At 42.8% G+C, this 71,851-nt stretch overlaps 2 protein-coding genes and 1 pseudogene across 2 annotated transcripts; all 3 read left to right on the top strand.

Moving 5' to 3' along the window:
* The first annotated feature begins 29,318 nt into the window (after window positions 1-29,318).
* Window positions 29,319-43,129, top strand: LOC148214060 (vomeronasal type-2 receptor 26-like). Its single transcript, XM_088128889.1, has 5 exons — window positions 29,319-29,365; window positions 29,685-29,858; window positions 39,837-40,128; window positions 40,516-41,328; window positions 42,968-43,129. The coding sequence occupies exons 1-5, from the start codon at window positions 29,319-29,321 to the stop codon at window positions 43,127-43,129; spliced, it is 1,488 nt and encodes a 495-aa protein (XP_087985015.1).
* Window positions 43,130-46,542: 3,413 nt separating this feature from the next.
* On the top strand, window positions 46,543-49,756 carry LOC148214059 (vomeronasal type-2 receptor 26-like). Its single transcript, XM_088128893.1, has 2 exons — window positions 46,543-46,654; window positions 48,847-49,756. The coding sequence occupies exons 1-2, from the start codon at window positions 46,636-46,638 to the stop codon at window positions 49,740-49,742; spliced, it is 915 nt and encodes a 304-aa protein (XP_087985019.1). The 5' UTR covers window positions 46,543-46,635; the 3' UTR covers window positions 49,743-49,756.
* A 7,848-nt stretch (window positions 49,757-57,604) lies between these two features.
* LOC148214058 (vomeronasal type-2 receptor 26-like) lies at window positions 57,605-66,051 on the top strand (annotated as a pseudogene).
* Window positions 66,052-71,851: the final 5,800 nt, after the last annotated feature.

Here is a 71,851-nt window from a genome sequence, read left to right as displayed (position 1 = left end):
TGAAGTCCATTGGCTGAACTGGCTGCTTACAAAATTGCCATTCTGCTCTTCAGGAATTTTATCTGCTCTGTTATCCATGCTTTATGACACAGTTTAAGATTTCTTGCCATTTTTGTTCTTCAAAAGTTCTCTCTGAGATTCTGATTGCTACCATTTTAAATAAAGGGTTTATCTTGGGTAGTAGATTCATTCTGATGATGGCAGTTGATCCTAACCAAAATAACGTTAGGTTCCTCCATCTTTCACGGTCTCTTTTCATCTCTTGCCATAATTTAACATAGTCCTTTTGATTATTTCCTTGATTTTTTCATGTCAAGTGGAAACCAACTTACTTCTCTGAGTGGGCTCTCTGACAGCCAGATTCTTCTTGCAAAAATTAATTTCTTCTTGTGTTAAAAATCTAGTGATTGTTTTCTTGTTTTTTGAACATTACTTTTATATCCAGAATATTCTTCATAATTATGAATTGTTTTCATTAACTATTGCTTTTTGTGATTCTGTGATGGTTAATGCTACATCATCTGCATAGCATTTAAGCTTATATTACTCTCCACAAATTTTACGACATGTTATTTGTTTATCATCTCTGTTTTTTTCTGCCTATATTTCTAACACAAAGATAAATAGTAAGGGGGAGAGTGGACAACCTTGCCTGGTTCTTTTACTGATTTGAAAATCAGCAGAAAGCACTCCATTGGCCATAATCTTTGCTTTTCGCTGTTGATGTATATTTTTAACCCAAGGTTCAAATTCTTCTCCAGGGTTCACTATATTCAGTACTGCCAGCATGAATTGCCACTGCAAATTGTCAAAAGCCTTTTCCACCTCCAAAAAGATTAGTGCAGCTTCCTTCTCCTTCTCCTTCTCCTTCTCCTTCTCCTTCTCCTTCTCCTTCTCCTTCTCCTTCTCCTTCTCCTTCTCCTTCTCCTTCTCCTTCTCCTTCTCCTTCTCCTTCTCCTTCCCTTTCCCTTTCCCTTTCTCTACCTCGTACCCCTACTCCTTTCTTCTTTCTTCTTTCTTCTTTCTTCTTTCTTCTTTCTTCTTTCTTCTTTCTTCTTTCTTCTTTCTTCTTTCTTCTTTCTTCTTTCTTCCTTCTTCTTTCTTCCTTCTTCTTCTATGTTAATTAGAAATCTCCTGTGGTCCTTTATGTTTCTTTTTCAGATAAAACAACTTTGGTTGATATGTACAATAGCTGAAACACATTTCTGTCGATTATCAGCTAATATTGTGAGAATCTTGTACTCTGCATTCAGCAAGAAAATTAGTCTATATTTGGTTTCTCTGAGTGATTCTCTTATACATGAGTTATTCTCTCAGACATGCTCAAAGCAATGTAGGGCATGGAAGGAGTAGAGCAGACACATTCTTTCCCACCATGTTCCCAGTCCAGATTGGAGGACCTTCTAGTTCATTTTGGCATCAATGGGCAGAATTCTTCCTGTGTGGTTGTGCAAAAAAAAATTATTTTTTTTTGGTTTTTCCTCCACCACAAATCAGGACAAGGTAAGTTCAAGGTTTACTACTAATGTGTGAATGACTGTTCTCACTCATGCTAAAAATCCCTCTTGATATTGGTTATAATGACTTTTTTTTTTTTTTTACAACTGTTTGGGGCCAAATTCTCCTGTCTCACCCCATGGCTCATCTTTAGAGTTTGAAGCCCATCTGTGACTTCTCCCTTTGTGTATCTGCCTGTTGACTCATTCAGAGTTTAGAGAGGTGATCTCTCTCCTCTTTAATATGATGCAAATCATAGTGATTTACTCAATGTCTCAGTACTTAATCTCTAGGGACTTTTCTGCAGACTTTAGAAAATTTGACAACAGATGACAATAACATGTGTTCAACTGAATACCAGACTAAAGCCTTCTTGGCTGATGTCATGGCATACAAAAGTTGTACATCTATAAATGCTTCTGGAGAAAGAAAGAGCTAGGGGAGACTTTTAGGGCAGTCAGGGTCTGTTTTTACTCCTCTCCCCCCCAGATGTGCAGCCTTGCCTTGACACAGTCTGGATTACAAAAGATCCTGTAGCTTCTACACCTTCTTGATCTTTATTCATTGCAGACACGGAGCTGGAGGCTCAGTCAGGAACACAAGTCATGTTGCTGCTTGTCCTGCTTCTGTGGCCCCAAGGAGTCTGTATGAAGCTCAAGGCCAAATGCCTCCTGACTCCGAAGAGGGATGGGGTTGACCCACAGAATCATTACCGGCCAGGACAGCTTTCCATTGGTGGCATAATCTCTGCAACCAAGGCTAAGTTTCAACTATTACACTTCAACACAACTCCTTCAAATGAATTATTGTGGTAAGTGAACCTGCCTGCATTTGGATGAAATTGAACCTCCAGTCTCTGAACCTATTGCCCTCTTGATCTTCCACATTTTCCCACAATATTAGGGAAAATATTGTCAAAATGTTTAAATAAAAAATTCCTTTAATTGCTATGTCGTACTATAATTATGTTTCTAGGGTAGCAAGCCCAGAATCCTGGAAAATGCTCTCCTTCCTTTTCGCCATCCAAGCGATCAACTGGGATTCCCACCTCTTACCCAACATCACCCTGAGTTACAACATTTATGAAAGCTATTTCAGTGCACAAGTGACTTCGGATGCTTTGCTGGACCTGCTTTCTGATGGGGAGGCCAATGTTCCCAACTACAGCTGTGGAAAGCCAAGAAATACAGTGGCTCTTCTGGAAGGGTCCGAGATTGACATCTCCATCCAGATTTCGACCATATCAGGCATCTACAAAGTCCCACAGGTGTGTTTTTGCTGGGAAAGGAATTTTTAGTCTTGTAACTTTCAGTAAGAGGTCTTCTATTGCAAGTGAAGAAAAGAGTTATATTATGGAGGTGGGAGGCATTCAGAATGAAGGTTCAGGTTACGCAAAGGGAGGGAAGGATTAGAGCAGACATATTCCCTCCCAGCATGGTCCCAAGTCCAGATTGGGGGATCTTCCATTTGCAAGAGTTTGAAAAATTCTCCACTGAGGAAGAACAAGGGAAGGGAAGCAATTCCAAAAGCAATGGGTGAGTCGATGAGCCTTCTTGGCTAAAAGTGGAATTACGGCTTCTTTATGGCAGGAATTGTTATCTTTAATTTTGGGTCCTATGGGCATCAAATAAAACAACATCTTTCATTGTTTTTCAGATCAGCTACACTTTTGTTTCACAGACATCCAGTGATAGGACTCAGTCTCCTTTCTTCTACCCAATGCTCCCTGCTGAAGGAGTCCAGTACCCAGGGATGGTCAAGGTGCTGCTCCATTTCAGGTGGACCTTGGTGGGTCTGATAGCTCCAGAAACTGACCAGGGGGAGAGGTTCCTGAGGACCCTGACTTCTATGCTGCTCAGGAATGGCATTTGTCCAGTTATCTCGCAAACCTTTTCCAAAACCCTCCAGGATGTTTCCATAAGTGATCGTCCATATCGCAACTGGAGAGAAGTGAATGTCTTTCTTCATGGTGGTGAGGATTATTCATTCGAGGTAGGGGTAAATCTGATACAAGTAGTATATGAAACTTTTACAGAGCCTGTTACAGGAAAAATCCTGATCTCAACAATCCGGTGGGATTTCACCATTTTTTTAACATATACAGATTTTCGCACTCAGTTTCTTCATAGCATTTTTTCCTTTCTGATGAAGAGAAACCACATGGCAAAATACGTTGGGTTTATGCATGTTTATCGTACTATGCGTTACCTTGCACAGACATCTTTCAGATGCTCCTACACCAAGGATGCCTTTTCTGTGAAAGTCTGGAGACGGTGCAGAGAGAGGGAAGAGCTGGCAGCTCTGCCTGAGGAGATAATCGATCGGATCCTGTCTCTGGACAACTATTTCATTTACAACACCATCTGGGCTGTGGCACGGGCCTTACACACAGCTTATATATCCAGATCAAAGAGGACAAGGACCAAAGGGGGTAAGAACTTGGAGCCTCCACGGCTGAAGGCTTGGCAGGTATTTCTTTTCTTCTGTGTACCTCTCTTCTGTTGCTAAGAATCAGTTGTACAAATGTAAGAATCAGGTTCCCATTCTCAAAATAAAATAAAAAATAAAATAAAATTCAGAGACAGACATGAAATTGAATCCCAACTTTCCACTCCTCTCTCTTTTGAATTCCCTTTACTTTTTTACTTTCTTTGCCAAAAGATTCTCCTTTTAAACTTCATTTGGAAGAAATAATTTGGACATCTTTACTGTTTACCCAACCGTTCCATCATTCGATTAAATATCATTTCATGTCCTGCCAATAATGGTTTCTTGGTTAAGCTATTGTTTTTCTTGTGTGTCTCCCTTCTCTGACTTTTCTCCTGGCAAGCTGGAGCACTACCATCTCCCACCCAATCATGTCCCCTCCATTCCAGTGATTTTGGGGGGGTATTAGACAGTGTCACCCTTCTGACCCCTCCCCTGCTGCGCTGCCTCTCTGCTCCAGGACTGCCTTGGCCCAGGCACAGCCCCATTTCTTGGTTAAAAAAGGTTTTCTTCCTTTGCCACCCTATTCAATTTTCAGCACAATTGGAGAAATGAAGTGGAGAAGGGTCTCAGCAAGTGGCCAACCTTCCCTATGCTGATGAAGTGTGTAGGCAAAGATCTCTAGGCAAGCAAAGATTCTTGCAGTCCCTCCTGAGTGAAGGAGGACATTTTTCTTCAGGCGAGAGGCAGATCCTTATGGCCAAACAGGCTCTGCAGAGGTTCAATATGGTGAATGGTTGAGATGGCAGAGGGGCTCCTGTGTAAGAAAGCCAGAGGGCCCACTCTGCCACATCCATCTGTACCTTTGTGTGTGTGTGTGTGTGTGTGTGTGTGTGCAATTCTGCACTTCCTTACAGAAGTATATAGAGGAACATAATATGGAGAAGCATCTAAGCAAGTGGCCAACGTTTTCTAGGCTGATCAACTGTGTAGGTTGAGACTCCAAGCCAAGCCAAGCCAAGATTCTTGCAGTCCCTTCTGAGTGAAGGAGGACATTTCTCTTCAAGCATGAGGCAGATTCTTACAGCCAAACAGACTCTGCAGAGGTTCAACATGGGGAACAGATGGGATGTTGGAGGGGCTCCCCAAAAGAAAGCCAGAGGGCCCACTCTGCCACATCCACCTGTGCCTGTGTCTGTGTGTGTGTGTGTGTGCAATTCTGCACTTCCTTACAGACGTATATAGAGAACATCACCAGGATCCCCTAGAAAAAGAATTGTTCAGAAATAGCAAATGACATGCAATCAGAGACATTTTGCAATTGCTTCTTGTCTTGTTCAACAATGGATCTCACTTGAACAGCTTTTGAGAAGTGTTTTCATGGTGGTTATTAAGATCTGGGACCTCCAAGAACACAATTCTGAAAAGACTTTTCTACGTTATTCCATGGGATTTTGATTTGAAGAGGACCAATCCAAAATAATAATTAATAACCTACCACTACTTTTTATTCATTAATATTTGAACCTAATGATATAAAGGGTGGTCAAAGAGTAACACAATTGAAAGTTTTGGGAAGTCTGTCTTAAAGAATATTTGAGACTGGTGCATTAAGCAGTCAGGTAGAGAGCTGTTAATCCTTGGTGAATATTTACCCCATTATTCAATTCATAGAGAGAAAGGCAAGGAGTTCAGAGGACATGGGGGAGTTTTCCAGAAATAACATTTGACACTGTGTTCAATTTAGTATCACTTGATATTAAATTGACAGCTTTTGAAAAAGGAATGGATGAAAGAGTGGAAAAGGTGAAAGGGGAGATGAAAGAAATTAAGAAGATAGAAAGCTCTGTAAAACAAGTATCTGGTGAGGTAAAACATATTGTGGACAAAGTGGAAATGTTAGAGAGTAGGACAGAAGTTAGAGAGTTGGAAAGAGAAATAGGTAACATGGATCTATTGGAATAGAGAGAGAGAGAATTTTGTTCGAGATATAGAGTGATGCCAGTGGATTCTAGTTAAGATATTACAGAAAAGATTATTAAAGTCTTGGCAATTTTTTTTGGAGTGGGAAGATGATGATTTAGAGGCAGAAATCAATCAAGTAATTTAAAAAAAATCAAGAAGTGCAAGAACAAGAAATATTCCAAGGGATCTTTCGATGCATTTTCTCAGGAAGAAGACAAGGGATCAGGTTTTGCAGCAGCATTTTTATACAAGACTGAAGATTGATAAATCAGACATAATTGTCCTTAAAGAAAGGATTTTTACATAAGAGAAAAAAAATTCTAGTTTAAAAAAAAACTAGAATTTAAGGCAGAAAAAGAGGAAGGTTTGATTTCTACTTTTAACCAGCAAAGAGTTTGATTGAATTCTGTCCAGCAGGAGAGAAAAATTCTCAAAAAATTCAAAGAAGAATTGGAGGAGATTCAAATGAAGGTGTCAGAGGAGACTATAGAAAAAGTGCAACAGATGAAACAGGAAAGTTAAGGGCATTGGCAGAGTATTTGTGTTGGTTCTGGAAAATCCTTCAAAAGAGTTGAAATATTAATTGGCAAATTAAAAGAATTGGGTGCATTAGCAGGTCTCAAGATTAATAAATAGAAGACAAAGATGATAACAAAAAATATGAAAATAGAAGATCAAACACAATTGATGAATAAAATGGGTTTTCAGATTGAGAAGAAGGTAAAATACCTGTTTATCACTATGACAAATATGAATTGTATGTTATTTCAAGATAACTATGTTAAGACATGGAATCCAGTTAAAAAAGAGATGTTAAGATGGGAGAAACCACAATTGTCATTGCTGGGGAGAATTTCTGTGATAAAAACAAATGTCCTGCCTAGAATAATATTTGTGTTTTGGACAATACCTGTTTTGACACCTGATGCACCATTTGAACAGTGGCAGAAGGACATATCTAAATTTGTGTGGCAGGGGAATAAACCAAGAGGAGGATTGGGTTTACCTGACTTGAAACTGTATTTTGCAGCTTGCTGTTTGGTCTGGATGAAAGAGGGGTGTTGCTGAGCAATAGAAGGCTTTTGGAGTTAGAAGGACATGGCCTGAGATTTGGGTGGCATGGATATTTGTGGTACGATAGAGTCAAGGTTCAAATGGATTTTAAAAATCACTATGTTACACGTGCAACATTGACAATATGGAAGAGCTACAAACCCAGGTTGTGCCCCAAAACCCCTTTTTGTTTTCAGGCCCAAGAAGCATTTTATAGACCAGAAATAATTGGCAAACATGAATGGTCAACATATCATGAGACGCTAGAATTTTTTCAAGGGGAAAGTGAAACAAAATCAACAGAAGCACTCATGGTAGAGAGAGAAAGTTGTCAATGTTTCTCTGATTTATAATTATTAGAAACGTTTAAAATAAGGTATGCTTTTGAAAACTGTGTTTGAAATAAATTCTGTACAAATGATGAACATGTGATTGCTAAAATATATAAATGTTTATTAAAATTTGAAACACAAGAACAAATGACAGAACGCATGAGAAAGGGGGCTAAATTTTGCTTTTAATATACAGCTGCAACAATGGGAAAATTTGTGGCTGAAAGGATTGAGATTAGCTTTAAGTTGTAAACTTAAAGAGAAGTTTTATAAAATTTATTAAATTATAAATAAAAGATAAATGATAAATGATAAAATTTATTAAAAATAAAATTTATAAAATTTTTATAAACTGGGCTATAAATTTTGGTTATAATATACAGATGGAACAATGGGAAAATATGTGGCTGAAAGGATTGAAATTTACATTATTTTGTAATCGTAAAGAGAACGTTTATCAAATTATGCATTTTTGGTATATGTCACTGGAGAAATTGTCTAGAAAATATAAAGGCATTTCAAATTTAGACCGGAAATGTGAACAAGAAAGGACACTTAATTGTGTTTGGTGGATGTATAAAGAAGCTATGAAATTCTAGATTCAAATACATACACTAATTCACAATTCTATATACAATTGAAACCAGATTTTGGGTTTGAAATCTCTTTTTCTTTTGTGATTAATGGACAAACAGCTGGAAAAGAATCATGGACCTTTGTTTTTGTACATGATCACTGCAGCGAGATTATTGTATGCACAAAGACGGAGAGATTTGGCAGTACCCAGAATGGAGGAACTGTGGGTAAAGATGCTGGAACTTGCTGGGATGAATAAATAGGTTTCTTTGATCAGAGAAAAGACAGTATCTTCATTGATTTCTGACTGAAAACCCCTTATAGACTTTGCTGTGAAACAGGAAAAAAAATGAACTTATCATCATTTATGGTTTTGATGATTAGACAAAACAGATTTGAATGTAATAGAGTTATGCTGTAACCACAGAGTAAGAAGGAAATTAATAATTGTACTTAGAACTGCTGTAAAGAAGATTGGAAGCTACTCCTTTGTATCTTTTTTCTTTCTTTTCTGTTTCGTTTACTTTGTTTCTTTTCTTGGACTTTTAGCTTTCTCTTTGATTTCTTTCTTTTTCTTTTCTTTTTCTCAGTTTGTACTACTTTTATCTTCGTTTTAAAAATCTTTAATAAAAATATATAGGAAAAATAAAAGGAAGGTCCTTTTACCGTGTCTTTTCCTATCTGTTGCCACTTGACAGGTAGACTGTAAAGGAATTGAGAGGGATGAAGGTAAGGAATAAACCATCCAGGAGGAACTGGTAGGTGATTACATAGTCCAGAAGAAGATTTGGGAAAGAAACCCAAAATCACCCTTGCCTGATTTGTTTAATGTGAATTGGGAGAGGGAGAAACTTGGTCAGGCTTTCAAGGCTGATGTCACCCCTCCAGGAAGGACCGGTGAAGAAACAGACACTGCAGAGATTCCAGGAATGCGATTTTATTGTTATGGGGCATAACGGAATCTTGAAAGTCTGTCCAAGGTTCTCTCTCAACCTTCTCAGTGTTTGTCCAGTTCATATATAATTAAAGTGTAAGTTAGTAGGTTTTACAATTCAATTATTTATAGATTGTCTCCGGAAGAACGTGGAAAATGAATCCAGTATGTTCATTTTGCATATAGACAGATGAATCTTCAGTTCATTCCCACATAAGTAAAGGGGTTTTGGGTGCCCTATCTAAAAATACTCAATTTCTCTTCCATTCCAGCTTCATTCATTCCTTAAAAATTCTCAGTTTTACAATAATTCCATAGAAGGGGTGTATTTGGATGAAAATGGAGAGCTGGCCTCAGACCTGGACATTGTGACCTGGGTGATTTTCTCCAAAACCTCTATTACCAAAGTGAAGTTTGGGAGTCTAGAACAACAGGGATCCCAGGATTTCACATTTATGATCAACCCGAATGTGACTGCAGAGATGGAAGGGCTGAACAAGGTGGGGAAAAGTTTATTTCATTCTGGCTGAAGCTCTTCCCACCAGGGTTGCATTCTTTGGGCAGGAAGTAGTTTTGAAAGTCATCAAAGTTCTCCAAGAGAATTCCCTGTTTAGATTTTGAGGCTTCTATGAGAAATATAACCTTAAAAATTTAAATAAACTATTCATTAGTCCTGGGTAAGAGTACGTAGGTTGATCCATGGGGCAACAGGATTAATTCTGCAAAGCAAAATATCCATCCAAACTTTTCTGGAGTGATTCAGTATTTAAATTTAGATTCTAAAAATTGTATGGTGTGAAAAATTAGGAGAAAAGATAAGACAGAAGTAACAGGCAGCTGAAACTGTTTGATGACTGCCAATTTTTTTATAGGATTCAAACTGAGTAAAGCTCAGTCCCGAATTTCAGTGTAAGGTTTGCCCCGTTCGACAGAGAAACTCTCGTGACACGTGTGGTTCACAAAGAAGGTTTACTCATGCGTAACGTAGTAGTCACAAGCAAAGCCAGGACTGGCTTGGTACAATTGCATCACTTGTTATATTCCCCCCTTCCCGCGCTTTTTTCCCGCCCCGCGATCACGTTGCTGCTGCGGATTATCGGCCCCCCAATAATCCCCCTTGATTGTCCATGATGGCAGGTTCGGTCAGGGTCCATTGTCCTTGATTGCCAGTTCCCCTCCGGCTGGGTTGGTCCCTCCCCGTTACGTGCAAGCCCGAGGGTTCTGTGCTGCGTTGCGATCTTGTTTCGCTGCCTGCGGCCCCGTTCATTGTTGGCTCGCGCCGTTATCAGTTTATAGTTAAAAGCTTCCGCTGCGGTTTTCCTGTTTGGCTGGGCGCAGGTGGCCCGTTAACTAGCGGCGCTTTCAGTTCCTCTTTTCCCCACTAGCTACCGCCGGTGGATTCCGCGTGGTCTGGCTGCGAGCTTCCCTGAAGCCCCGTGCTGGCCGAACCTGACATTCAGAACACTAGGTCCTTCCTCCTTTGCATCCTTTCATGAAATAAATTCATTTCCTGGGTGTTTTTTCTCTCTGCTCAGCCCCTGCCTCCTTCAAGGTGTGTGGAAAGCTGTCGTCCCGGATTCAGGAAGGTGGTTCAGGAAGGGAGGCCCATCTGCTGCTACGACTGTCTTCATTGTCCAGAAGGAACCATCTCCACCATGGAAGGTGGGTGAGACCTGAGGAAAGGGAGAGGGTCTTTACTTAGGCATTTTCTGTGCAAGGGTTTTGAAAAGCGTTTTTCATCTCTCGTGCATGAACTCTTCTTTGTTATGTTCACGAAACCCTAAATACACCACTCTCCAAACTGAGCCCACCAGCACTGAACACTGATAGTAGACCTGATGATCTAAATGGCTGTTCCAACTTCTGGATTTTCACTAAGAGGATGCAAGATGACAAATAATCATAGTCATAATCATGACTCATGCAAGAACCACACTTTCTTCTTCTCCTGGCAGAAGCCTTAAGTATTTCTTCAGAGCAGGAATGCATGATGATATCCTCAACCAACCCTGAGCCTGCCTGAAGGTCTTCTACCCTTAATTTTCCTTGTTCCAGTCAAAGGTAAAGGGTTTTTTTCCCCCCTTCTGCAGGCATCATTGGAGTAAAGGAGATATTACTCTTGCTTTCCAGATGCAGAGAAATGCAACCACTGCCCAGAAGATCAATATCCAAACGTCCATCGAGATCACTGTATACACAAGATTAGGACCTTCCTATCCTATCAAGAAAATCTGGGAATCATCCTGGCTTGCCTTGCCTTGTTCCTCTCCTTAATCACAGGCTTTGTCTTGGGAATCTTCATTAAATTCCAAGACACTCCGATTGTCAAAGCCAACAATCGAGATCTCTCTTACATCCTCCTTGCATCACTTCTGCTTTCCTTCTTGACCTCCTTCCTCTTCATTGGCCGACCAAGGAGAGCCACCTGCCTTCTGCGACAAACAGCTTTCAGCATCATTTTCTCTCTTGCTGTCTCTTCTGTCTTGGCCAAAACAGTCACTGTGGTGTTAGTGTTCTTGGCCACAAAGCCAGGGAATAAAGTGCAAAGATGGCTGGGGAAGAGCTTGGCCAACACCATCGTCCTTTCTTGCTCTGTTCTCCAAGTTGTCCTCTGCAGCATCTGGTTGGGGACCTCTCCTCCCTTCCCTGACTCTGACATGAACCTGCAGTTTGGAGAGATCATCTTGCAATGCAATGAAGGTTCTGTTCCCATGTTTTATGGTGCCCTCGGCTACATGGGCTTCCTGGCTGCTGTCTGTTTCGTAGTGGCTTTTCTGGCCCGGAACCTTCCTGGGGCCTTCAATGAAGCCAAGCTGATCACCTTCAGCATGCTGGTCTTCTGCAGTGTCTGGGTTTCCTTTGTGCCCACTTATCTCAGCACGAAGGGCAAATACATGGTGGCTGTGCAGATTTTCTCCATCTTGGCCTCCAGTGCTGGCCTTCTGGGCTTCATCTTTCTCCCAAAATGCTACATTCTTTTTCTAAGACCAGATCTGAATACAAAAGAATATTTGATGTCAAAATAAAATAATAAATTGAGTTTTGGGTAGGTGGCTCCCAAAAAATTTCATTATCAATTCCAAAAAACTCTGAAATTTTAATCTTGTTTTAATTAAAATAAAATAAAAACCCCCACCCCTACCAAGTCCTGTTTTTTTAAAATGTATAATTGGATGTCAATATCCCTCCATAGAGTCATAACACCCACACCCACACACGAGCAGGCCCATATTAATTTTCATGATATCCATGGTGAGATGGTGGCCAATAACTCAAAGTTTTAAAGAGGATAAGAAGTACCTTGAACTGCACCTAGAAAGCTAGTGGAAGCCAATGCAAATCATGCAGCAGAGACGTTACAAAAGTCAAGTGCAGCCCTTTGTAGAGTTTGTTGGAAAAATCCAGATAGGAAAGGCTAAAATGTGAGTGACTATGAACATAGCCTCTAGATTCAGGAAGCAGCCAACTGGCTCCTAAGATGGATTTGTGCAAAGGCCTTCTGCACCAGGGCTTCTACCTGCTCCTTGAGCAGGAGTCTTAAGTCCAGATTGTATACCAATTCATTCCCTGCAGGAGTACTATCCTATCCAAAAACAAGGGTGCTCCCAAACCCAGACACACTTAGTTCTTCCTAGGGTTCAGTCACAACCGGCAGTCTCCATCCACACCTTGACTGTTTCCAGGAGCTGAGTAAGTACCTCTACAGCATTACTTGTACAGCTCAGGGCAGAAATGTTCAAGTGATTATCATGACCATAATGAAGATACCTCATCCCAGGCTGACAGATGAACTCACCAAAAGCTTCATGTCTATGTTAAACAGGAATGGAGAGAAAGGAGAGAGAGCTACTGGGAAGTCCAAGGCTAGTAGGGAGTGTTCTATCCATGAAAAGGGATGGATGTCAATATCCCCAAATACCAGATCAGTTTGTCACTGCCCTTAACCAAAATCAGATGTAGTATGTGACATCCACCCCCTACTTCCTATGAGTAGCCTCCAATAATGTGGATCACGGTGATGGTTATGGCCGTGGCCATGAACTCTCAAGCCGGCTTTGATTAGCTGCCCATATTATAGCAACAATCCTGGGTAGCAGGCAAAACACTAAAAACAAAACAAACCCCCAACCTTTCACAATAAAACTCAATCAAAACTCAATGATCAGCATACTTCAGCCTTGAGCCCATACCAATAGATAATCTCCACCAGTGGTTTCACATTGAAGAGGACTGGAGAGAGTGTTGAGCCCCATGGCATCTCATACTTGAGGGGCTTAGGTGTGGCCCCTTCCTCCGCACAACCAACAACTGCAACCATCCCCTCAAGAAGCAGGGGAACCATAGTTGTACACACAGGTCTTCACGGCAGTGGTGGAAGAGGCCACGACTGATGGTATCAAAGCCTCTGAAGGACCAAGAAACACTAACAGGGTGTTTTAACCTCAACATCACATTTATTAGCCAAAATTTTGGAGTATGAGTAACACTGGATAACCCCTGACACAACCTGTTCATCTTAAGTACGTCTGCATGTACTAATACATACTTGCATAGTAGTCAATCTCTATCATGATTTGAGAAAAAAGAAATCCATCCAACGTGCAAGCAAAAAGTGCTGCTTGTGGGTGGAGAGTGGAAGCCCAAAGTTGGAAATATCAAGGAGGAAGACATGGTGGGATTGGAAATGAAGCAGGGAACAATGATTAGATCGGGAGCTTGTTCTTCGAATAACCAACATACCAACCCCAAGTCTCAAGGACAAGAGACTTAATAGAAGGAGAACAGCGTGAATTTGAAGTCAGGCAAACAGAGTTGCTCTTTCTACACTGATGTTCTCCTTCAACACCAGGTTCATCTTTGGATAGACAAGCCTACCTGTGATGGAGCAGCTTTGAGATTGGGGTTCCTTCTGGACTCTTGGTTCCTGCTTGAACAGAAAGTGGAGCCTCAACTAGAGGGGGCTTACACAGCTTCAGATGGTACTACAGTTGGAGCCTTACCTGGTGCAGGAGGATCTGGCTATAGATCCTCTATGTGCTCAGAGGCACATTACCTCCTGCGATCACTCCTTTTCATGAAGGTGCCTTTAGAGACCACTCAGAACTTACAAGTAGCCCCAAACATAAGTCTGATAAGGGGCTCCTAAAGCAACACTGATAATAGTTGATAATATCTGGTCATTGATTGCATTATGGACAAGTACTGTTCTTGCTCTACCCTTTCTGACTATAAAAGCTATGCCATTCCTTCTTGGTTTCTCATGTCCTGAGTAATAAACAGTGTGGTCTTCTGACTTTCAGTCAAAATCCCAGTCCAATCTCAATGTCAGAGTCTGCACACTCAGTTCCCTAGTTCATAAATCCTCTGGAGCCTATTTGTTTCCAGCAAAGATTTCTTTATTGAGAAGTAGCATACAGCATTGCATAGATTGCTGAGACTGGTCCTCCCCGGCCTAAAGCTCTCCTTTTAACCCCCCTCTATTCTACCTTTCCCGCCTGAATTCTTCGCGCCTCTTCCCGGGTCTCATGGCCGCTCGACCTTGGTGGCGCCTCCAACCAAGATCACGGTTGCACCTGGCCCTTGTTGTTTTATTATCCTCCCTCCTTCTGACTTTTATGGCAGGAGCCAGCAAGCGGGTATACAAATCATGGTTCCTGTCTTGACTAACATTTTAACCTACTAACTATTAATCACTATTCTACATTTTAAACACACTTTCTACTAGGCTTTAAATGAAAGCTTGCGCAGTTCCTGACATGCCGCCCTCCAGCAAGACGAATGTCATTACAATTGAAAAAGAATCTGCAAAAGAAAAACAACACATATATTCAATAGAAGTAATGGTATACATTGTAAAAGCAATAGTTAAGTAGTATAGCATTGGTAATGCTTATTTAGGTTTGCTTGGATATTTGCTATGGAAATCCTTAATGAGTCTGGGTGCTTTAACATGTGAACTATCCACCCATTCATGGTGTGTTTTGGGGAAGTGTTTCCATTGCACCAAATACTGTAGTTTGCCTTTATGTTTTCTAGAGTCCAGTATGGCTTGTATTTCAAAATGGCTTTCTCCTTCAATCATAATTGGCTCGGGAGGTTGCTTGGTTGGATGCCATGTGCTGGAGTCTTTGTATGGTTTTAATAGATTGACATGGAAAACTGGGTGAACTTTCCTGTAATTTTTGGGGAAGATTTAATTTAAAAGCCACAGGACTGATGACTTTTTCAATAGAGAAGGGTCCCACATATTTCAGTCCTAGCTTTTTACATGGTTGAGTGCTTTTTACGTTTTTGGTTGAAAGCCATACTTTGTCTCCCACCTTCCAAGGTGGTTGTTCAGAACGTTTACGATCAGCATATTTTTTATGTTGTTCTCTGGCATTGTGAAGGGATTTAACAATTAAAGGCCATAGATTTGTGATGTTCGTAATCCATTCATCTGTAGATAGCTCTGGGAAATCTTTTAATGGTAATTCAGGAATTGGCATGAAATCTTGACCTGTAGTGTAAAGCCAGTGCTTTGGTGAACAGTATTGTTATAAGCAACCTCAGCAAAAGGCAGAAGTTCTGTCCGATCATCTTGCTGGTGATTGGTAAAACATCTTAAATATTGTTCCAGTAGCGAATTCAATTTCTCAGAGACCCATCAGTCTGGGGATCGAAACTGGAATTCAGGGCTTGTGTGGAACCAATCATTTTAATAAATTCCCTCCAAAATTTGGAGGTAAATTGTGGGCCACGATCTGAAATTACCCTTTGGGGGGTGCCATGGAGGTGGTATATATGTTGCATGAATAACATGGCTAGGTTTTTAGCATTTCGAATGGAGGCACAAGGAATAAAATGTGCCTGTTTGGAGAATAGGTCTATGACCACCCATATGACTGTGTTGTGATTACTTTCTGGTAAATCAACAATAAACTCCATGGCAATTTCTTTCCAAGGTTGGTGAGGGGTAGCCACTGGCTGTAATAGTTCCAAAGGTTTTCCTCCCCTCTTTTTTGCCATGGCACATGTGGGGCATGTGTTCACATATTCAGATATGTCTTTTCTCATAGTAGGCCACCAAAATTGCCTACGTAATAAATGTAAGGTTTTTACAAATCTAAAATATCCAGATGTTTTATTATCATGGCCTCTTTGCAAAATGTCTTTGCGTAGTTGAGATGGCACGTACAATTTGTCTCCCATCCACCATGCCTCTTGTTCCTTTGTTAGAGAATTTTTATTAGTCTGAAACCATTCATCTGTTTCTAAAGCTGAGTTTATTTTTCAGAGCAGTTCACTAGTTGGAATAGGTTTTGTTTGCTGGGCCTGGGCTCTAGTGAGGGCCACCAAGCCTGTTTGGGCTTTGGGAATCCCTGGTGCCACTATCTGTTCTCGCTGGCTGTTGTGTTGGGGAGGTTTAGACAAAGCATCGGCCAGAAAGTTTTTCCCTCCTGGGATAAACTTTAGTGTAAATTTGAAGCGGCTGAAAAATTGGGCCCAGTGAACTTGCTTGGGGGAAAGCTTTCTGGGTGATGTCAGGGCTTCCAAATTCTTTTGACCAGTCCATACCTCAAACGGATGGGGCGATCCCTCTAGGAGGTGCCGCCAAGTCAATAAAGCCCACCGAACTGTGATGCCTTAAGATGTCAATCTGTAGTGGGTTCATTTCATCTTTCCCTGCGTTGAACGTTCCTGTGTTCATTCTTCTTACCTTCCGTCTTCCCACTGTAATTCTGTCCTTGCAGCTTCAGATTTTCCTTTCCTGCATGGCAACATCAGCAACTCGATGTCCCAAAGGGTTTAATTGAGCCACATCCTAAACACCATTATTGCTACAAAGGATCCTCAGCTCTTCCTCAGTAGCATGTTGAGTGCCCTGTGACCTGAGGGGCCCATTATCTGGCACTAGATCATCAATCATTTTACATTTTCTATCTACGTGGTTTTCTTGGTTTTACAGAAGGGTTTACCAGTGCCTTCTCCCACACAACATCAACCGATGCCTTTGCTGTTGTCACCAAAGTCACCATCTGCATCTGGCATCTTCCTATGTCGCTGCTGCTGCCCAATAGAGGTGCCCGCTTGCTTTGGCTGAGCAGCCGGGATGACCTTCATGCCTTCATGGGTGACCCTGCTGGGAGTCTATACGCTTGGCATCCACTCCCGACATTCCTTGCTCATCCCTTCCAGGAACACCCCCTGCCACGATAAAGGTATGCATTGTATGGAATGCAAATCTAAAAATATAACTGATTGACTGATTGATGGATCTGTCAAATCAATATTGACCCTTACCTTACCAAATGCATAGATATTTTCCAACCCTTCAGGTGTCTCATGCTATATTCCTTGATATTATAATCAGTTCCACCCTTGATGCTCTGGTCAACTTCCACTTCTTTTTCCACCATGCATCAAAGTTACCATTGTCAGATTCAGCCTAGGAAGCACACACTGCTAGCACAGAGCCATTGCTCAATTTCACCGCCTCAGGCAATAGGTGATCAAGGCAAGGAAACTAGGCAACCGCAGGTAAACTGCCGACAGGGGACGGGCAGTTAACTCAAAGCCGGGAGCCAATCAGAAGTGGCAACACTGGAGCACAGCCGGCTCCCCAGGCGCCCCGGGCAACTCCAGCTTACATTACACTGGGAGCACAGCAATCCAGAGGCAATCAGTGGGAAATTAGAAATCAGATTAAAACAGCCACTCCAACTGTAAAGTACAGCCGCTCCACTGCTGACTGATTTTCCAGCCCTCCTATCTTACCAGGCATTGTCCTCTTGACCTCTGAGTTTTTCTCGCTTTCTGTCCCACTTCAATCTGGGTAATCCATTTTCCACCCTGCAGCTGATGAGTCTCTTTTCAGGTTCATAGATATAGTTGTAAGAAAGATATATCTTTGGGTGAGTCTTTGGGTGAAAAGGACAAGTTTTTAGAGGCCTCAGATGAACGGGATCACCTTAATAAGATTGAAACATAAAGGCATGTGGAAGCATCCTTGAAGCTGATGTGAACCAGGCCAGTTGTAAACTCCTTATCGCAAACATCCCCATAGCAACCTGGGCATCTGCCCTGAGGGAGGATGCCTTCTTCTTGGCATTTGGCACTTTGAATTAATTTGTGTCTTCTTCTCTGTGACACTATTGTTTTACTAGCAGATAAGAGAGGGGCAGAGAGTCACTTGAGAACTATTGCTTATTTAGGTATGCCTGCATCATCATATGAATATGTATGCGTATACGTTCTTTTTCCCTTCCCCTTCTTGTAGAACTGTATAAATATCAGAGCATCCATTTTGCCGGTAGGGGTGTGCCTCCCACTAACTTCTGGTGGGGTCCCCCTCCAGTACGTACTGCTCAATAAACACTACAGTGAAGCCTTGATTATTCTGCATTTGTGTTCTGCGTTTTGATTCCACACTGCCATCAAGGTGAGGGGAAGGAAGATCGCAACGGACAGATGGGTAGCCCAGGGCAAGGGCAAGGGGCGGAACTGAGGGGTAACTGCACGTAAGGGGGTAACCCTATAAAACATTGTAAGAAACCATGCCAGTCCAATCCTGGCTTTGTCTGTAACCGCTACACATTACGCCTGAATAAACTAGCTTTCATCCGAGCCTGTGCCTTATGACGTTTCTGTTCAGCGGCGAATGCGGTGAACCTTACAACCATAGCAGTAACTTTCTAGCAAGAAATCTGTCCATGAAATAATCCCTGTTCCTTCTTTCAAGCCTCCCATTATCTTTGCGCACCTGCCAATTGCCTACTATAAGCAGCTCAATTGCTTCACTGACCTCACTAGATACATGATGTGAACTATTTAATCAAATACTTTCTGTTGTCTAAACCCAGTCAGATACCTGTAGACAATCACAGGTATCCTCTAATTTGCACCAGTTCATTAAATTGACCAGAACCCCTCTCTTTGCAGGCCTGTCTTCTCTCCAGTGTAGTCAATACACCAATTTGTGCCCAACGTAACTGTGCCCCAGTCTCTAGTTCCAATGAACCCTTCGGAAAATTATCTTACACTCACCTAAAGGATTTATAAAAACAGCCACCCACCAACCCACCTCAGCTTACTCAAGAGAAAACAAAAGGGAGAAATCATATGTATTAAAGAGTGATGGTCCATTCTATCATGCCATGAAAAACAGGAGTTGGTGTAATTTTGACATCAAATGTTCTTTTGTAGCAGAATAATGTAGCACTTGGGGATGAAGATGCAGGCCAGCAGACCAGCACTGGAGGCCAAGACGGAGAAGACCTGCGAGGCCACCATGTACTTGCCCTTGGTGCTCAGATAGGCGGGCACAAAGGAGACCCAGACACTGCAGAAGACCAGCATGCTGAAGGTGATCAGCTTGGCTTCGTTGAAGGCCCCAGGCAGGGTCCTGGCCAGGAAAGCCACCATGAAGCAGACTGCAACCAAGAAGCCCGTGTAACTGAGGGCTCCATAAAACATGGAGACAGAACCTTCGTTACATTGCAGGATGATCTCTCTTGGTAGGGAGTGCAGGTCAGAGTCAGGGAATGGGGGAGAAGTGCCCAACCAGATGTTGCAGAGCACAGCTTGGACACCAGAGCAAGAAAGGATGATGGAGTTGGCCAGGCCCTTTCACAGCCATTGCTGCACTTTATTCCCTGGTTTTGTGGCCAGGAAGGCTAACACCACTGTGACTGTTTTGGCCAAGGCAGTAGAAATAGCAACTGAGAAGATGATGCTGAAGGCTGTTTGTCGCAGAAGGCAGGTGGCTCTTCTGGGCCGGCCAATGAAGAGGAAGGAGGTCAAGAAGGAAAGCAGGAGGGAGATGAGGAGAATGTAGGAGAGATCCCGATTGTTGGCTTTGACAATTGGAGTTTCATGGAATTGAAGGAGTATTCCCAAGACAAAGCCTGACATTAAAGAGAGGAGCAAGGCAAGGGAAGCCAGGATGATCCCCAAATTTTCTTGATAAGAAAGGAAAGTTGTAATTTTGGGGATACAGTGATCTCAATGGATGTTTGGATGGTGACCTTGTGGACATTTGGTGCATTTTTCTGCATCTGAAAAGAGCAAGAATAAGATCTATAAATGACATTCTTCAAACAAATGCCTAGTTTGGATGAAATTGGACCTTGTGTCAATGATTGCATATGGAAATAATAAGAAGGAGCACCCAGAGAGATGGGGGCTCCCCTCCACCATTCAAGTGGCTGCCATCTTTTGAGGATACATTAATTTGGGTTGCTAAAATGAGCAAAGTATTGACTCATTGACTTAATGACCCTTCCAGTTCTGACTCTTCATAGAATAGAATAGAATAGAATAGAATAGAATAGAATAGAATAGAATAGAATAGAATAGAATAGAATAGAATAGAATAGAATAGAATAGAATAGAATAGAATAGAATAATAACTTTATTGTCATTCCACTATATACTACACACCAAGTGCATAATAAAATGAAATTCCGTTGCATTTGGCTTACAATCATACACTAAAATACAATTGAGATACTTAAGTTACTAAAAAATATACATTCTGTACATTGGATATTAGACATTCAGACATCTAATAGCCTGGGGGACAAAGCTATTTCCCAATCTGGCTGTTCTACATTGGATACAGGGGAACCCCTTCCCAGAAGGTAACTAAGAAAAGAGGCCACGATGAGGATGGGAGGCGTCACTGATGGTCTTTCAAGCTCTAGACAGACAGCACACATATGCTAGGTCTTGGATGTGAGGCAGAGAGATCCCAATTTTCTTCTCTGCTGCCCTTACTACCCTCTGCACAGACTTCCTGTCTGAGCCACTACAGCCTCCATACCAGATTGAAATACAATGAGTACATGCCTCTATAGTACCTCTATAGAAAGTAAGGAGAATGGAGGATGAAAGATGTACTTTCCTCATCCAGGACAAAAAATGCAAATGTCGCTGTGCTCGTTTCACCAAAAATGTGGCGTTAAGGGACCAGGTCAGACTATTCATTAATTGCACCCCCAGGAATCTAATGCTACTGACTGACTCCACAGCTATGTTATTAATAGAAAGTGGAGTGCGACTACCCCGGTTCTTCCTGAAATCTATGATAATCTCCTTAGTTTTTTCCACATTTAGCATCAAACTGTTTTTATTACACCACTCCACCAGACCTTTCAACTCTTCCCTATAAGCCCACTCATTGTCATCCCTGATGAGACCCACCACCATTGGGTTTGATCAGGGATAAAGATAAGATAAAAATCTTATCTTATCTTATCTTATCTTATCTTATCTTATCTTATCTTATCTTATCTTATCTTAAAGGGTGTCTCTATCTCTAACTCAGCCACTTGTCCCTCTTGTATAAAAGAGGTGGTTTAAAAAGGTTTTAAAAGGCCTTTCCTGATTTGGTCCTGGAGATGGACAATGTTTCTGCCTGGTCAGTGGTTACCCTGATTGGTAGTTTCCTCTGCTCCTTTGCCCCTCCCACCCAGGCTTGACAGGAAGGACCAGTCACTTCCCTTTCCTTGGGCATATCTTTGGAGGACTAATGAGACAAACCAAGTAGTATTTTATGATTCTTCCTTTCACTCAAGCTAGAAAGGGAAGCTATGAAGAAATGTTGGAAGGAAGGAAGGAAGGAAGGAAGGAAGGAAGGAAGGAAGGAAGGAAGGAAGGGAGGGAGGGAGGGAGGGAGGGAGGATTTAGTTTAAACATTACTCTTATCACCTGAGCTATAAGGGAAAGTAACTGAAGTTTTTCCACCTTCACTCAGAAAGAAAACTGAATCTGTTAAAAAAAACCCTGCAGCCTGGGATGTCAGGTGACCCAAGACACTCCCTACAATGGAAAGAAGGCCATCCAAAGGAATTCAGGCTGGGCTGCAGGTGGTAAGAAGATGGCCCCGCAAGCAGTTTCTTTAGAATTCCTGTTTGTGGGACTTCCTTCCTTCCTTCCTTCCTTCCTTCCTTCCTTCCTTCCTTCCTTCCTTCCTTCCTTCCTTCCTTCCTTCCTTCCTTCCTTCTTTCCAAATTTCTCACTGCCCATCTCACTGTGGACAGTGACAAATTTTCCCCCTGGGACACAAGTAAGGAGCAACCCTGACTAAGACTCCTCTCTTCTCACCTGTTATTGAGAGAGAATCCAGGAGCTGGACAGTCTAGAGGCCCTATTCTGGGAATGGTGTTAAGTGGATTTTGTGCACATTTCAAGGGAGAACTGCCTGTCTCATGGTTCCTCAGGGAATCTGAGGCCGTGAATGTTGCTTCCCAATGGAAACAGTTCCATTTTGACAAGGACAAATGAAGGAAGACCTGATCAATCCTTTCCAAAGATCCAGCCAATGTCCTTATGCCCTGGAACCTCTGAAATTCTTTCTGTTACAAGAAAGGGGGTGAATAGCTAAAAAATGAATAATATGTTTTGAAATTGAAGAGAAAGGCAAGATCGTTTCCCGCACCTTTTAATGTTCTGCCCCCAGTTTGACTTGTAAGTTCATTTCTTATTCCTCACTATGAAATATATTGTGCATATCAGAAAGAAGTGGATTTTTTAAATCCCAAGCTTTTATTGGAGGATATGGTCTCCCCAAAGGGTGCCCCTTTCCTCCGGTCTCACCCACCTTCCATGGTGGAGATGGTTCCATCTGGACAAGGAAGACAGTCATAGCAGCAGACGGGCTGCCCTTCCTGAGCCACCTTCCTGAATCCGGAAGGACAGCTTTCCACACACCGGGAAGGAGGCAGCAGCTGAGCAGAGAGAGGAAGAACATCCAGAAAATGAATCTCTTTCCAGAAAGAAGGAAAGGAGGAAGACTTGAAGTTAAGTGCTTAGCTTTTCTAAGTTTGAAGCCTATCAAATCCTGAAGCTGATTAAACTGTTCTGGCTCCATCTTGCTCCTTGTTGATCTTCTCTTCTAACTTTTCACACACTACGAGTTTTAGGTTTAGATTCTAGCTTTCCATACCAAATACCTCTAAAGAAGTTTGTATGGCTTATTTGCTTTGGTCAAAGGAAATCACCATGTCCCATGTCTCGAATCTTCCACCTTTTTCACAAGGCTAATAAATGCTTGTCTTGAACAGTTAAGAATATTTTTCTGATAATCATCCGGGCATCTAATTAAAGAATGTGTTGTCTTTCTGAGAGAACTTAGATGACCTTTCAAGGCTCTCCCTGCTCTAAGAGTACAATCCCCTTGGTATGGATTGCAAAAAAAAGTGAATTAAAATTTTAACCCCACTTTATTGAGCCCTTCCATCTCTGTAGAAGTATTCTGGTTGATCATTAATTTGAAATCTAGGGATCCCTCTCTTTCTAGGCTCCCAAACCCCGCTCTTCTATAGATGCTATTGTTCATAATATCCCACTTAAAAATGTCCAGCTCTGCCAACAGTCCTCCATTCTCATTCAAATATACTCCATTTATGGAATTATTGTAAAACTGAGAGTTTTGAAGAAAAAAATGAAGCTGGAATGGAAGTGAAAATGGGTATGTTTAGACAAGACATCCAAATTTGAAGGCAAATTTCTTTGTGTTGCGGGTGAACATGTTTCCTTCGGCCAAAAAAAAAAAATTGAAATTTCAGATTTATTTTCCAACTTCTTCAGAATAGAATCTAGAAATATGTGAATCAAAGCACCAGGTATCTCCCTTTATAAAAACCGACTATCTGGACCAACACTGTCAAAAATTAGAGAAATAAAACAGGATAGGCTTTCAAAATTGTGTTACAATATCCCACAATAGGAAACTAGAATTTTTGGTCTCCCTGCAGTATCTGTTGCCTAACTGGAAACTTGAAATCTATCTTAAAAGCCTATCCAAGTTTTCCTCATCCCTTATACTAAACAAAATCAAGGCAGGTTTACTTTGAGTTTCTTTCTCACCCCTCCTTCTGTTCCTGGACTATGACGTCTCTTCTCCATTTCTCTCCTTAATGGCTTCCTTGTTTCTTCCTGACTCCCTCCCTCAACAGATACAATATGTTGAAATTGACAGTAAAGGAGTGAAGGGAATGTAAAAGGAAGAGGAATGGAATTTTATAATTCAATTTTTTGTGTGGGCATGTTCAGAAAAAAATAATTTTTTCAAAATATCTGCCCAGTTCTTACACTTCTGGAATTGATCTTTAGCTGCAGAAGAGAGACAGGGAAAAAAAATACCTGCCACCCTTTCAAGCTTGGAGTTTCCATCTTATCACCACCTTTGATCCTTGTCCTCTTAAATCTGGACATATAGGCTTCATGTAAGGCCTCTGCCACAGCCCAGGTTGTGTCATAAATAAAATAGCCATCCAGAGACAGGATCTGATCCATCTCTGTCGGGGGGAGAGACTCCAGTTCTTCTTTCTCCCTGCACCGCCTCCAGACTTTCACAGAAAAGGCATCCTTGGGGTATGAACACTTAAAGGATTTATTGGATAAGAATTTGATGGAATCGTAAATCTTCAGCCTCAAACCAGACTCTGCCATTTGATTTCCCTTCATCAGAAAGGAAAACATGCTATGAATGGATCAAAAGGGAATGGCCCTATTCACCAAATAAATGGTGACATCCCAGCAGAATGTTGTGAGCACGACTTCCCTCTAACAGGTTGCTCAAAGGATTGAAATACTGAATGTAAAATGAATATCCCCCCAGCGGTGAAATCTCTCTCTGCACCAGAGGAAGACATTCACTTGTTTCCAGCAGTGATATAGACTCACATCTACATTGTCTACATAGGTAGTTATGGAAAGGATTTGTGATAAACCCGGACAAATGCCATTCCTTATCAGCATGGAAGTCAACGTCCTCATGAATTTCCGCCCCTGGTCAGTGTCTGAAGTGATCAGACCCACGAAGGTCCACCTGAAATGGAGGAGCAGCTTGACTGTCAGAGTCTGCACACTCAATCCCAAAGTTCAGTAAATCCTCTGGAGACCAAAAAGTTCCATTACAGATTTCTTTATTTTAGGAGAAGCGCACAGCATCATAGTTTGTTGAGTCTGCCTCAACATAGCAAAGCCTTGTCTTTTTAAGCCCAACTTCCCCCTCCTTCTAGGATTCTATTCCCACTTGCAGCTCTTCGCGCCTTCCACCAGTTCTCACACGTCCTGGCCTTGGATGTCTGGCTGAAGATAAAGATAACGACACCTGGCCTCCTCCTTCCCCCCCTTATGGCAGGTCAAGCAAACGGTTAGAATAACATTCCCAGCATTACTCTATTGATCTATGTTTAGCAATTAAAGTAAAAGTATAATTAGTAATTAAAGCATATAAAACAATCGAAGAATCTGGTTTGCGTAGATCCTGACATGCCGCCCTCCAATAGACCGAATGTGCCTACATTCAGAAGAAAATCTGAAAAAGAAAATAGAAATACTTTACTTAGGTTTGTCAGGGTACTTTGAGTGAAAACGAAGAAGTAGTTTAGGTCCTTTAACATTAATACTGTCCACCCATTCATGATGGGTTTTGGGAAAATGCTTCCACTGAATCAGGTACTGGAGTTTGCCTTTATGTCTTCTAGAGTCCAAAACGTCTTGTACTTCAAAGTGACTTTGTCCTTCAATCATGACAGGTGTTGGTGGAGATGGATCAGGATGCCATGTTTCAGAGGGTTTGAATGCTTTCAACAAATTTGCATGAAAAACAGGATGAATATTTCTATAATGTTTTGGCAAAGTTAATTTAAATGCCACAGGGTTGATAACTCTCTCAATTGGGAAAGGTCCCACATATTTTGGAGCAAGTTTTTTGGATGGTTGGGAAGATTTTAAGTTTTTTGTAGAAAGCCAGACTAGGTCGCCTACCTTCCAAGGTGGGTTTGCAGTACGTTTTCTATCGGCGAATTTTTTATGCTGGCTTTTTGCCTTTTCTAGAGATTTTACAATTAGTGGCCATAAAGTTATAATGTTGTTTATCCATTGGTCTGCTGAGAGTTCAGGCAGGTTTTTAAGAGGCAATTCTGGGAAAGGTGGAAAGTCCTGGCCAGATGCTATTTTGTATGGTGTAAATCCAGTGCTTTGATGCACTGTGTTGTTATAAGCTACTTCAGCAAAAGGAAGGAGCTCAGACCAATCATCCTGCTGATGATTTGTAAAACATCTTAAATATTGTTCCAATAAAGAGTTAATTTTCTCCGTAGATCCGTCAGTCTCCGGATGAAAACTGGAACTCAAAGCTTGATTAGATCCAAGTAATGTAAGAAATTCCTTCCAAAATTTGGAGGTGAACTGTGGCCCGCGATCTGAAATCACCCTCTTGGGGCGCCATGGAGGCGGTAAATGTGTGCAATGAATAGTTTAGCTAATTTTTTAGCAGTTGGAATTGATGAACATGGAATAAAATGTGCTTGTTTAGAAAATAGATCCACCACAACCCAAATCACTGTGTTGTGATTACTCAGAGGTAGGTCTACAATAAAGTCCATGGAAATTTCTTCCCAAGGTTTTTTTGGAGATGATACAGATTGAAGAAGGCCAAGAGGTTTTCCCCCTCTCTTTTTTGACATTGCACACACAGGGCATGTAGAAACATAGTCAGAAATGTCTTTTCTCATTGTTGGCCACCAAAATTGCCTGCGCAGAAGGTGTAAGGTTTTTATAAATCCAAAATGGCCTGAAGACTTGTCATCATGTCCCCTTTCTAGAATTTGTTTACGAAATGAAAGTGGCACATAAAGCTTGTCTCCCATCCACCAAGCTTGGTCCTCATGGGTTAAAGTATTTTTATTATTCTGGAACCATTCATCAGAATCCAAAGCAGCATTTATCTTTTGGAGTAGGTCAGTGGTAGGTTTTTGTTTCTGGAGTTTTGTCTGAGACCTGGTTAGAGCTACTGAGCCAGGTTCTAGTTGAGGTGGTGCTTTAAGAATTACCGGGGCTACCACCTGTTCTCTTTGGCTGTTATGTTGAGGCAATCTTGACAATGCATCAGCTAAAAAGTTTTTTCCCCCTGGTATGAATTTTAAAGTGAAGTTAAAGCGACTGAAGAATTGGGCCCAGCGTACTTGCTTAGGAGACAGCTTTCTTGGAGCTGTAAGAGACTCCAAATTCTTGTGGTCTGTCCATACTTCAAATGGCTGGGCTCCTCCCTCTAGGAGATGTCTCCAGGTCATAAGGGCCCAGCGTACTGCAAAAGCCTCCTTTTCCCAAACAAGCCACCTTCTTTCTGTCTCAGTAAATTTGCGAGAAATATAAGCACAGGGTTTGAGTGCATCCTCTTCATCTTTTTGGAGCAGAACAGCTCCAATTGCTACGTCTGAGGCATCGGCCTGTATTACAAAAGGCTTGTCAGGGTCTGGGTGTTTCAAAATTGGCTCTGCTGTAAATAAAACTTTCAGAGCCTCAAAAGCTCTTTGGCACTCTTCTGTCCATGTTATCGGGGCCCCGGGTTTTTGAGCTTTAGCCATCACTTTGCCTTTTGTTTTTAGTAGATCTGTTAATGGCAAAGCCACTTGTGCAAAGTTTGGAATGAATTGGCGATAAAAATTGGCAAAGCCTAAGAAACTTTGCAATTGCCTTCTAGTTTTAGGTGGTTCCCAACCCAAAACATCTTTTATTTTAGCAGGGTCCATTTCAATTCCTGCCTTAGAAATGCGATACCCCAGGTAGTCTACTTGTTTTTTATGAAACTCACATTTTGACAGTTTGGCATACAATTGAGCTTTCAACAATTTTTTCAGAACAGTCCTCACCAATTTTACATGGTCCTTTAAGTTGTCAGAGTAGATCAAGATGTCATCTAAGTAAACCAGCACTCCTTGATATAAATGCTCATGTAGCACTTCATTAATTAGTTGCATAAACACCCCGGGCGCTCCCGAAAGCCCGAATGGGAGGACCTTGTATTCATAGCAGCCAAAAGGAGTTGAAAAAGCCGTGAAATGCTCGTCCCCTTTGCGAATTCTTACTCTGAAATATGCTTCCCTTAAGTCCAATTTAGTAAATATTTTTCCTTTTGAAAGTTGAGCAAGCAGATCCTTCATTAACGGGAGGGGATATTTATTTTCTTTGCAGATTGCATTGAGGCCCCTGTAATCCGTGCAGAGCCTCAAGCTTCCATCTTTCTTTTCCCTAAATAACACGGGAGCTGCCATGTTTGATTTAGCTGGTTGTATAAATCCCCTTGCCAGGTTTGTGTCTATAAATTCCCTCAGAGCAGCAAGCTCTTTTTGGGTCATTGAATAAGTTTTCTTTTTTGGGAATTTAGCTCCTGGCTGAATCTCTATGGCACAGTCAGTGTCTCTGTGGGGAGGCAGTGTGTCTGCTTCTTTTTTGCTGAACACAGCCTGTAAATCCCTGTAGGGTTCAGGAATGTCTTTAAGGGACTCTGGGTCCAATTCTGGGGATTTGTTCATGCTGCAAGCTGTTGCTGCAGTTTCCGTTCTTCCTGACTGCTCAGGTCCCAAATAAATTCCATCTGCAAATTGCAACTGCCCCGTCTTCCAAAAAACACGAGGATCCCACTTTTTCACCCAGTTCGCTCCGAGAATCAGGGCGTAATTCCCTAAAGGAGCCACTAAGCATTTAAGAGTCTCTTTGTGGGTCCCCACTTGCAGCTCAAAAGGCTCCGTACGATACAGCACTGCCCCTCCCCCTGCTTTGGAACCATCCAGCTGGGTGAACACTATCGGGGTCTTTATTTTTTCCACCCTTAGCTCCAACGCGTTCACCAGTATGGGACTGATCAAACAGCGTGAGCAGCCGGTATCCATTAGCGCGGTTAGCGTGGCTTTGTACTCTGTTCTGAGCGCTGAAATAGTCACTTTAAGGGTGGTAACACTCACCGAATCATCGTCATCGGAGTCGTCTTCCTCCTCCTCCGGCTCCGCCTTGGGTTCATGAGCAGGCTTGTCGATCTCGACGCTTGCCTTTTGATCTTTTCCAACGGATCCAATTTTGTAAACGATGAGGTCTGGGAACGGCGATTCTGTGCCTGTCGCAGCGGTTCCTTTTTTCCCTTTCGCGCCGGCTTTTTGCACTGCTCCCGCGGCTTTTTTCGCCTCCCCCCCCCGTGCGGGTGGCGGCTTAGGACAGGAAGGCGCCAGATGACCCGGCTCGCCGCAGCGGAAGCAAACGCGATCGGCCGCTCTAGGACTTCTCTCGTCTCCTCCCCTCGATGGTTGTCTTCGGGACGTCGGCGCCGGGGCGCTGGGCCTCCTGCCGAAGTCCGGGTCCACTCTTTTCCACTGGGCTTCGACGTTCCCCGCGTGCTGGATCCATCCGTCTAGGGAATTCGGGTCTCCCCGGGCGAACGCCAACTTCCAGAGATCGCGACGCATCCCTTGCTGGAAGCGGTCAATTTTGAACTGCTCCGGACAATCAGGAAGCAGCCCCGCAACGCCGCGAAACTCCAGGGCGTACTCGCCGAGGCTACGGGTTCCCTGACGCATTGTGCTCAGTTGCGCCCGGGCTCGGGTGACGACCCCGGGGTCCTCAAATCTCCTGCGAAGGGCGGTTAGGAACCCCCCCAGGTGGTTTAGTTCCGGCGCTCGTGCCGCTCGGAGCTGGATCAGCCATTCTCCCGCCTTGCCGGTGAACGCTCTGCAGATGTAGAGTACGCGCTCCCGGTCGGAGGCGAAAAGATGCCCCGTTTGCTCCAGGCATATGGTGGTCTGCGCCATGAAGTTAGGTACTTCCTTCGGGTCCCCGCTAAATTTTTCGGTCAAACCCCAGCGCTTTAAGAGGGCATCTTGCTGGGCTTGGATTGGGGCCACCCTCCGAGGTAACATCGCCGCGGCCACAGGTGGCGGGACTGGCCCTGCCGGAGGACCCGGTGTTGCCTGAGCTGGGAGGGTGGCAGGTGTGGTTGGTGGGGTTATCAGCGAATCCTCTAGCCCTCCTTCTTCGGCCTCCCCCTCTGCGCCCGGGCTTTGGTACAGACCTGAACGACGGACGAGCTCGCTCATCCTCATCAGCTCCCTCCTCATCATGGCGTTTTCCGATTGCAGGATCTGCACGCAATCTTCTAGGGTCACCCTCCAGGTGGATTCAGCTCTTCCTGTCGTCAGGGCCCAGCGCTTATCAGGCTCCATGTCTAGAAATGACCTTTCCCCCGTCACCTCTTCCATGGTCCACAACTTAGTTTTGCGCCGGTCAGGCTTCCGTGGCGCCGGGAGAGACGGGTAGGTGCCGGTCAGGGATTCCTCCCCCACGGATCCACCTACAGCCCCGGTCTCGGGGCATTCCTCCTCCATTCCCGCAGCCGCGGTCGGCTTTTCGAGGGATTTCTCCACGGTGGTGTTTTCCCGGTAAATCCCTCGTAAAGTGGGGGGCAGACTCAACAAAATGTCAGAGTCTGCACACTCAATCCCAAAGTTCAGTAAATCCTCTGGAGACCAAAAAGTTCCATTACAGATTTCTTTATTTTAGGAGAAGCACACAGCATCATAGTTTGTTGAGTCTGCCTCAACATAGCAAAGCCTTGTCTTTTTAAGCCCAACTTCCCCCCCTTCTAGGATTCTATTCCCACTTGCAGCTCTTCGCGCCTTCCACCAGTTCTCACACGTCCTGGCCTTGGATGTCTGGCTGAAGATAAAGATAACGACACCTGGCCTCCTCCTTCCCCCCCTTATGGCAGGTCAAGCAAACGGTTAGAATAACATTCCCAGCATTACTCTATTGATCTATGTTTAGCAATTAAAGTAAAAGTATAATTAGTAATTAAAGCATATAAAACAATCGAAGAATCTGGTTTGCGTAGATCCTGACATTGACCATCCCTGAATACTGGAGTCCTTCAGCAGGGAGCATTGGGTAGAAGAAAGGAAACCAAGTTTTGTCAGTCAGAATCTGGGAAACAAAATTGTAACTGATCTGAAAAGAATAAAAGATGGTAGTATTTTAAGTTTACCACCCAAAATTAAATGGCTATCTTTCTTGTAATAAACGGCGCTCTTCATTTACAGCTGAGGACTTCTGATTGAAAGTTATGTTACTGAAAAAAGTCACACCTGTGGGATTTTCTAGGTGCCCAACATGGTGGAAATCTGGATGGAGATGTCCGTCTCGGCCCCTTCCAGAACAGCCACTGTGTCTCTCCTCCTTCCACAGCTGTAGTTGGGGACATTGGCCTCCCCGTCTGAAAGCAGGTCCAGCAAAGCCTCTGAAGTCTTTCCTGCATGGAAATTGTTTTCATAAATATTGTAACTCAGAGTGATGTTAGGCAAGAGATGGGAATCCTGGTTGATCTCCTGGATGGCAAAGAGGAAGGAGAGCATTTTCCAACCTTCTGTCGAAAATGTTCTGCAAGTATAAATATATAACAGCATAATTAATTAAAGGAAGGTTTTATCTATTTTTTTTTTATTACAGAAACAATTCTAATCCATCCAAGCTTCCTCTGAATGGCATAAAAAATTCCTAAAAATATTAACGGCAAACACATTTTAAAAACCCCAGAAACTATATTAATAAAATATTTCAGATTACATTTCAAAGGCACTATCACAGTTTATGACATGAAAAGAACATTTGGAGGGGGACACGCTTCATCCTTTTTTGGGTGGATTGCTTCATCTCTCCTAAGGTGGGGGGATCCCCAGAAATCTCAGAATTGTTGAATGGTGAACTTGGAAAGGATCAAATAGGCCGCACTCACTTTCTCACTCAAAATGAACAGCTGTGACTATAGACAAAGCCAGTAAGTTTTCAATTTCTGGACATACTTTGATTTTCAAGTCCATTGTTCAAAGTATCCTGAAAGGAGATTTAACTTACCTCATTAATAATGCAAGGGGAAAAATGCAGCATTCTTGCATTTTTCTCTCCCTGATGAACCATATGAGGCGCAGAAGGGAGGAACCATCTTCTTTCCTCTATCCACCCCCTATCTCTGCTCTAAGAAAGCAGATGCTTGTTCTTCAAAATCAAGCAGAACAGAGAGTCCCTACTGTCCATACAGGATGTCTGTAACTGAATTTCCAGGGAGTGTCATCAGCTGCATGGGGTGAAATGGTTACCCAAGTTTGAATTTGGACAGAAATGGAGAGAAACTACCAGATCAACAGGACAATGCCTGTTAAGATAGGGGGGCTGGAACATTAGAAATCAGTCAGAAAGGGAGTGCTGCAATGCAGAGCAGGAAGATGGACTTATATGATTACTTGGGTTGAAGGAGTTGTGTTGAATCTTAGTGGCTGAAATTAACCTTTGCTGCAGAGACAATGCCACCAATGAGAAGCTCTCCTGCCCTGTAATGGTTCTTTGGGTCAAACTCATCCCTCTTCAGATTCAGCAGGCATTTGGCTTTGAGCTTTCCAGAGACTCCCTGGGGCCACAGAAGCAGCCCAAGCAGCAACATGACTTGGATTCCTGATGGAGCCTCCAGCCCTATACCTATTTTGAAGAAAAAGCTAGAAGAAGAGATGGGAAAAACCAAAGCCCTCTTTCAGAAGAGAAGCTTCAAAGATTTCCTAATCCAGACAGTGTGTAGACGAGGTTTCACACCTGAAGGGGAGGGGAGTAGGCGCAGTGCCTGCCTGCCCTAATTGCCTCCCCAGACTCTCTCTTTCTTCTGACCCCCATTTATGCACCCCATATCTTCCAATGCCATGACATCAGCCAACAAGACCCTAGTGTGATGTGTTTGTGTCAAATCTTCTGAAAGTTTCCAGAATAGTCTCTAGAGTTTTAGCAGGAAGATAACAAATAAAACACTATGATTTGGCTAATGGCAAGGAGGAGAGAGATCACCTCTCTGAACTCTGAATGAGCCAACAGGCAGATGCCCAAAGGGGGAAATGTAGTTGCTCTCTTTTCAGGGTAATACAATATGGGAATTAGAAAAAGTGTTACTGGGCATTGACTCCTTATTTCTTGTAGCTTATCAAACCACAAGAAATGTCCTGAGGAAAAGGACTTTTATTCATTATAGCCATCAAGAGTTGGGCTTCTGGTTCTACCTTTGGGCAATTCCCATGAAACCAACTTTGGTCTTTTATTTGAGGAAAAAAGCTGTTCTTTGTCTGTAAAGTTTGTGAAGTTGTAGTTTGTGAACTACAATGTGTAGCATGTATTTAGCACCTAAACATGATGTTCACCACATTTTCTGTGTCTGAGTGAACATGGAGGACTCCTAATCTAATGCCTGAATCTTCAGTTTCTCTGCAGACCCTCAGACTTAAAGACACACAGAGAGTTATTCTGTAGAGTCCCCAGCAAAGAGAAGGGGTGAAATCATGTATATTAAAAGTGGTAATCCAGTTCTACTCTTACTTGAAGCAAACAAGACATCTTTTATATGGGTAGGGTTGTTTTTCCAGAAATGTTCAAGTGAGATTGATCAGAACTAAGTACAGGTCATATAACTCTCAGCTGTCAGTAGTTGAACTGATTTGAAGAAAACAGACAATGTAAAGCCCCAATTCCATCATTTCATTTGATGCAAAAAAAAAAAAGACTTTTATTCAAATTCATGGGCACTGTGATGAATGTTAGCTTAGCCAAAGGGGGAGGTGAGATCAAATGGGTCATGATTCCCTGTGTAGCCCCAGATCGAAGGTGGAGGTCAATGGTCTTTTCTCACCTACTTTGTCTCTCTCCACAAAAGTGCTAGACAGAGAGGTTCACTTTCTCCTTTGAAGTTTGATACTTGCTTAAAAGGCTTCGACCAGATTATTCTAGCCATGGCTCTTGGCCTAATTCATGAGAATATCAAATGGTCGTACGTGCAGATTATACTTGGATCATAGCTCTGATGCATTTGATTAATACAATTGCAAGATACTCTGTTAAATATTAAGAGGTTTCCTTGGATATTGATGGAGTCTTTAAGACTCACGCTTTATGATAAACCCTCTCAGCAACTCCCAGGATACTTGCTATCTTGCATGGAATTCCTAGATCCATATGCAGTAAATATTCTCCAAACTTTAAAGTATTGTTCCATAAATTAAATTAAGTCCATTATTGATCCGCTGGGGGGAGGGGAAGGAGGCTCCTGGAGCTGACCTTATTTAGCCAGAAGTGATGAAGAGCAACATAGAGTGGTGGGCTCCATGCTTGGCATTGCTGTGATTGTTCCAATCTCCAAGAAAGAAGAAAGAGTTGACCCGGCCGAGGACAGGCCAATGAACCTGCTCAATCTAATGAGCAAATTTTAAGCCAGATACTCCTTGATCAACGTAAGGCCTGGCTGGATCAGGAAAATTAAGGGGTTGCAACGTTGCTCTGCTGCTTTATGCAGATGATGCTCTAGTTCTTCCCACAACACCAATAGGCCTCAATCATCAAATGAAATCTTTATTATGGTCAAAGACCAGCATAAGGAGGGTGAGGTACCGTTAATTAAAAAAGCATAGAAAATACATTAGTTAAATAATAATAAAAATCTAAAGGATATAAAATAGAAAGGTAATATCTAAAAGGGATCTAATAAACAAGTATGAAAACTAGAAGTGATTAAAAATGAATGTATTAAAAGAGAAAGTATATATACAAAACAAGAGTCTAGAAGAATGTAAAAGGAGGGGTAGGAGCATTAGATGGGTGTCAGGGAGCAGAAAGGTTAGCGTGTGCCAGACTATATTATCAAATTACAGAGCACTCCAGCATGATGAACTAGATGCTCATTTAGATTAGTTTATGGCACAGGCCATCCTCTGACAAATTTTAATTGCTGCTGCGCAGAATCTGGCGTTATATGTTGTATCAGGGTTGGTATCTGAAAGCAGCTGGGAGGTGTCGGATTGCCCTGTGTGTCCTGGGCATTTATGCAGGAAAGGTGAGATGAGTCTAGAACGGATGTCTCTGTAATACGGGTTCTGGAGAAGCCCACGCTCTGTTGTTTCCATTTGTCCAGAGTCACAGGGGACCTACAGGCCTCAGAAGAGCTCTGAGAGTTTGGCCTAATTCTGCAGCAATGATCCTCTATCAAAACCCAAGACTGGGGATTTGCCAAGAGGCTGAGGCTCCGCTCATGGAGCGATAATAGTCACAAAGTAGAACAGGTGGCCTCTTTCGGGTGTTTTGGAGGACTTCTGCCTGCCACTGGCTGGAGGAAAGCTCCCTGCGAAGATGCCACTGTCAATGGACCAAGATCTGCCAGCGCCGTTCTTAAAGTTTTACTTTTTCTCTCCAAGGGAGGATATTCTGTCCCAGCTGCACTTCAGCCTTTTCTGGCTAAGACACTGGCCCATTTCTTTCAGGGGACTCTGTTTTTTGGTTGGTTTGTTTTTTGCATTCTGCTGTTGCCCCCGCCATTGAAATCATTTTACAGCAGAGATAAAATCAATTGAAACAGAATATATTTTAATTGATTTAAAATTAAATCAATTCTGCCCCCAGAGGTGTGGTGGCGCCGTACCCTCCCAGCTTTCCCGAAACTGCCTCTGCCAGTGTTCATAGGGCGTCCCTGGGGGTGGTTAGTTCCCTCACGATGCTTCCTGAATTATTTGCCAATTCTCTGTCTTTCCTGGAATTTATTTTTTAGTAAGATTGCTTTTATATTGTATTATAGTTGATTTTATCTCTGCTGTAAAATGATTTCAGTGAAATGGGCGGTGACAAATTTGACATATAAATAAATAAATAATTAAAAAATGGGGGAGTTGCATACTATCTATAAAATATTTTGTACCAATTTTCTTTTAAATTATTATTATTATTTTTTAAATCTGCTCTCAGTCATTACCGACTCTGCAGTGACTGCTTGGACGAGACCTTGCAGTTTTCAAGGCAAGGTGTTTTGGAAGTGGTTTGCCAGAGCCTCCTTCCTAGAGCAGAGCCCAGCTGGCGAGTGCAGGAGGTGGGGTTACCGTTGCTTTGCACCCTTTTCGGGCATGCATGGTTTTTCGCGCTTACCGGCAACTGCTCCCAACTCTGTTTGCAAGGCACCGCCAGCATTTTTCCTCCCACCAGAGTGAGAGTACCCACTTATCTACTCACGTGAGTTTTTGAACTGTTGGGTTGACAGGAACTGGGGAGGAAACAGGAGCTCACCTTGTTAACGCAAAGGCTGGACTCGAACCGCTGAAGCGTCGACCATTTCTGGCTGGCAACTTTCAGCGTGTAAATGTTATAGATTTAGTCCATAGTTCTTCTCATTGTGGTATTGTGACTGTTTCTTTGAAATGTTGCATCCATTCTGTCATACAGTTTTTGGTTTGTTCTGTCTCTTATCTCATATGTATGATAAAGTTTACATACATAACAGGGCTAAGATACTGTAGAACTTCCAGATCCAGACAGGCAGGCAGGCACTGGCCAATCAACCAGATGTCATGGTAGTAGACAAGGACCAGAAGTTGGGGTGGTGATAGATGTAGCATTGCCAAGTGACAGCAACATCAGGAAGAAAGAGCATTTGAAGCTGGAGAAGGACCAGGACCTGAAGGAGGAACTTGAGAGGATTCAAGGCCGAAGTGGACCACTCGGGGCTGTGACTCCTAAGCTGGGAGAGGGGCTCCAACAGATCCCAGGAACAACGTCAGAGCTCTCTGTCCAGAAGAGTGCTGGGTTAGGAACAGGTCAGATCCTGCGCAGAACCCTCAGACTCCCAGGCCTCTGCTAGAAGACCTGAGATTGAGGAGGACACAGACCACCCATCAGGGTGAGAAGGGATACTTTTATGAAATTCTGTCTAATACTGTGTCCTTTTAAATTTTTAACCACCTTTGTGTCTCTTACCATAAGTATCCATGAAGTCCATTGGCTGAACCGGCTCCTTCCAAAATTGCCATTCTGCTCTTTGGGAATTTTATCTGCTCTTTTATCCATGCTTCATGACACAGTTTCAGATCTGGAAGGCAAGACCACCGCTCCTGAATCCTGTAGGATTTTTTTGTTTGACTCTGGGTCCTTTCCCACTCCTTGTAAATTGATTGATGGTTTCTTGCCATTTTTGGTCTTGAAAAGTTCTCTCTGAGATTCTGATTGTTGCCATTTCAAATAAATAGTTTATCTTGATTGTTTCCAGTTACATGCAAAGCAAGTTATTTCTCTGAGTAGGCTTTCTGATAGCCAGAGTCTTCTTGCAAAAAATTAATTTTTTAATGTTAAAAATCTAGTGATTATTTTTTCTTTTTGAATACTAATTTTATTCCAGAATATTCTCTTATGAATTGTTTTCATTAATTGTGCTTCTGTGATGATTAATACTACATCATCCGCATAGCATTTAAGCTTAAATTCCTCTCCACACATTTGAAGACCTGTTATTTGTTCATCACCTTTTATCTTTTCTGCCGATATTTCTAACACACCAATAAATAGTAAGGGAGAGAGTGGACATCCTTGCTTTGTTCTTTACTTTTTGCCATTGATATATACTTTTAACCCAAGCTTGAAATTCTTCTACAGGGCCCATTCCCTCTCCCCCTCCCCCTCCCCCTCCCCCTCCCCCTCCCCCTCCCCGCACTCCTTCTTCTTCTTCTTCTTCTTCTTCTTCTTCTTCTTCTTCTTCTTCTTCTTCTTCTTCTTCTTCTTCTTCTTCTTCTTCTTCTTCTTCTTCTTCTTCTTCTTCTTCTTCTTCTTCTTCTTCTTCTTCTTCTTCTTCTTTTCTATTATGTCAGTTAGAAATGTACTGCTGTCTTTTATGCTTCTTTTTGGGATCAAATAACTTTGGCTGATATGTCTAATATCTGAAACACATTTTTGCCATCTATCAGCAAATATTATGAAAATCTTGTAGCTTATATTCAGCAAGGAAATTAGTCTATGACTGTGATTTCTCTGAGTCATTCTCTTCTTTATGAATCACAGTTATATATGCCTTTCCCATGTTGGTGGTATTGCCTTTGTTTCTTTGATTTCATTCATCATATTTGTCAATGGTTCTAATAATTCTTCTTCCAATTCTTTGTAATATTAAGATATCAGCCCATCTGGACCTGGTGCTTTTTTTCATTTAATTTGTTTTATCTCTTTTTTCCTTTCTTGAGCATTTATAGCTATACTTAGGATTTGTCTCTGTTGATCATTAAACCCTTTCATGATTGATTTTTCAATATATTTATTCAATTTCTTTATTCAACATTTAGACTTGGAATATACTGTTAAAACATTAAAAATAAGAAAACAACAACAAGAAAAGAAAAATAAAGAGTAAAGATGGCAGAAATGACAAAACCAGATCAGAACAAAGAAAACAACCTGCACAATCTAAAGGAGGCTTCAGTCACACTCGCCAATGCCTGGATGAAGAGCCCTTTGGGTGCTGTTCAGATCTCAGGGGAACCTCCTTCCAGGAGGCAGCTATTGTAAAAGGGAATTTGCACTTTTGGGGTCCTGATAGATGGCATCGTTTAACCAAAGGAACCCAGATTGCACCAACCCACCCAGATCGGATCAGCTGGGCACATATTTTGGGAAAGAGGTGGTTCCTCAAGTAAACATGCCCAAAGCCACATAGGGCACGGAAGGAGTAGAGCAGACATATTCCCTCCCACCATGTTCCCAGTCCAGATTGGGGGACCTTCTACTTCATTTGACACCAATGGGGAGAATCCTTCCTGGGTGGTTGTGCAAAACATACTTTTTTTTAGGTTCTTTCTCCATCACAAATCAGAACCAACTAAGTTCAAAGTTTACTACTAATGTGTGAAAGACTATACTCACCCATGCTAAAAATCCCTCTTGATATTGATTATAATGATTTTTTTTTTTTTTTTACAAAAGTTTGGGGCCAAATTCTGCTGTCTCACTCCATGGCTCATAATCAGAATTTGAAGCTCATCTATGACTTCTCCCTTTCCATATCTGCCTGTTCACTCATTCAAAGTTCAGAGAGGTGATCTATCTCCTCTTCAATAAGATGCAAATCATAGTGATTTACTTATTGTCTTGAGGCTCAATCTCTAGAGACTTTTCTGCAAACTTAAAAAAAAATTGACAACAGATGTCAATAACATGTTTTCATCTGAATACCAGACTAAAGCCTTGTTGGCTGAAGTCATGGCACTGGAAAGTTGTGGGTGCATAAATGCTTCTGGAGAAAAAAGAGCAAGGGGAGCCCTTTGGGGCAGTTGAAGGCCATGTTTACTCCTCTCTCCTCCAGACTGGATTAGGTAAGCCCCTGAAGCTTCTGTCTTGGAAGAGGGCTTATATGACTTCTTGATCTTTATTCACAGCAAATGCAGAGCTGTAGGCTCAGTCAGGAACACAAGTCATGTTGCTGCTTCTGCTGCTTCTGTGGCCCCAGGGAGTCTGTATGAAGCTCAAGGGCAGATGCCTCCTGACTTTGAAGAGGGATGGAGTGAACTCACAGAATCATTATAGGCCAGGAGAGCTTCTCATTGGTGGCATAATCTCTGCAACCAGGGCTAAGTTTCAACCACTAAACTTCAAAACAGCTCCTTCAACTGAATTATTGTGGTAAGTAAATCTACCTGCATTGTATTACAGCCACCTCCCAATCTTATGAACCTTTGTCCCCTTGATTTCCTACTTTTGCTATCTCCCATCAAACGTTCCTTGAATTCCTCTGAGTAGAGCTAGATTGTGGATGGAGTGGTTCATTGCTCCCTTCTACCCCTCCCTTGCCCCATAAAGGGCTCAATGTGGACACAAAAATGAAGGGATTCTGTATTTGTTCTCTGCACTGAAAATGAGATAACCTCCACATTCTTTTTTCTGGACAAAAATTCACTGATAATGTAAAGGAATCACAGAAAGGAATTTATTTAGTTACTGAATATCCAAATGTGTCTATGTCCCATTCACAATTGATGCCAATCTTATAATGATTTCAATGGAAGTTAAATCTCCACTCAAGAACTTTAAAAACTTAGCTTGCCCAGAGACTGATAACAGGCTGGCTTTGTTAACAGTCACAGATGCTTCTTGTATGTGTCTGAGTGTGGAGATGATGATTTAAGTGGCCTTTCCAACTTTAGGATTTCATGATTCTATGTTTTATATAGGAGGATAAGTCAAACTTCCAACTATTAAGTTTTGCAGAAGGTAACATTTGTTTCTTTGATATTAATCTAATAACTTTTATTAAAGCATTTATGTTTTTATTTTTTTAAAGTTAATATTTTGAGAAATACCCTAATCCATTCAGAAGAACTCTATGCATGGGTAGATTAGAAGTATTGTCATAAAAAGAAAGTTAAATAAATGCTCTTTTCATTGGTTGTGTTCTAATACATGCATATTTCTAGGATAGCAACACCAGAATACTGGAAAATGCTCTCCTTCCTTTTTGCCATCCAGGACATCAATCAGGATTCCCATGTCTTACCCAACATCACCCTGAGTTACAATGTCTATGAAAATTATTTCAATGCAAAAATGACTTCGGATGCTTTGCTGGACCTTCTTTCATATGGAGAGGCCAATGTTCCCAACTACAGCTGTGGAAGACAGAGAAACACAGTGGCCGTTCTCGAAGGGGCTGATACTGATATCTCCATCCAGATTTCAACAACGTTGGGCATGTACAAAGTTCCACAGGTGTGTCTTTGCTGGGAAGAGAATGTTTAGTCTTGTAACTTTCAGTCAGAGGTCCTCTATTGCAAGTGGAGAAAAGAGTTTGATTATGGAAATGGGAAGCATTCAGGATGAAGGTTCAGGTTATGCAAAGGAAGGGCAGGACTAGAACAAACATATTCCCTCCCACCATGGTCCCAGTTTAGATTGGGGATCTTCTAGTTCCAGGGGTCTGAAAAATTCTCCACTGTAGAAGCAAAGGGGAAGGGAAGGAATGCATAAAGCAATGAGTGAGCAGATAAGCCATCATTGCAAAGAAAGGAATTATTGCCTCATTAGGAACAGAATAGTTATCTTGAATTGTGGATGTTATGGGCATGAAATAAAACACCATATTTCATTGCTTTTCAGATTAGCTACACTTTTGTTTCCCAGATTCTGAGGGATAAAAGTCAGTTTCCTTTCTTCTACCCGATGCTCCCTGCTGAAGGAGTCCAGTACTCAGGGATGGTCAAGGTGCTCCTCCATTTCAGGTGGACCTTGGTGGGCCTCCTTGCTCCAGACACTGACCAGGGCCAGAGGTTCATAACGATGTTGACTTCCATGATGATTCAGAATGGCATTTGTCCAGTTTTCTCAGAAATCTTTTCCAACTCTATCTATCACTTGTTCATAAGTGATCGTCCATATCGCAAGTGGAGAGAAGTGAATGTCTTTCTTTATGGTGCTGAAGTGTATTCATTCAATATGGGACTAATCATTATACAAGGAGTCTTTGAAAGTTTTAAGGAACCAGTTGCAGGAAAAGTCCTGATCACAACAATCCGATGGGACTTCACCATTTTTTTGAAAAATAGTGTCTTTCCCATTCAGTTCATCCATAGCATTTTTTCCTTTCTGATGAAGAGAAACCAGATGGGTAAGTATGGTGACTTGATCCATTTTTACCCTGCCATGCAATACATTGCGCAGACATCTTTCAGATGCTCCTACATGAAGGATGCCTTTTCCGTAAAAGTCTGGAGACGCTGCAGAGACAGAGAAGAGCTGCAGCCTCTGCCTCAGGAAATGGTTGATCAGATCCTGTCTCGGGACAACTATCTCATTTACAACACCGTCTGGGCTGTGGCACGGGCGCTACATGCAGCCTATTTATCCAGATCCAAGAGGACAAGGATCAATGGTGGGAAGAACTTGGAGACTCCAAGTCTGAAGGCTTGGCAGGTATTTCTTTTCTGTTTCACATCTCTCTCCTGCAGCTAAGAACCAGTTTTACATATATAAGAACTAGGGTCAGATTCTAAAATATTTATTATTATTATTATTATTATTATTATTATTATTATTATTATTAATAATAATAATAATAATAATAATAATAATAATAATAATTCAAAGGCAATAATGAAATTGAATTTCAACTTTCCTCTCCTCTCCCTTTTGCATTCCCTTCATTTTTTCCTTTCTTTTGTTGTAAATCTTCTTTTTAAATTTCATTTTGAAGAAAATATTTGGATGTGTTCACTGTTTAGCCTCTCTCTCTCTCTCTCTCTCTCTCTCTCTTTCTCCTTCTTTCCTTCTTTCTTTCTTTCTTTCTTTCTTTCTATCTTTCTTTCTTTCTTTCTTCCTTCCTTCCTTCCTTCCTTCCTTCCTTCCTTCCTTCCTTCCTTCCTTCCTTCCCCCCTCTCTCTTTCTTTCTTTGTTTTTTATCCAATATCATTTTGTTACGTACCAATAATGGTTTCTTGGCTAATCTCTTCTTTCGCTTGCATGTCTTTCTTTTTTGAGATTTTCCTTGGAAGAAGGAGCAACCAATCCTGTCCCTTTTATTCTCCCGATCTGTGGGGTCTTTCAGACAGTGTCACCCTTCTGACCCCTCATCTGCTGGGCTGCCCCTCTGCTCCAGGACTGCCTTGGCCTAGACAGAGTCCCCATTTCTTGGTCAAAAAGGTTTTATTCCATTGCCACTCTTTTGAACTTTCAGGAGGGTTGGAGACCCTGAATGTTGAAGGGTCACAGCAAATGGCGGGACATGGCCAACATTTTCTGGGTTGAGAAGCTCTGGAGGTTACTGAGGTTTGGGTTCTTCTCCTGGTCAAGTGACCCATCTATCAACCTGAGGCAGAGTTCCTCTAGCAGAACAGACCAGTAGAGCAAAGGCATCCATAGTAATGCTCAAGGTGAGCAAAGATTTTTGTCTTCATGAGCTTCCCATTCATCTGTAGAGTGATGGAACAATGTTGTGTCTCTATGAGGAGCTTTGTGTTCCCTTTTGACATCAGTGGGCAGAATTCTTCCAGTGTGGTTGTGCACAACATCATTTTTCTTTGGACTCTTTAAGTTTTGCCTTTTCTCCCTAGCACTAGTTCCTTCAATCGTTCTCCCAGAACAACCCCGTAGATAAATAGGGTTGACTCAGAGTAAGCAATTGGCCTGAACACTGCCGAAGGGGGCTATCAATCCCTTGTCTCTACAATCCTGGTCCAACTCCTGAAGCACTAGACCTCCTTGGCAAAGGTTTGAAAGGAACCTAGTAGCACATTCAGCAGTTGGATTTCTGCATGTTAAGGGCTGATCTCAGATGTTGCTTCAGAAACTCAGTCAAATGTTTTTTCTACCTGTGTCTGAATCTGTATTCTTGCTTGGATGTTCATCAACTGAGAGAGATTCTGCACCTGCCAAGATCATTCTTTCCCCCTTTTTCCACTATCTTCAACTCTCAGCTCCTGAAGCTTATATTAAAGGCTCTTGAAGTTTGTTTTGGTGACTTATTTTACATTAATTGACTTTAATCTTTTTTTGAAAAGATATTTTAATTCTGAGAGAAGATTTATCCTTTTTATCCTTTTTTTGCCTCCTTTAGCTACAGAAAAGGCAAGAAAAGCTGAGTAAGAAGTGTTTGCACTCCCTTCTGAGTGAAAGGAGACATTTCTTTTCAAGCGAGAGGCAGATCCTCATGACCAATCAAGCTCTGCACATGTTCAACAAGGGGAACTGTTTGGTTCAGATTATATTTCAGAAATAGCAAATTAGGTACAATCAGAGAGATTCTCCATTAGATTCTTGCATTGTTCAACAATGGATTTCACTTGAATAGTTTTTGAGAAGTGTTTCATGGTGATTATTAAGAACTGGAGCCTTCAAGAACACCAGTTCTATGGCTCGTGTGGGTCTTCCGGGCTGTGTGGCCGTGGTCTTGAAGTTTTGTTTCCTAACGTTTCGCCAGCACCTGTGACCGGCATGTTCAGAGTGCAGGAGCACAGACAGGAGCACTTCTCTCTGTGCCCAGGGTGATGTGACCCTTTTGTGAGTATTTATAGAGATCTGAGGGGGGGAAGGGGGGGATTGGGGGTGTGTGGATGGGGTTGGGTTACTGAGTGGCTGCTTGTTTTGGTGACAGCATCTGTGTGTATCTTCCTGGGGATTAGGCAGGGTTTTTTCTTCTATTGAATTGTTAACGAGGGGCTGCTGGGGGTGATTAGCAAGTTCATTGTGTGAACTGTTCATATGTCCTGGTGGTTGAGCTGAGTTTGTTGACCTTTTGCAGGCTGTATTTTTCAGGATTGGTAGCCAGGTTTTGTTGATTTTTAGACTCTCCTCTTTTTTATTGAAACTATCCTGGTGTTTGTGAATCTCAATGGCTTCCCGGTATAGCCTAGTATAGTGGCTGTTGGTGTTGTCCAGTATCTCTGTGTTTTCAAATAGGATTTTGTGTCCAGTGTGCTTGAGAGCATGTTCAGGTACTGCAGATTTTTCTGGTTGCTGTAGTCTGCAGTGTCTTTCGTGTTCTTTTATCCTGGTCTGGATGCTGCGTTTTGTGGTCCCGATGTATACTTGCCCGCAACTGCGTGGTATGCGGTATACTCTTGCGGCGGTGAGGAGTATACCAACGACAACACCAACAGCCACTATACCAGGCTCTATAAATCAGATCTCTATAAATACCCACAAAAGGGTCACATCACCCTGGGCACAGAGAGAACTGTTCCTGTCTGTGCTCCTGCACTCTGAACATGCCGGTCACAGGTGCTGGCGAAACGTTAGGAAACAAAACTTCAAGACCACGGCCACACAGCCCGGAAGACCCACACCAGCCATTGTATGCCGGCCGTGAAAGCCTTCGACAATACAACACCACTTCTGTTCAGAAAATAATTTCCTAAGTTATTCCATGGGCTTGTGCTTTGAAGAAGTCTGAAACCAAAATAATAATTAATAAACAATCACTGCTGTTTATTCAATATTTGCAGGTAATGATATAGAAGGCAATCAAATAATAGCACAATTGGAATTTTGGGAAGTTTATCACAAAGAATGTTTGAGGCTGGTGCAGAAGGCAATTGGGTAGAGATCAGTTAATCCTCGATGGGAATTTACCCCGCCATTCAAATCAAGGAGAGAAAGGCAAGGAGTTCAGAGAACATGGGGGAGTTTTCAAGAAAGATCATTTGACACTGTGTTCAGCTATAGGAGAAGGCAGGAAGAGGAAAACAGAGACTCTCCTCTTGGCACAAGATGGCACAGTAGAAGGTTGAAGGCTTCCTGGCATAGCAAGAAGGATAATGAATCTAGGAGATGTAGCCTTCATCCACAATATATGCACAGACTCATACCCGCTAAGAGGGAGAGTATTTTAACACAGGCAGAGTGTAAATGAAATAGAAAGTTTCTGGATCGGAGATGGAGAGAGAGGCCAAGAGGAAGAAGAAGAAGCACCTTTCCTCTGCAGTGCTGGATGGCTTCTCCTCACAGTTCTGGCCCTCAAGAGTCAGTGTCAGAGAGATCCTACAGAGCTTGGAGGAGAGGGAAGACAGGGCATCCCCATCTTTAGCTTCTTGGTGTTCTTTGCCTGGGTCTTCTCAGTTGGGCGCTTGGCTTTGTCAACCCCAGTTCCTCACCAGCTGGGAATGCACACTAGTTTACGGGGTGGGTGTTCACAGACTGGTCCTTTGCTTTGACTAAGAAAAGGAATGGCCCAGGAGGAGCTCGTGGGTTAGGCAACTGACTTTATGCAGACATCTTTTGCTGTATCTCACATTGGTTTACCAAGCACAGCAAAGTACAAGGGAAATGGGAGAGATGAAGGAGATGTTTTTCACCTCTTTGTTTGGAAAGCTCATTCTTGGATAACATGATTTCTATTCCCTCTTGCTACTTGACAATTGTAGTACCACATTGTCAGGGAATTGAGAGCTGATCTGGAGGAAGGAATGAGAGAGACCTGTTAAAGTGTGGAAGAAGGAGAAGCCATTAGGGAGGGACTCAGACAGGTGATTCCACAGTGAGGAGACAGAAAGAGGTGTTAGAAAGAAACTCAAAATATGCCCACCTTGATTTTGTTTAGTGGGAAAGAAGGAAGCTTGGAGAGGCTTTCAAGACTGATGTCAGCCCCTCCAGAAAAAGGCATACAAGAATGCTGCTTTATTGTTAATGAGTATAATAAAAAAAAAAATCTGTCCAAGGTTCTCTCTGACCCATTTCAGTGTTAGTCTAGTTTGTATATAATTAAAGCGTAAGTTAGTATATTCTAAAATTTAATTATTGATAGATTATCTCCTGAAGAACTTCGAAAATGAACCTGATACCTTCATTTGTATATACAGAGAGAAGACTTCACTTCAGGTCCAGCACAAGTGAAGGGATCTTACCATAGAAGGTTGGATGTCCTGTCTAAAAATACCCATTTTCTCTTCCATTCCAGCTTCATCCCTTCCTTCAAAATTCTCAGTTTTACAATAATTCCATAGAAGGGGTCTATTTGGATGAGAACGGAGACCTGGCATCAGACTTGGACATTGTGCACTGGGTGATTTTCTTGAATAAGTCGGTTAGCAAAGTGAAATTTGGGAGTCTAGATAGACAAGGATCCCAAGATGTCATGTTTGTGATCAACCCAAATGTGACTGCAGAGATGGAAGGGCTGAACAAGGTGGGGAAAATTTTATTTCACTCTCTCTGAAGCTCCTACCACCAGGATTGCATTCTTTGGGCATGGAGTGGTTTGGAATGTGATCTAGGTTCATTAAGCAAGACAATATATTCCTTGGGTAGATGTCAAGGTGTCTGTGAGAAATATACTCTTAAATATTTAAGTAAACTATTTATTCATCCTGTGCAAATGTAGGTAGATTTGAGCCATGGGAGAACAGAAATCATTTTGCCAGCAAAATATCCATCCAAACTTTCCTTGAGTAATTTAGTATCTACATTTAGATTCTAGAACTAAAAATTGTACTGTGTGAAAAATTAGAAGAGAGGATAATATGGAAGTAAGATAGAGCTGAATATGTTCAATGAATGTTTTTGCAAACTTCGAAATTGAGTAAACCTCGGTGTAGAATTGGAGATCATTAAGCCCTTCTCCCTTTGCCTCCTTCCATAAAATAAATTCATTTTCTGAATGTTCTTCCTCTCTGTCCTCAGCCCTTGCCTCCTTCCAGGTGTGTGGAACGCTGTCGTTCTGGATTCAGGAAGGTGGCTCAGGAAGGGAGGCCCATCTGCTGCTACGATTGTCTTCCTTGCACTGAAGGAATGATCTCCACCATGGAAGGTGGGTGACACTGAAGGAAAGGGACAGCTCAGAAAAGTGCCTTCACTTTGATCTTATCCATGCAAGGGCTTTTCAAAGGAATGTCTTGCCTTGACATCTTTCGTGTCCATTTCTCTCTGTATTTGTAACCTGGGGTAGCAGATGAAAAGATACGGGACCATCTAGGGCTTACTGTTACCATGAATATGGGATTTCATGGGCTTCATCTTGTCTGCAGACCTTTCATGTATCACTTTGCTAGTCATCCCATTTCTCTGAATAGTGAGAATGACTCTAGTTCCAGGGCATAATGATACTGGTTGAGTCTTTGGGAGAGGATTGATCAGGTCTTCTCAGACTTGTGCCTGTCTGGATGGAACCATTTCTAGTTTACAGTTTCAGATTTCCTGAGAATCCAAAATAAAGGCAACTGTGTAGGATTCCAGAGGCCAATCACTTCTCTTTGTGCCTCTTCCACTTTCCTTATCTTCAAAAAATCAAGAACTCAAGTTTTCCAAACATGGGGCTTACACTGAGCAGGGATGGTATTTCTGGTGGCTCAATGGCCCTTCCAACTCGTGGGTAGTCTCTAAGCAGGGTGGAAAGAAAGAAATCATGAGCCGTGGCTGAGCCACACTGCCCTCTTACTCTGCTGGGAAGACGACCACTATTGAAAATAGGAACGCCTGATGAAGCGCTCAACTCACCTTGAAACAACCCTTAAGGTCGCCTCCATGTATATTTTCTTGCTCTATGTCAAGTGTTTTCTGACTTCAGCCAGAATAAGCTGTGGTATGTCGTCCTTCACCTGCAGTTCTTTCTATTGCAGAAACTGGGGGGGGGGGGTTGGTCCCTTGATGCACTGATGAAAGCCTGGATTCTTTTTAACAAGTTCAGCACTGGAATGGTAAAATGGTCTGTCCTCCCTCCCTCCCTCCCTCCCTCCCTCCCTCCCTCCCTCCCTTCCTTCCTTCCTTCCTTCCTTCCTTCCTTCCTTCCTTCCTTCCTTCCTTCCTTCCTTCCTTCCTCATGATGAAACCTTCCTCAGGATTAAAAAACTACATAGTCAAATGAAGAACAGTTCAAGCCATTTCCCCTTCTAGCTCGAGTGAAAGGAAGGAGGATAACACACTGGTGGGTTTTTCTCTTTAGTTCTCAAAGGATATGCCCAACGAAAGAGGTGTGATTGGCCATTGCTGTCCAGGCATGGGAGGGAGGGGAAAAGAAGGAAGGGAATTTACCATTCAATGTATATAGATGTATAGAATGTCCGTACATCTCCACAAACTAAATCTGGAATTTCATTTCTTCAAACGGATTTCAGCCACAGCTTTTTCTTTGCATGGGAGAGAGGTGGCTGAGTTCACTAGATAAATTGATGGCCTTTTAGAAGAATCAGACCTGGAAGGGGTGGCCATGAATCCAATTATCTGCTTAATTGAATTTTTGAAGGATATGTTTAAAGCTGAGATGAGGTCGCACTTTGAAACACAAACTGAATTATTGACAGCATTGGAGGCAAAGATAAATCTAAAGAAGGGAGAAGTTATGGAGTCTCCCTTTGTAGAGTTAATAAATGAAGTTGTGCAGTACATGTGATTGGAGAGATTTCTTTGTATTTAACATGCCATGTGCCTAGTAAGGTTAGTGAGGCTGTGAGAGTATAACTAGGAGGTAACGGGGCAAGACTAGAAAGACCATGAATGGCTGAAGGAATAAAGAGGCAAGGTTTCATGATCGCAGTTTCTTTCTAAAGAGTTACTGTCATGGGGTTTATCAAACTGTCCCCTCATTCCAGATGCTGGGTTCACCTCCTGGGATCTTTTCCCAGCCTCTCAGCATTCCTTGGTCTTCTAAAGCTTTTATGTCTGAGCTGAGAGATTGGGTTTCCTTCGAAAAGTCTATTTCGGGCGGGGGGGGGGCTGTGTATACAAATGGGCCAGTGCCCTGGGAAGATGTCTTTGGTGAGGGGCGTTTACTTTGCCCCTAAAATTCTCCTTCACTGCTCATTTCAGTAATCCAAATGAAAGTATCCTCAACATAGCACCCCACCCTCAATGTCAACAGTGGAGGGAAGGCCCGAACTCTCAGGGTCCTCCTTCTAACTGCAGACTGATTTCTTTCACAAGAAGTCACTCCACCCCAATTTCATGATGCATAAAATATTCTTTAAAATATATGTTTCTGAGAAATCTTACTCTTGCTTTTTTCAGATGCAGAAAACTGCAACAAGTGTCCAGACGATCAGTATCCAAACATCCATCGAGATCATTGTATACACAAGATTGTGACCTTCCTACCCTATCGAGAAAATCTGGGGATCATCCTGGCTTCCCTTGCTTTGTTCCTCTCATTAATCACAGGCTTTGTCTTGGGAATCTTCATTAAATTCCAAGACACTCCGATCATCAAAGCCAACAATCGGGACCTCTCTTACATCCTCCTTGTATCACTTCTGCTTTCCTTCTTGACCTCCTTCCTCTTCATTGGCCGACCAAGGAGAGCCACCTGCCTTCTGCGACAAACAGCTTTCAGCATCATTTTCTCAGTGGCTGTCTCTTCTGTCTTGGCCAAAACAGTCACGGTGGTGTTAGTGTTTTTGGCTACAAAACCAGGGAATAAAGTCCAGAGGTGGCTGGGAAAGAGCTTGGCTAACTCCATCGTCCTTTTTTGCTCTGGTCTACAAGTTGTCATCTGCAGCATTTGGTTGGGGACATCTCCCCCCTTCCCTGAGTCTGACTTGAACTCTCAGTCTGGAGAGATCATCCTGCAATGCAGTGAAGGCTCCGTCACCATGTTTTATGGTGCTCTTGGCTACATGGGCTTCCTGGCTGCTGTCTGCTTTGTAGTGGCTTTCCGGGCCAGGAACCTCCCAGGGGCCTTCAATGAAGCCAAACTGATCACCTTCAGCATGCTGGTCTTCTGCAGTGTTTGGGTCTCCTTTGTGCCCACTTACCTGAGCACCAAAGGGAAGTACATGGTGGCTGTGCAGATCTTCTCCATCTTGTCCTCCAGTGCTGGCCTGCTGGGCTTCCTCTTTTTCCCCAAATGCTACATTCTTTTTCTAAGACCAGATCTGAATACAAAAGAACATTTGATGTCAAAATAAATTAGTACAGTGAGTTTTGCCTAGGTGGCTCCCAAAATGTTAGTTAATAATTCCAAGAAACTGTATTTGACACTTTAATGTTCTTTTAATTAAACAACAACAAGAATAACAACAAAAACAAAAAATTCTGTTTTGTGTGTTGTTGTTGTTTTTTGAACTCTATGATTTCTGTCCCTTGCTAAGGACTGGTGTTAATTTCCTCCCTTAGAGATAATTTTACCACTGCCATTAAACAAGAGGAGATCTGGTGTGTGATGCATGCACAAAGACACACATGAGCTGGGCCCCCAGTAATGTTGATCATATCCATGGTGGCCAGGTGGCCATGACCTCAAAGGCTTTAAAGAGGATTACTAGCACATTGAACTGCACCTTCAGCATGGTGGTTCTATGCAGTGTATCGGTGTTGGCATCCCATTAAACAGTGCTGTAATATTTTTAGGACACACACTTTCAGAATCTGTACCACACTAACCATGGCTATGTTAATAAGGGCCCAAAGCCCCTCAGACCTGGTTAGAATAGTACATAGTGTTTGGATGATCTCTGCTTCACCGGATCCATCACTGCCTTCTTGCACACTGTCCGTTAATCCGCTGTGTAAAACGTTTAGGACACACTCTTTCAGAACAGGCACCATGCTAACCTCTTCAGTCTTTGTCGTTTCTTTGGAAAAAAGAAAAAAGGAAATTAAACTATCCGTTTATCTATGAATCGCTGCTAGGACGTGATTCAAAATACTATTTACTAAACGCGCTATGGCTACTCACCCTCTGCAGGCTTACAATATCTGCAATAACAGGCCGCCACCAGACTGTCCTGCGCGTTCTCCTCTAGCATGGAATATGGGCCTGCCCTGATGGCCTTTTCCTGGGTCGAAATTTCCTTTTGGGGGACTCTGCAGTTAAGATCCCATCAAACAAACAGTCCGTGGTGTTTTCCATCTTAACAATACAAGTTTTTATTTTTGAAACACCCTCTCAGGCTCCAAACCTTTGCAGAAGCCACTCCGGTCATGGCCCGCCCACCACCCCATGTGTGCTATGTATGATAACCCATTGGCTGCAACACGCCTCTCCTCCCCTGGCCATATCTGGGACATGCCTGAACATATCTCCCCTGGCAAAAAGAATGGGGTCTGTTGCATTTGAACAGGCAGAAACTGCATTTAAGGAAAGGAAAAGCCTCTTGCGCTTTTTGAAACCGTATTTCTCCACGGGAGCCGGCGCCATGATGTGTGGGTATCATACAGAGCCCTGCCGTGTGTTTTTCTCCCCTGGCCATTAGGGAAAGAATGTGTTTTATTGTTTGGCATTAAACTCGGAGAATCTGCTCTCTTCTGGGGGGCTGGCAAGCCGCTTGGGGGGTGGAAATGGTGCATGGGGTCTTGGGTTGGGGGAGTCCGTTACATAGCCGGCGCGATGGCTCCATCTATGGGGTGGCGGCATGCACATAATGCATCCCTTCTGGCATGACGCTTCCGGGTTCGGCTAACACTGCAGGCTGCAAAGTGCCCGCGGGCGCCCATGATGTCAGATCCGCCTGTCAGGGGTTTTTGAGTTGGCACATAATTTGTGGATAATAAATGCCATTTTTACAAGAGAAATAGAGAAATCTAGATGGTTAGTTAAGCTTCACAAGCAAAGGAGAAAGAAAGAAAAAGAAAGAGAAGAGAAGAGAAGAGAAGAGAAGAGAAGAGAAGAGAAGAGAAGAGAAGAGAAGAGAAGAGAAGAGAAGAGAAGAGAAGAGAAGAGAAGAGAAACAGTTGAATTGGACTTGCAGAACTGAAGCCAAACTGCTGATGCAGCTCATGCTGAGGAAAAGGTCTCTTTCTCAAGATTTTGTTGGACTTTATGGGAAGCATAAGTGAAGACTAGTAAGATCAGCAGGAAACTATTTTGCTGATCCCCAGATTTGTCCATCTCCAAACAGGGACTAATTGCTCATCTCTAAATGCAACTGAAAATACTTACACACCTATCAGCAAATTCTCCTAGAAAAAAGGCCCAACTAAATCCATCTTAATATCTGACTCTTGATGCCCTTGCTAAAAGTCTCTCTTGATCCTAGGTTTTCTAAAAGTATTTTATTGGAAAGCTTTGGGGCGAAATTCTCCAGCCTCCCTCACTGGCCCATCTTCAAAGTTTGGAGCCACATCTGTGAATGCTCCTTTGGGCACCTGCCTGTTGACTTGGTCTGGGTTGAGGGGGGAGACAGTTCTCTTCCTTGAAATTATCCAGATTATAGTGATTTATCTTCTGGCTTTATGTGAAGTCCCTAGAGACGTTTCTGCAAACTTTCAGAAGATTTTACACAAAGATGTCAGAAAATGTTTTGATGTCTATATCAGACTCATAGGCAAAGCTGGGTGGATAAATGGCTCTGGAGACAGAGAGAGAATCCAGGGGTGGTTTCAGGAAAAGCAGGGGCTGTGCTTATGTCCCTTGGCTGGACTCTGTCTGGATGTGAAGTTTCTGTCTTGGAAGAGGGTTGGGTTTCTTCCACCTCCTCATCTCATTCCTTGTTAAAAAGCAGATGCCACAGAGAAGGCTCAGCCAGGAACGCAAGTCATGTTGCTGCTGCTTTTACTTGCGCTGCTTCTGTGGCCATGGGGAGCCTGTGGGGTGCTCAAAGCCAAATGCCTCCTGACTCTGGATGAGGGCGAAGTGGACCTGCAGAATCTGTACAAACCAGGAGATTATTTTGTGAGCGGCATAGTCTCTGCAATGAAGGCTTGGTTTCAGCTATTCAGCTTTGATAAAAGTCCCTCCATGACACTTTCTAGGTAAGTCAATCTTCCTGCCCTGCATTACAGCCCTCCATTTCCAACTCACTTCTACAGTTATAAGGCACTATTGCTTTCATCTGCTGCTTTGGGGAACTTACATTCTGATTCTATCTCAGGGTCCCTTTTCCTTACTGCAGGTGACAAAGCTCCTTTTCAGCTGTCAAGTATAAGAATTCAATCACGATATTTGCACTCATCCGCTTCCCTTTAAATCCTATGAGCAGAGCTCGGGTGTGGACAGAGAGGCACCGAATGATCTCTCCCTTCCTCCTCGCCTCTGAGCTCAGCTAGACTCTGGGGGATGCCCTGACCCAAGCACAGAGGAAACTGTATTTCCTCTCTCCATCGGAGACGAGATGACTCCACCACTGTTTTTCCACATCAAAATTTACTGGTGGGATGAAAGAGTCCCAGTTGAGAACATTTGCATTTGTGGAGTTTGCAAATGTCTCTGATTCTCATTCACAGGTTCATGCCAGGTACCTAAGAATCTTTTTTTCAAATGAAAATATTATATCTCATGTTCTTGCAACCAGCTCGAAAGACAAGAGATATTTGTCTCTCCAGTTATGCAGTATTGGAGAAGGAAGCTTCATTTAAAGCAGGAGCAAATAGATTTTATTTCTTTGTTTGGTTGATTTACTTTTTTTATACAATTTATAGGCTGTGTGTCTTTGGTTGGCTTACAATTAAAAGTAAAGAAAATAGAAAACAGAAAAAGAACCAGGAACAGCCTCAGAAACAACAACCAAATAAATAAATAAATAAATAAATAAATAAATAAATAAAACCAAAAAAGGTCTATCAAACAGGGGCTCAACCTTCATTCTGACCCAGAGCTGGGAAGAATAATCCAGCTTCCGAATGTCATCTGGGCAGGAGCAATTTTCAGTCAGTCTAAACTCTTGGTCTAATGCCAAAAATATATATAATATCAAGAAGCATGAGCTAATATGAAATAGCTTCTTTTAGCTATTCAATATCTCAAAATGTAATATTATTTGAAAGAATCCTAAATCTGCACTGACATATGGAAGCTATCTTGGTATATCACCCACCCTTATTAAGAAAGAGGAAACCAACCATCACATACGGGATAAAATGCTTGAAAACTGACCCATGAAATTGAAGTGGTCCTACTCTAACCAACTGGGATGGTGCCTTTGAAATATCATCTAATATTTTGTATTATTTTTATTCCTTTTTCTATTGTAATGGTTTTGGAATATAGCAATCTGTCTGTAAAAATATTTGTCACTAAATAAATTAGCTAAAACTATTATCATGGAAGAACAGTTAAATAAAATATTTTTTTCATTGATGTGTTTACACCTGCAGGACAACATCCAAACTTTATTGGAATATTTCTGCTGTTTCTTCTCGCCATCCAGGGCATCAACCAGAATGCCCAGCTCTTACCTAACATCACCCTGGGATACACAATTTACGAAGGCTTTTTCAATCCACAAATGACTTCAGATGCTTTGCTGGACCTGCTTTCAGCTGGGGAGGCCAGTGTTCCCAACTACAGCTGTGGAAGGCAGAGAAACACAGTGGCCGTTCTCGAAGAGGCTGAGACAGGCATCTCCATCCAGATTTCAAACATGTTGGGCACCTACAAAACCCCCCAGGTGTGTCTTTGCTGGAAGACAACATTCAGCTCTGAAAGTTTCAGATGCAGTTTCCTCCCTTGGAATCCAAGGACAGAGAGTTAAGATGGAAATGGGTGGCCTTGTGGATGATGGATGAGGGACCCAATGGGAGGGAAGTTATAGAGCAGATGACTTCTCTCCTCTAATTGGGTACAGTTAAAATATTATCTTGAGTTCCTGCTCTCAACAAGCCATCTGTGGGCCATCTTCCCACCAGGCAAGAAGAAAGTGGGGCTTTGTGTTTTTGGCATTGCTTGTTACGCCCTGCGTAACTGTGCTGCTCTGCCACATGCTTCCCGGTGCCATTCAAGGGGCTGGTCACCTCCACCTGACCTCAGCAGTGGAACAGTGAAATGGAGAGAATCTATTCCTTTCAATTGGAAAGAGGCCTGCCAGAAGAATAATACTGGAATTGTGTCCTCCCTCCCTCCCTCCCTCATCTTATAGCCAATAGATTTGCCCAAGGAAAGGGAAGTGGTTGGTCCTTGCTGCCCAAGCATGGGTGGAAGTGCAAAGAAAGAGGGGAATCCACCAGTCAGGGTAAGCACTGATCAGACAGAAATTAGGAAATGCATTTTTAAAGCAACTGTCTTCAGCAACCCCCTTTTCCTAGTTCACTGGAGATAGAGACGCCTTTCAAGAAGAACCAGACCAGGAAGGAGCCCCTGAGCCCCACCACTTGTCCATTTCAAGAACCCAAATGAAAGCCTCCTCAGGGGATGGCAGCTGCTGTGGCACCAATCACTGGGGACATCATCCCACTGGAGATTAGGTGGGCCCCGACCCCACTGACCTTTCACAAGGTCTTAAAGAAAAGGTTTTGTCACTAGGTTTGGGGATCCGGATACATGACCCAGCACATGCAGCAGTTATGCTGGTTTGTCTGTTGCTTGTTTGGATTTCTGTTTTTATGTTGGTTATCAATTATGGTTATTTGTATTGTTATAGGCTGTTATATGGTGTTTCAATTGCTGTTGGCTGCCCAGAGGCATACATTTGAGAGGGGCACCCGTACAAATTGAAAAATGAATAAATAAATACATAATCCTCCATCTCAGCAGATCCTTGGCTATTCTGACAGATATAGCAAATGTCCACCACAAATCAAGACCAACCAAATCCATATTAACCTGTGATTGTTTACAGCCACGCTAACAATCTCCCTTCGTACTGAATTGTGTAAAAATATTTTCTGAGAGAAGCTTGGGGCCAAATTCTCCTGTCTCACCTATTGTCTCATCTTCAAAGTTTGGAGCCCATGTGTGACTTCCCCCTTTGGGCATCTTGCCTGTTCACTCTTTCAGAGTCCAGGGAGGTGGTGTCTCTCCTCCTTGCCATTATCCAAATGATAGTGATTGTCTTGCTGCTAAAACTCTAGAGACTATTCTGGAAACTTTCAAAAGACTGACACAAACACCTCAATTACATTCTTTCCCCTCAATATCCCACCAGGCCTTCTTGACTGATGTCATGGCATTGGAAAGGCTTGGATGCATAAATGGGTCTCGAGAAAGAGAGAGCCTGGGGAGGCTTTTAGGACAGGCGAGAGCTGTGTTTATTCTTCTCCCCTTCAGATGCGAAGCCTCATGCCGACTCTGTACAGATTAAGAAAACTCCTGAAGCTTCTGTCTTGGACAAGGGCTTTGCTTTCTTCTACCTCTTCTTCTGGCTCTTTCTTCAAAGCAGACACAAAGCTGGAGTCTCCATCAGGAACACAAGTCATGTTGCTCCTTGTGCTGCTTCTGTGGCCCCAGGCAGTCTGGGGGAGGCTCAAGGCCAAATGCCTCCTGACTCCAAGGAGGGATGGGGTGGACCCAAACAATTGGTACAGGCCAGGAGAGCTTGTTATTGGGGGCATACTCTCTGCAAACGAGGCTCTGTTTCACCCAGTCAACTTCGACAGAACTCCCCCAACTCGGTTTTCCAGGTTGGTCCGTCTACCTGTACTGCATTACAGCTACTCCATTCTTGAAGGATTTTGGTAGTTCTAGCCTTCCTACATTTCTAGGCATTGTCACCCTGAGCTGCTAGTTTTTCTCCATTTCTCTCCTGTTTCAAGTCTGCGTACCACTGCACAGATATGATGCTCCTTTGAAATTCTAAAGTACACTCATAAATTGTGTCTGTTTTTCCTGACTTTGAAGAATAAACCTCCACTTTCCTTGACATCCTCTGAGCAGAACCAGGTGGTGGATAGAGAAGATCAGATTACCCCTCCCTTCTACCCCCCCCCCCTTGCCTCATAAAAGTGTTACCATGGACACAAAAATGCTGGAATGCTGTATTTTTTCCTTCCATTTCAAATGAGACAATTTCTACCATTTTTTTTTTCTGGACCAGAATTCAGTGCTTATATGAGAGAATCCCAGAAGAAATTTTTTGTAATCATCGAGTTGCTAAATATCTGCAAGTCCCATTTGAAATTGATGCCAGGTACCCTAATTATATAATGATTTAAATGTAAGTAGAGCTTCCACTCAGTAGAACTTCAAAAACAAAGCCCGTCCAGAAATTGGCACGTCATGGTCACAGTTGCTCATGTGTGTGTTTGTGTGAGTCTGTGGACTAGATGGCCCAAATGGCCTTTTCCAACTTGATGATTTAATGATTCTATATCCAATTTGGAGAAGAAGTCAAGCTTCCAACCATTAACTATTGGAGATGATCACGTGAGGGAGAGAGAGAATAATTAAAATCAGTCTGAAATCTTAGTCCCACTGTAAGGACATTCACTACAAGAATAATCTTAAGCTAATGATAAATATGTTCCTTTAGACATAAGGTGCAGTCAGTATCTAAAGATGCCATAACAATTGAGGGAATTCCAGTCATCTGGAATGTATGAGATCTGTAGATGCCTCCCACCCTTCTTAGGAGAGATGAAGCAGTCCATTCAAATAGGGGATGAAATCTCCAAAACTGGCTCAACCTTTCTGTTCCTATCACAAAATGGGATAGCGTCTTTGAAATATAATATCTTTTCCTAGTACAGCTTTTGTTTCCTTTCCTTTTTTTTTTTATGTTAATAATTTTTGGAATGTTGTATGCCATTCAGAGGAACTGCTGGGCTTGGGTGGATATAGAACAATAAACATTAAAAGAGGTTAAATAAAATGTTCCTTTCCCTGATTTTGTTCTAATACTTTAATATTTGCAGGACAGCCATAACACGATACTGGAAAATACTCTCCTTCCTTTTTGCCATCCAGCAGATCAACCAGGATTCCCATCTGTTGCCCAACCTCACCGTGGGATATAATATCTATGAAAACTATTTCCATGCAGGAATGACTTCAGATGCTCTGCTGGACCTGCTTTCTGATGGGGAGGCCAATGTCCCCAGCTACAGCTGTGGAAGGTTGAGAAACACAGTGGCGGTTCTCGAAGGGGCCAAGACAGACATCTCCATCCAGATTTCGACCATGTTGGGCACCTACAAAATCCCTCAGGTATGTCTTTGCTGGGGAGACAGTTTTCAGTCATGCAGCTGTAAATGAAGAGCAGAATTTTCTTATGGAAATTGAATGAATTCAGTAAGATCATTCAGGTTATCCAATAGGAGGGAAGGATTGGAGCTAACTTCTTCCCTCCCACCATGCTCCCAATCTGGATTGGGGGAGCTTCTAATTCTTGGGGACACAAAAATTCTCGACTCTTGAAGCCATGTATATGTTGGGTGAGCAGAGAAGTCTTCATTTCAAGGAACAGAACCTTCCCTTCATTCAGAATGGTTTTCTTACATTTTGGGTGTTATGTCTATCAAATAAAATTCCATCTTTCCTTTTTTTCAGATCAGCTATACCTTTGTTTCCCAGATACTGAGTGAGAAAACTCGGTTTCCCTTCTTCCACCCAATGCTTCCTGCTGAAGGAGCCCAGTACCCAGGGATGGTCAAGCTACTTCTGCATTTCACATGGACCTTGGTGGGTCTCCTTGCTCCAGATAATGACAATGGGCAGAATTTCATGAGGACAATGACTTCCATGCTGATAAGGAATGGCATTTGTCCAGTTTTATCACAAACCTTTTCCAACTCTATCTTTCACTTGTTCATAAGTGATCATCCATACCACAACTGGAGACAAGTGAATGTCTTTCTTTATGGTGCTGAAGTGTATTCATTCAATATGGGACTAATTATTATACAAGGAGTCTTTGAAAGTTTTAAGGAACCAGTTGCAGGAAAAGTCCTGATCACAACAATCCGATGGGACTTCACCATTTTTTTGAAAAATACTCTTTCCCATTCAATTCATCCATAGCATTTTTTCATTTCTGATGAAGAGAAACCACATGGGTAAGTATGGTGACGTGATCCTTTTTGACCCTGCCATGCATGACCTTGGACAGACATCCTTTACATGCTCCTACACCAAGGATGCCTTTTCCATAAAATTCTGGAGACGGTGCAAAGAGAGAGAAGAACTGGAGACTCTGCCCCAGGAGATAATTGGTCGGATCCTGTCTCGGGACAACTATTTCATTTACAACACCATCTGGGCTGTGGCCCGAGCCTTACATGCAGCCTATTTATCCAGATCGAAGAGGACAAAGATCAAAGGTGGGAAGAACTTGGAGACTCCAAGTCTGAAAGCTTGGCAGGTATTTTTCTGTTTCACATCTCTCTCCTGCAGCTAAGAATCAGTTTTAAACATGTAAGAACTAGGATCTTGTTCTAAAATATTAAATAATAATAATAATAATAATAATAATAATAATAATAATAATAATAATAATAATTCAAAGGCAACAATGAAATTGAATTTCAACTTTCCTCTCCCTTTTGTATTCCCTTAATATTTTCCTTTCTTTTGTTGTAGATTCTCTTCTTAAATTTCATGTTGAAGAAAACATTTGGATGTCTTCACTGTTTACCCTTGCTTCCTTGCTTCCTTGCTTCCTTCCTGTTTTTCATCAGATATCATTTTCTTAGATACCAATAATGGTTTCTTTGCTAATCTCTTCATTTGCTTGTATATCTCTTTCCTTTCCATTTTTGTTGGAAGCAGGAGGACCACCATCTCCCACCCAATCCTGTCCCCTTTTTTCCTTTGATCTAGGGGGTTTATTAGATGATGTCACCCTTCTGACCCCTCCCCTATCGGGCTGCCCCTCTGCTCGAAGACTGCCTTGGCTTAGGCACAACCCCATTTCTTGTTTAAAAAACGTTGTATTCCTTTACCACTGTTTAAAACTTTCACGAGGATTGACACCCTGAATGTTGAAGGGTCACAGCAAATGGCAGGACATGGCCAACTTTTTCTGGGCTGAAAAACTATGAAGGCTACTGAGATTGGGGTTCTTGCCCTGGTCAAGCGACCCATCTATCAGCCTGAGGCAGAGTTCTTCTAGCAGAAGAGACCAGTAGAGCAAAGGAATCCATAGTAATCCTTAAGGTGAGCAAAGATGTTTTTCTTCATGAGCTTTGCATTCACCTGTAGAGAGATGGAACAACGTTGTGTCTCTTTGAGGAGCATTGTGTCCCTTTTGACATCAGTGGGCAGATTTCTTCCAGTGAGGTTGTGCGCAAAATCATTTTCCTTACAGTTCTTAACTTTTGCCTTTAACCTCTTCTTAATAGCACTAGCTCCTCCAATTCTTCTCCCAGAACAACACTGCAAAGAAATTGGGCAACATTGACAATAAATCTAGCAGATGTAGCCTTCACCCACCATACATGTACAGATTCACACCCGCTAAGAAGGAGAGTATTTTAACACAGGCTGAGTGTTAATGAAATAGAGAGAAGGTTTCTGGATCAGAGATGGAGAGAGAGGCAAAGAGGAAGAAGAAGAAGCACCTTTCCTTTGCAGTACTGGATGGCTTCTCCTCACAATTCTGGCTCTCAAGAGTCAGTGTCAGAGACATCCTACAGAGCTTGGAGGAGAGGGAAGACAGGGCATCCCCATCTTTAGCTTCTTGGTGTTCTTTGCCTGGGTCTTCTCAGTTGGGCGCTTGGCTTTGTCAACCCCAGTTCCTCACCAGCTGGGAATGCACACTAGTTTACGGGGTGGGTGTTCACAGACTGGTCCTTTGCTTTGACTAAGAAAAGGAATGGCCCAGGAGGAACTCATGGCTTAGACAACTGACTTTATGTGGACATCCTTTGCTCTATCTCACATTGGTTTACCAAGCACAGCAAAGTACAAGGGAAATGGGAGAGATGAAGGAAATGTTTGTCACCTCTTGGTTTGGAAAGCTCATTCTTGGGTCACATGATTTCTACTCCCTTTTGCCACTTGACAATTGTAGTAGGCACATGGTCAAGGAATTGAGAGCTGATCTGGAGGAAGGTATGAGAGAGAGCGGTTAAAATGTGGAAGAAGGACAAGCCATTAGGGAGGGGCTCAGACAGGTGAATCCACAGTGAAGAGATAGAACGAGGAGTTAGAAAGAAACTCAAAATATGCCCACCTTGATTTTGTTTAGTGGGAAAGAAGGAAGCTTGGAGAGGCTTTCAAGACTGATGTCAGCCCTCCAGAAACAGGCATCCAAGAATGCTGCTTTATTGTTCATGAGTATAATAAGAAAACCTGTCCAAGGTTCTCTCTGACCCATCTCAGCGTTGGTCCGGTTTGTATATAATTAAATTGTAAGTCAGTAGGTTTTACAATTTAATTAATGATAGATTATCTCTTAAAGAACTTGGAAAATGAACCTGATACCTTCATTTGTACATACAGAGAGAAGACTTCACTTCAGCTCCAGCACAAGTGAAGGGATCTTGCCATAGAAGGTTGGATGTCCTGTCTAAAAATACCCATTTTCTCTTCCATTGCAGCTTCATCCCTTCTTTCAAAATTCTCAGTTTTACAATAATTCCATAGAAGGGGTCTATTTGGATGAGAAGGGAGAGCTGGCCTCAGACCTGGACATTGTGAACTGGGTGATTTTCTCCAATATGTCTGTCAGCAAAGTGAGGTTTGGGAGTCTGGAAAGACAAGAATCCCAAGATGTCACATTCATGATCAACCCGAATGGGATTGCAGAGATGGAAGGGCTGAACAAGGTGAGAAAATGTTTATTTCACTCTCTCTGAAGCTCCTAGCACCAGAGTTGCATTCTTTGGGCAGGAAGTTGTTCTGAATGTCATCTAGGTTCATTAAGCAAGGCAATATATTCCTTGCGTAGATGTCAAGCTGTCTATGAGAAATACACCCTTAAATATTTAAGTAAACTATTTATTCATCCTGTGCAAATGTAGGTAGATTAGAGCCATTGAGAAAGAGGATTCATTTTGCCAACGCAAAATATCTGTCCAATCTTTCCTTGAGTAATTTAGTATCTAAATTTAGATTCTAAAACTAAAAATTATAGTGTGTGAAAAATTAGAAGAGAGGAAAATATGGAAATAAGATAGAGCTGAATATGTTCAATGAATGTTTTTACAAACTTCGAAATTGAGTAAATATTCCTCCTTGCATAAAATAAATTTATTTTCTGAATGTTCTTCCTCTCTGTCCTCAGCCTCTGCCTCCTTCCAGGTGTGTGGAACGCTGTCATTCTGGATTCAAGAAGGCGGTTCAGGAAGGGAAGCCCATCTGCTGCTACGACTGTCTTCCTTGCGCTGAAGGAATGATCTCCACCATGGAAGGTGGGTGACACTGAAGGAAAGGGACAGCTCAGAAAAGTGCCTTCACTTTGATCTTATCCATGCAAGGGCTTTTCAAAGGACTGTCTTGCCTTGACACCTTTCGTGTCCATTTCTCTCTGTATTTGTAACCTGGGGTAGCAGATGAAAAGATACTGGACCATCTAGGGCTTAGTGTTACCATGAAGATGGGATTTCATGGGCTTCATCTTGTCTGCAGACCTTTCATGTTTCACTTTGCTAGTCATCCCATTTCTCTGAATAGTGAGAATGACTCTAGTTCCAGGGCATAATGATACTGGTTGAGTCTTTGGGAGAGGATTGATCAGGTCTTCTCACACTTGTGCCTGTCTGGATGGAACCATTTCTAGTTTACAGTTTCAGATTTCCTGAGAATCCAAAATAAAGGCAACTGTGTAGGATTCCAGAGGCCAATCACTTCTCTTTGTGCCTCTTCCACTTTCCTTATCTTCACAAAATCAAGAACTCATGTTTTCCAACATGGGGCTTACACTGAGCAGGGATGGTATTTGTGGTGGCTTAATGTCCCTTTCAAGTCCTGGATGGTCTCTAAGCAGCCTGCAAAGAAAGAAATCATGGGCCGTGGCTGAGCCACACTACCTTCTTGCTCTATCGGGAAGATGACCACTATTTAGAATAGGAATGCCTAATGAAGCCCTCAACTCACCCGAACCACCCTTAAGGTCACCTCCACGTACATTTTCTTGCTCTATCTCAAGTGTTTTCTGACTTCAGCCAGAATAAGCTGTGGTATGTGGTCCTTCACCTGCATTTCTTTCTATTGCAGAAGGGGGCGGGTGTGTGTTTGTCCCTTGATGCACTGATGAAAGCCTCGATTCTTTTAAACAAGTTCAGCACTGGAATGGTAAAATGGTCTGTCCTCCCTCCCTCCCTCCCTCCCTCCCTCCCTCCCTCCCTCCCTCCCTTCCTTCCTTCCTTCCTTCCTTCCTTCCTTCCTTCCTTCCTTCCTTCCTTCCTTCCTTCCTTCCTTCCTTCCTCATGGTAAAACTGTGACACTAAAAACTACATAGTCAAATGAAGAACAGTTCAGGCCATTTCCCCTTCTAGGTAGTGTGAAAGGAAGAAGGATAACACTCTGGAGGGTTTTTCTCTTTAGTTCTCAAAGGATGTGCCCAACGAAAGAGGTGTGATTGGCCATTGCTGTCCAGGCATGGGAGGGAGGGGAAAAGAAGGAAGGGAATTTACCATTCATTGTATATAGATGTATAAAAGTCTGTACATCTCCACAAACTAAATCTGGAATTTCATTTCTTCAAACTGATTTCAGCCACAGCTTTTTCTTTGCATGGGAGATGGGTGGCGGAGTTCATTAGATGAATTGATGGCCTTTTAGAAGAATCAGACCTGGAAGGGGTGGCCATGAATCCAATTATCTGCATAATTGAATTTTTGAAGGATATGTTTAAAGCTAAGATGAGGTCGCACTTTGAAACACAAACTGTATTATTGACAGCATTGGAGGCAAAGATAAATCTAAAGAAGGGAGAAGTTATGGAGTCTCCCTTTGTAGACTTAATAAATTAAGTTGTGCAGTACATGCGATTGGAGAGATTTCATTGGATTTAACATGCCATGTGCCTAGTAAGGTTAGTGAGGCTGTGAGGGTATAACTAGGAGGTAATGGGGCAAGACTAGAAAGACAATGAGTGGGTGAAGGAATAAAGAGGCAAGGTTTCATGATCGCAGTTTCTTTCTAAAGAGTTATTGTTATGGGGTTTATCAAACTGTCCCCTGGTTCCAGACTCTGGGTTCACCTCCTGGGACCTTTTTCCAGCCTCTCAGCATTCCTTGGTCTTCTAAAGCTTTTATGGCTGAGCTGAGAGATTGGGTTTCCTTGGGAAAGTCCGTTTGAGGAGGGGGGTGGTGGTCTGAGTATACAACTGAGCCAGTGCCTTGTTTTCCCTGGGAAGATGTCTTTGGTGAGGGGCTTTTACCTTGCCCCTAAACTTCTCCTTCACTGCTCATTTCAGGAATCCAAATGAAAGTATCCTCAACATAGCAGCCCAGCCTCTATGTGAACAGTGGAGGGCAGGCCCCAACTCTCAGGGTCCTCCTTCTTATAGGAGGAGGAAGGAAATCTTTTAGGATTTCCTTCACAAGCAGAGATAAAATATTCTCTAAAGTATATGCTTTATGAGCAATCTTATTCTTGCTTTTTTCAGATGCAGAAAAATGCAACAAATGTCCAGAAGATCAATATCCAAACATCCATCGAGATCACTGTATACACAAGATTGTGACCTTTCTATCCTATCGAGAAAATCTGGGGATCATCCTGGCTTCCCTTGCTTTGTTCCTCTCATTAATCACAGGCTTTCTCTTGGGAATCTTCATTAAATTCCAAGACACTCCGATCGTCAAAGCCAACAATCGGGACCTCTCTTACATCTTCCTTGTCTCACTTCTGCTTTCCTTCTTGACCTCCTTCCTCTTCATTGGCCAACCAAGGAGAGCCACGTGCCTTATGCGACAAACAGCTTTCAGCGTCATTTTCTCAGTGGCTGTCTCTTCTGTCTTGGCCAGAACAATCACGGTGGTGTTAGTGTTTTTGGCTACAAAACCAGGGAATAATGTCCAGAGATGGCTGGGAAAGAGCTTGGCTAACTCCATCATCCTTTTTTGCTCTGGTCTACAAGTTGTCATCTGCAGCATCTGGTTGGGGACTTCTCCCCCCTTCCCTGAGTCTGACATGAACTCGCAGTCTGGAGAGATCATCCTGCAATGCAATGAAGGCTCCGTCACCATGTTTTATGGTGCTCTTGGCTACATGGGCTTCCTGGCTGCTGTCTGCTTCTTAGTGGCTTTCCGGGCCAGGAACCTCCCAGGGGCCTTCAATGAAGCCAAACTGATCACCTTCAGCATGCTGGTCCTCTGCAGTGTTTGGGTCTCCTTTGTGCCCACTTACCTGAGCACCAAAGGGAAGTACATGGTGGCTGTGCAGATCCTCTCCATCTTGGCCTCCAGTGCTGGCCTGCTGGGCTTCATCTTTTTCCCCAAATGCTACATTATTTTTCTAAGACCAGATCTGAATACAAAAGAACATTTGATGTCAGAATAAAGTAGTACAGTGAGTTTTTTGTAGGTGGCTCCCAGAATGTTAGTTAATAATTCCAAGAAACTGTATTTGACACTTTAATGTTCTTTTAATTAAACAACAAGAACAAGAACCCCAGAAAATCCTGTTTTTTTCAATTCCATGATTTCTCTCCATGACAAACGACTGATATTAATTTTCCCCTATAGAGATAATTTCCCCATTGCCATGGCAAGGTAGCCATGACCCCAAAAGCTTTAAAGAGGATAACCAGCACCTCGAAGTGCACTTTCAGCATGGTGGTTCTCTGCAGTGTATGGGTGTCCTTCATGCCCATGTACATGAGCACCACTTTATCCCTACATGCTACATGCAGTAAAGTGAATTTTGGGGAGCAGTTTCCCCAAGATATCAGTTACTGATTCCACCACAAAAGCACCAAGTCCTCTTTTCTTCAACTATCATTTGTTTTTGAGTGTACAGAATAAAGTTCTGGGTGTGAGTCTGTGTGTATTTCTGAATGACTGCAAGGACCCTATATTTTAAATCATTGTGTCAGGGGTTTCTGAGTTGACACATAATTTGTGGATAATAAATGCCATATTTACAAGAGGAATAGAGAACTAAAGATGGTTAGTTCAGCTTCACAAGCAAAGGAAAATAAATTTTTCTATGTCCAGATCTAAGAGGACAAGGATCAAAGGTGGTCGAAACAAGGAAACTCCAAGGCTGAAAGGGTGGCAGGTATTTCTTTTCTCTCTCCTGCCGCTGAGGATCAGTTCAGAAGTATCTGAACTGGGCAGATTTTTTGAAAAATTAATTTATTCTGAACACCAAAAATAAATTGAGTCCCAACTTTTCAGTCCTCTCCCTTTTGCATTCCCTTCATTCCTTTCCTGTCTGTCACAATCTTCTTAAATTGGTTTTCTTCACAGTCAAGTCCTCTTTACCTTTATTCAATCCAAGGTCATTTCAACACCTTCCAATAATGGTTTCTTCCTAGCCACCACATTATTTTGTTCACATATTTCTCTTCTTTTATGTTTTTCTTTTTCCTTCTCTTTGCATTCATTTTACTGATGTGCATGATATATCAGGCAATGTAATGCCTCTGACCCCTCACCTATGGGCTCTCCCTCTGCTCAGGGTCTTCCTTTGCCCAAAGTCAGTCTCCAATCCTTGGGTACAACCCATTTGATTAATTTGTCCCTCCCCTAAAATCTCAGCAGGACTGGAGATACCAAATGGTGGTGGGTCTTGGCAAGTGGCACCTTGTGCTGGACAGAGAAGCTAAGCAGGATCAGGCCAGGTTAGAACTTGGACAGGTTATTATCATTATTATTTATTTAATTTGTATGGTTGCCCATCTCATCAAAGTGACTCTGGGAAGCTTCAATCCAATAAAAAATTAAAAACCCATAAAAAATATTAATAACAACTGTCCATAACCAATTTAAAAAAAAATCATGCTTAGCAAGAGAATTCATCCTACATCAGCTTAACACAGCCATTGTAAGAGCTCCCCACCATTGCCAGAATGGCAGCAAAGCCATGTCTTCAGGGCCTTCCTAAAGGCTGGAAGGGCCAGGGCCAATCTAAGGTATGGGGGGATGATGTTCCATAGGGCAGGCACCATTGCAGAAAAGGCTCTTATCCTGGGTCCAGATGACACTCTTTCATAGATAGGATCCATAACATGCCTCTCCTGTTAATCCTGATGGGATGGGTACATGTAACCAGGGAGAGGTAGTCCCTCAAATAACCTGGTCCCATGCCATATTGGGCTTTTTAGGTCATAACCAGCAGCTTGAATGGCACCCGGAAGCACACTGGCAACCAATGCAGCTGGCAGAGCAGAAGTTTAACATGCACTGATTGAGGAGCACACTTAATTCCCTGGCCACTGCAATCTCTACCAGCTGCAGCTTCCAGATGCTCTTCGAGGGCAGCTTCATAAGGGGTGCATTACGGTAATCCATTCAAGAGGTGACCAGGGCTTGTGTGACCATGAGCAGAGCCTCCTGGCCCAGGAACAGGTGCAACTGGCACACAGCATGGAGTTGCACAAAGGCCCTCCTGGCCATGGCTCCCACGTGCTCTTCAAGCAGGAACTGTGAGTCCAGGAGAACCCCCAGATTTCATAGTGGGTCTGTTTGGGGCAGTGCCACCCCATCCAGAACCAAAGGTGATCAGTACTGATGCTTCACCACCCTTACCACCACAAGGTAGGTCTTAATAGCGGCTCTCATCTGTGTTCAGTCAGGTTTGCTCCTTGTTGACCTCCAGTGACACTTCAGGCATCTTTTCACCTGTTTCATCCCCCTCAGCTCTTCTGTAGACCATGGGGAGCAATGGAATCGGCAGGTGGGAGAGGCCTCATGGGCGCAATCCAATCCAAGGTTGCCACCACCCTTACATTCCAGGCAGCAGTTAAAGCCTCAACCGGAACAGTCCATCAGGGACAACCCAAGCTCCATCTGGAACCCTTCAGGATCCACTAGTTGCCTAGGGCAGACTACTAGAATAGCTTTCACCTTCCTGCAGCAGAGGTAGTGCCAGAGAACTAAGGTAATTAGCTTAGAGAACAGAGGTAATCTGGCCAGGACAGAGAAGTAACTGAAAACTCCCCCAGTTCCAGATCACATTGCCACTGCTCTGAAAGAAAAGCTAGATCAGGTGTACAACCGTTATCCAGTGTCAGGCCTTGGGGCTGCCCTTGAAGAGTATCCAGGTGCTTCAGCCAATGCAAAACTGTGCGGGCAGTTATGTGTGCCCCTAGAACAGCACACACTACACCTCTGCTCTGTGAGCTGAGTTGGCTGCCGGTCTGCTTCTGGGTCCAACTCAAGGTGCTGGTTTTAACCTTTAAAGCCCTTTATGACGTGGGCCGAGCTATCTGAGGGACCACCTCTTCCCAATTATATCTGCCTGTCCCATCAGATCTGGCAGAGAGGGCATGCTGCCTGTCCTGTCTGTCAGGGAACTATGTTTGGTGGGTCCCAGGCGGCAGGCCTTCTCTGCCATGGTGCCTGCCTTAAGGAATCTTCTCCCTCTGGAAATGAGGTTAACTCCATCCCTCTTAACATTCTGCAAGTTCCTCTGACATTATATTCCTAATTAAATTCCTAAATTAAATGGAGGCCACGAACTCCCAAGCTACCCCAGACCCCACTCCCAGAGAATGCAAATTGAAGTCCCCCAGGACCACAAGCCTAGGAAACTCAAGCACCAGCCCAATGGAGTCAAGGAGCTCAGGCAGGGAGGTTGCTATGCAGCAGGGAGGCTGGAACAGCAGCAACACTCCCAACTGATCCCTAGAACCCAACTTAGTAAACAGGGTGTCACATCCAGCAATCTGAGCAGCAGCAGCCCTGAAAGCCAACAGAGACTCCCGGATGACGGTCACCGCACCGCACCACACCCCTGCCCTGGAGTCGCAACTGATGCCACACCTGAAACCTGGCTAGGCACATCTCTGCGAGGGGAGCACCCCCCTTTCAGGAACCAATCAGGTTTCAGTGATAAATACCAGGCCAGCCTCTCATTTGTGATCAAGTCATAGATGAGGGAGGCCTTATTACAGGCTGACCTGGCACTCAGCAGTTGCCGCTAAAAGCCAAGGCCCCCGATGACCCACTGACCAGGAATTGGGACTGAGCACAGGGGGCTGGAGCGTGGCACCAGCAATAAACACTGTGGATGCATTCCCCTAGAGCGGCCCGCCCCCTGCCTCCTGCCATACCTCCCCATATCCAATGGATCATTGGGGAAAAAAAACTGGAGAAAGGAAGAGTGAAGAAAAATACATGGATCTGCCATGAAATCACAGGAGTTGAGCTTGACTGGGAGGAAATTACATCTTTCATGATGGAGGTTTGGATTTTGTTCCCCAGGTCAAATGTCCCATCTATCCCCTTGAGGCAGAGTTTCTCTAGCAAAACATACTAGTAGAGCAAAGCAAACATAGTTATCCTCAAGATAAGGAAATGGTGAATAGGTGAGATGGCTACATTGCCTGGAACATGGTATATACTCTCTCTTAGTCTTTTAATAAATTGATGCTTTTAAAATTGTGGAATGCTTTTAATGTTGTTCATTTTATGGCTTGTTTTTTATTGTACTTTGCCCAGAGTCACGGTTTGTGAGATGGGCGGCTATATAAATATAAACATGATGAATAAATAAATAAAAATTAAAAATGGTACTCATTGGAACAGTTTTTGACAAGTGGTTGGTGGATATTATGAACTAGGTGGATAATATGGTGGATATTATAAACTGGGACCACCAAGACTCTCAATTAGTACTCCAGAGATGTAAAGAGTGTGAGAAATTAACTCAAAATAACCCTGCCTTCATTTTATTTAGTCTAAGGGATGGGAAAAATTTGGACAGACTCTTAAGGTTAATCCCAGCCTTTCTAGGTAGACCAAGTTGAGAAAAAGTTAAGATTCCAGAAATGCTACTTCATTATTGTATTATCATTGCATTGTATTATGATATTGTGTTATATTATTGTATTGTAACACAATCTTGAAAGCCTGACCAGATTTCCCTCTGTCACATCTCACTGTTTGTCCAGATGGTATATATTTAAATGGGAAGTTAGTATGTTTAAGATTCAAAACTTTATAGATTCTCTTCTGAAGAAGTTGAAAAAGAAATCTGAAACTTCAATTTTGTGTTGAGAGAGGGTCCAGATAATCCATTCAATCCAGGATCCTCTGGAGCTGCAATGCCACCAGTTTCTCAACCACCTTCCCTAAAAAGGGAAGGCGGGAGACTGGATGAAAATTGTCCAGTATGGTGGGATCCAGCAACAGTTCCTTGAGGAGGGGGTGCACCAGCACCTCTTTAAAGGCAGCCAGAAACACTCCCTCTCTCAAAGATGAATTCATCCTTCTCTGGACCCACCCACATATTACCTCCTGAGCTACCTTAATCAACAGAAGGGGCATGGATCTAATTGACAAGTGGTGGCATTTACAGACCAGAGGACCTTGTCCACATCCTCAGACCCAACAGGATCAAACTGTTCCCAGATAACAGGGTAAGCACGATCCCCAGGCATCTCCACACACCATGCCCCACACTTGGCATCCAACTGGGAACGGATCCAAGCAATTTTATCCTCCAGATGCCCAGAAAGAGTTGCCTAATTGGAGACCCCATAGCCAAGAACATGCTTTGTTTCCCTGGGAAGATGTCTTTGGTTGGGGGGACTTTTACTTTGACCCCCAAATTCTCCTTCAGTAGTACTCTTTAAACAGCTGAACAGACATGATTCAGAGTGTTGCAATATATTCTTTATACATTTACAAAAAGTTTAAGGGGATGATGAAAGATTGTCTAGGCAGTAGTAATGCCATTTTATCAAAAGAAAAGGCTGGCTCCTGCCATTATAAATAAATGAGCACATCGCATAGCAAAAGCTACATACAGGTAGTCCTCGACCTATGACCATTCAAAGTTACGGTGACACTGAATGAATGGTGGTTATGACTGGTGTTTGGAGTTCTGGCCATCCCAGAACCCCTGCAGTTGGCAATTAGTTATGGAACAAAAGCTTGCTACCTATAGTTTTCCCTCAATATCTAAGTCAGCTGGGATATGTGGATGCCATGAGACTGGTTAAAAAAAGAGAGCTGATATGGATTCAGAAGGAGTTGGCCTGAGCCCCAGAACTCTATTGCTCATTGGTTTGAGGTACTAAGGGTGCTCTGGCCAAATATTTCCTAAATCTTATTTTTCTGCAAACACAGATGGCCTTGTCAAGGGCAGGCAGTAATGCTTTCCCTTCTGGAGGGCAGCATCACTTACTTCACCAGGGGCAGAGATGCATAATTGGATAACATCAACATATTGATGATACCTCACCCCATGGTGATGGATGGCCTCACCCAGCGGCTTCATGCAGGTGATAAATAGGAGCGGAGAGAGTACCGAACCCTGCAGCACCCCATAATTTAGAGGCCGAGGGCAGGACCTCTTGCCCCCAGTCAACACCAACTGAAACTGGCCACTGAGGAAGGAAAAGAACCATCGCAGTACAGTGCCGCTGACTGCCATCTCCTGTAGGCAGTGCAGAAGGATACCATGGTCGATGGTATTGAAAGCCACTGAGAGGTCAAGAAGTGCAAGGATGGACCTACTACCCCCAAGCCGATCTCACCAGAGGTCATCAAAAAGTGTGACTCAGGCCCATATCTAGGCCTGAATCCCAACTGAAAGGGGTCCAGATAATCTGCTTCATCCAGGACCCTCTGAAGCTGTTGTGTGACCACCTTCTCTACAATCTTCTCTAAAAAAGGAAGATTGGATACTGCATGAAAATTGTCCAGAATCATTGGGTCCAGTGATGGCTTCTTGAGGAAGACCAATGACTCTTTTTTAAAATATTATTATTATTATTATTATTATTATTATTATTATTACTACTACTACTACTACTACTACTACTACTACTACTACTACTTTAGAGTCAACTGATGTACTGATGTGCACAGGCCAGGAAAATGAATAGTGGCATTTAAAAGTAGGGTCAATACTCTGCTCTGGTGGATCCTGCACCACACAGATGGTTAGGCTAGATGACCTCTAAACTTTCCAACACTATTGTTCTATGAATTAAGCAAGATGTATTTCCTTAAAGAAGATGGAAGGAGTGATTTATTTCTTGGTCCTGGCTGGTGTGAAGGAAACCCTTTGGAAAGGCTGGAGCCATCCTCTGCTCTGCCCACCAGGACACAGTTACGAGTTACATCAGAAATTCTTTGGGGTGGATTCACCCCAAAGTTCAGGAGGTCAGCAAAGCGAGGCTTCTCTTTGTAATTAACAAAATGATAGTGATTTTTAGTTGTTTTTCCATCTACTCTCTGGGGACTTTTTCAACTCTCAGCCTAAACATCAAACTAAGGGACAACACAAAGAGATTGCTTGCACAGAAAGGCCAGAAGCATAAATCCTTCCCATGTGCCCCAGAGGCTCTGGGATGAGTTTTAT

This window comes from Python bivittatus, unplaced genomic scaffold, assembly GCF_059951505.1.
Source record: "Python bivittatus isolate LINGU-HERP-01145 unplaced genomic scaffold, Pbiv_v1 ctg000820_np1212, whole genome shotgun sequence".
Taxonomy (NCBI): domain Eukaryota; kingdom Metazoa; phylum Chordata; class Lepidosauria; order Squamata; family Pythonidae; genus Python; species Python bivittatus.
Note: the sequence above shows the minus strand (reverse complement) of the source record. Positions and strands in the feature narration are given on the sequence as shown.

Excerpts from the sequence above, each read along its gene's own strand:
- LOC148214060 (XM_088128889.1), top strand. The coding sequence starts at position 29,319 with ATGCCCCGTTTGCTCCAGGCATATGGTGGTCTGCGCCATGAAGTTAG. Across the intron at positions 40,129-40,515 it reads GCATGTACAAAGTTCCACAG|ATTAGCTACACTTTTGTTTC; the intron begins GTGTGTCTTTGC and ends ATTGCTTTTCAG. Across the intron at positions 41,329-42,967 it reads CAAGTCTGAAGGCTTGGCAG|CTACAGAAAAGGCAAGAAAA; the intron begins GTATTTCTTTTC and ends TGCCTCCTTTAG.